Below are 50,608 nucleotides of genomic sequence, written 5' to 3' on the forward strand. Positions count from 1 at the left end.
TTTAATTCTGATGAGTGGTTCCTGATATACAACCGATCAAAGTTGACCGGCATTTACGGCAAAGATATAAATAGTAGGATCATAATTTTCGAACCATCACCTTTTTATTTTTGTCCACCAATTTTTATATCTTTAAAATACTCATAACATATATTATTACAATAAAAACTATCGATATTACGAGTGAAAATTGCCAAAAATAGCAAAATTCCAATCAAAAATTAGGTTGAAGAAAATGTAATCTCAAAATTCAAAATAGGTATACGTTAAAAAAATGCATTTTCTCGGCTTCGCATGGAGCAATTTTCTTTATTCTTTTTTTGTTCCCAAGTAACTTGAGTAGAGCCATCTAACTAACGCATTATTAAATGTTAAAGTTGCTTTTGATTTGTTATAATAAATTAATTTATTTATGGTAACAAAATTTTTAAATTTGTTTAAATAAAGATTGTTTAAATAATTATACAGCTTTCAAATAAGAATATTTGTGTTTTTAACGTTAAAAAGTACACTTGTAGTAAGGTTATCTAAAAACAGTCTACAACTGGAAAAAATATGTAGTTTTCTTTTCTTATAAAGAAATTGATCTATTATAACAAAACAAAAGCAAGTTTGACATTTAATAATATATTAGTTAGATGGCTCAACTCGAGTTACTTGGGAACAACAAAGAATGAAGAAAATTTCTCCATGGGAAGCCGACCAAATACATTTTTTTAACGTATACCGATATGGAACTTTGAGACAACATTTTCTCCAACCTAATATTTGATTGGAATTTTGCTATTTTTGTCAATTTTCACTCGCAATATCGATAGTTTTTATTAAAATAATGTATGTTATGAGTATTGTAAATATATGAAAATTAGTGTGGCGAAAGAGGACAAAAATAAAAAGGTGATTGTTCGAAAATTATGATCCTATTATCTATATCTTTGCCGTAAATGCCGACCAACTTTGACCGGTTGTATCTCAGGAACCACTCATCACAATTTAATGTTTTATCTTTTGAAAGAAGCGTCCTGCCGCTTTTTTCCAATACCGTTTTCATGATTTAATTTCATGCAATATTTTTCGAGATATTCTATTTGTTTATAAGCCAAACATAATTTTAAAATATTTCTGAGGCCGCTTAAATAGTCCAATTTCAATTCTGTAAAGTGCATTTAATAGACAGGGTCTTTTTATTCAAAAAACGTAGTTATTCTTAAGTACCATAATTATTGTGGTTATTATAGCGACCGTAAATTTTTAATTAACAATTCAATTGTTGCTAAACTGTTTATTAAATTTCTTTCGGCTTCTGGAATTATAATCTATACGAAAGGAGATTTTATACTACCAAGTTATTTAATTACTGATAAACAATTACTTATTTAAAATTTTAGTTGAAAATTAAAGATTTAGTTGAAAAACCCGCATTTTCCGGGGAAAATTTTCGTCGAAGTAAATCGGGAAAAACAGGTCTCTATGCAGAATTTAATTACGGTGAATTTTTATTTGAGTGTTTTTGGTGTAAAGTTAAAATGTTTGGAGTTATAGAACAAAAATTGAAAAAATATGATTTTCGGGCGCCATTTTGTTTATAGAAAAAGTAGCACACTATCTGCGGACTTTGCATACCTATATTATTAATATATGCAATCATAAGATTTTATTCCAGCAATAAAATTGCTGGTAAATAACTTTTCCTTGTATTTTGCTAATTAGCCCAAAGTAATAGCACTCTTTTGAATTTTTCGTACGATTTTCTGGTCTGTTCTATTATCGATCTTATTTATAGATCAGGATTTAGGATGCTACCGATTCAACACCCCAGGTACTTGACTTCATCCTTGGAATCCTCCAGTGCCTCTTTAAATAGAAACTCGGAATAAAGATTAAATAGCAGAAGTGACAAAAAACATCCTCGTCTAACTCCCCTTCTAATTTCTACTTCTCTGGACGTGGAACCTTCGATCCTAATTCTGGCGTTTTGGTTCCAGTTAACATATACATTTAATAAATATGCCGCAAGGAAAACATTTTCAGAGAAATAGCTAAATCAAGGTTGTTGTTTCAGGGACGAAATAAGAAACCTGCGATCCTCATTCCCAACAATATGCGCAAAAAACGTAGATGTAATAGATCGTTTCTACGAGCATCTGTGATAGAGGCTTTCCAAAACCTAGAAAACGAGGTTCCTAATAGATCAAACTTAACCAATACAAAGTTTCCAACAGTTAATTTTGTTCGCCGGTCCGGAGCAGCCCGAACCCATGAAGTACCAAAGAAAATCACCAAAAATCGGCCTACTTTACAGCCGATAAACGAGAAGACCATGATCACGAAAGATCATAAACTAGTACGACCTTCGATCTCAATTGTACCCTTAAATAAACTAGAACGACCTTCGATCTCACTTGAACCTTTAGATAAACTAGTACTACCTTCGATCTCAGTTGAACCTTTAGATAAACTAGTACGACCTTCGATCTCAGTTGTACCTTTAGATAAACTAGTACGACCTGCTGAAACTATCTCACTCGTACCGTTAGATAGACCGGTACGACCTGCGGAAACTATGTCAGTCGTACCTTTAGATAAACTAGAACAACCCTTAGTTAATAATAAAAACTCTAGTCAATGTTTGAACGAAAAAGATATCAAACTAGCAGTACTAGATACACCAGAAGAGCATCAGAATGATGAAGATTTTAAGTGTATTAAAGATAATAAATGTAAACCAGTACAACCTCTAGCTGATAACAGAAACACTAGTCAGTATTTGAACGAAAGAGTTAACCAACTAGCAGTACTAGATATACCAAAAGAGTACCTGAATGATGAAGATTTTAAGTGTATTCCAGATGTTTCAATTACACTAGTACAACCTTTAGCTGATACCAAAAACACTAGTCAATGCTTGAACCAAAGAGATAACAAACTAGCAGTACTAGATACACCAAATGAGTACCTGAATGATGATTATAAGTGTATTAAAAATATTTCAACCAAACCAGTACAACCTCTAGCTGATACCAAAAACACTAGTCAATGTTTCAACGAAACAGTTAACAAGCTATCAGTACTAGATATACCAAAAGAGTACCTAAACGATTGGGATTTTAAGTGTACTCTAGATGTTTCAATTACACTAGTACAACATTTAACTGATAACAAAAACAATAGTCAATGTTTGAACGAAAGAGTTAACAAACTAGCAGTACTAGATATACCAAAAGAGTACTTGAACGACGAAGATTTTAAGTGTATTACAGATGTTTCAACTAAGTGCCAACTGAATGAAAGCGATATGGATGTGATTGAATGGATCCTACAAAACGAATTGGATTATTCCATTATTTTTCCAACTATCAGTGAGAAAGATCAAGGTGACTGGAATGATTTGGAACCGTCTATTTAGGTTCTGAACCTTTAGTCCATTTACTCAGAGTTTTAGCTCCGAATTTAAAAGAACCGCTTGGATTAACATGAAATTTGGCATACACATAGCTTACATGTCAAAGAAAAAAGTGATATTGTGCCGATGTCTGCGTTTGCCCTGGTAGGTGAGTACCACCCCTTATTGGGGGTGAAAATACATACGTTCTAAATAAGTCCGGAAGTGGGTAAACTGACTAATTTTAAGCAACTTTTGTTCTATAGAATTTTTTCAGTAAGTTAATACTTTTCGAATTAGTTGCGAGTGAAAATGTTCATTTTTCAACAAAAAACCTCGTTTTTAGACGGTTTCTCGCAAATAATTCAAAAAGTAAATATTTTATCCACAAAATATTCTTAGAAAAAACTTGTGAAGCGGTAATGATTAATTTTATTTTGGATGCTAATTAAGAAGTGATTTTCACGATTTCTTTTTACCAAAATAAAAGAACCAATTTTTTTTAAGCGTAACTTGCTTACTTTTAATGCTAAAAGCTTTTTTAAAAAACAAAAATAAAGTTTTTCACACTTTAAATAACTTGTGATGAGGTTTCCCTAAAAAGTCTTTATTTTTTCGTTATTTCACGTTGAAATATTGGATTTGGAGTTTGACTAATAAGAACCCACTTTTCATTAGCTACAACTCTGCTTCTACTGGGTCTACTGACTTCATACATAAACGCACCATTTTTTTATAAGCAATATTTTTGCTAAAAATATTTTTTTCGATAAGATACTTACTTTTTGTGTTATTTGTGAAAAACCGTCTAAAAACATATTTTTTTATTGAAAAATGAACATTTTCAGTCGTAGATAACTCGAAAAGTATTAATTTATTGAAAAAAAATCTATAGAAAAAAAGTTGCTTAGAATAGGGAACTTGCATAAATTTTTAAATTTGAAAAAAATGTTATAAATCACAACAGAATATAATTTAAAACATGTATCAAAGATAAAAAAGTTTTGTTTGTCTTTCGTTTGGCCCCCAAAGGCGATTAAAAATTCAAATTAAAACAGGTGGTCCGAAACGCGTCGTGACGTCACTGGGTTGTACATTTACATTTTTCCCACAAAGTAAACAGAATTTTAAATTAGACGTTATAAACGTCAGTAGAAAACACATTTATTTGACGTTACAAGTGTTTTTGATCGTTTAACCTATTCATAGAAAACATTTACTTTTACAAAATGGTTTTATTTTTAATAGTAAACCTGCGTTCCTTTCCTTCAAAAACAGTATAAAACTCCAATTTTAACAAACTGGTATATATTATTACAATGACATACGATAAATATCATTAGAATATAAATATTTTTGACTTATTCCACGACGATGAGCTGGCCAAATACCCAAGTAGGTGGAGGCCAATAAACTAAAGAAAGAGAAGAAGAATATACCTAAATATAAGGTTGTGTCTAGGTATAGGCTAACGTGTACGCAAATAAAAAAGTTAGAGTGTCAGTGATTTCTTATTTTTTATTTGTCTAGTGTTTGTTTTTAAATTAACTATGGAGTGTGGACAATTATTTAGTTCTTTTAATGAGTTTAAGAACATTTTAAAACAGTACGAAAAAGATAAGAGACTATAAATTAATATATATTTTTTTTAGTTATAAATGACATAGTATTACCGTCCAAGATTAAAATAAAAGGAAGACCCAAAGCTTTCACAATAATAATTAACTTGTTCTGAAGCTATTATCCTTGTGGCATTTTTGTAATCAACTATTCTAAATGGGAACTAAGCCACAATTTAACTAAAAAATTGATTTTATTAACGTTTCGACGTCTAAACCGGATGTCGTTGTCAAAATACAAAATATTATTAAATTAAACAAAAATGTTGTTGCTTAGTAAAAACTTTTTTCTAATAATTTATTTAATCTGACTAATTTTTGTATTTTGACAATGACATCCGATTTGGACGACGAAACGTTAATAAAATAATTTTTTTAGTTAAATTGTGGCTTATTTTGCATTTAGAATAGTTGATTATAATAATTCACTTACGTATAAAAATTATTTTAGCAATATTTTGTACCTACATGTCATGTCAATTAAATACATATAATTATTTTGCTAACCTAAATATATACTTTTATATATATACATTGATTTATTACAATTAAGTTTGAAACATCTGAATAGTTTTGCTTCCCTTCCCTTAACAAATATTTTTCTATCAAACAAACACTAAACATATCAAAATAGCATGTACCAAAATATATAGTCACTGCGCAAGCTAAATAATGACGTCACTCACTTAATGAAGTTTAATTCGCGTCTATCTAACTTTTTTATTTGCGTACACGTTAGTGTGTACTTAGACACAGCGAAATATAACCATAATCAAAACTAATGCAAAACTATGTGACGTCACGGGCCGTTTGAACTATTTTATACCGCAGAAGGCTTTAAATATGTATTTCTAAGTTATTACGAGTTTTTGAAGCGTGAAATTTTGGCAATCTCATTTTTAAACAAAACTGAACATTATTATCTAATAAAAAAAAATGTGCAAGTTCCCTATTGGTCAGTTTATCCACTTCCGAACTTATTTTGAACGTATGTTCTTTACCGTCGAGAAGGGGTGGTATTCACACCCTATGACAAAAGACACATCGGCATACCACTTTTTTCTTTGAAATATTATGTGCATGCCAAATTTTATGTCAATCCAAGCGGTTCCTTAAAATTCGGAGGTTTTCACCATGTGAAAATTTTTGATGTTTCTTCTAACGGTACTTTTGAATAATTGCAATATTTTTAACTCTAGTGTTGTGAAATTTAAATTAAAGTTTGAGCCAATATTTTGTAGAATTTTTTTATATTTTTTGTACAATTTTTGTTGAGTTTTAAGAATAAATGTTTTGATTTTGTAAATTGTAAATTCGTATTTGTGTTTATAAATTATAGGCCAGGAACCGAAGCTTTTCACCTCGCAATTTTTACAGAATGGATCGATTTGCTTGAAAATTTGAGAATAAGTAGTGGATAGTCCAAGGATAAATCGGCCCCGAAGGCGGATGAGCTGAAAAGTTAGTCAACGGCAGTGGAATCAGGAAAGCAACGGGTAACTACCTGATTATAACTTCCCTAGTAACTCATGATGACAGATGTTAATAATGTAAATATATTTACTAATCATGGGACTCGGAATCCAAGATTCGGCGTGGGAAACAGCAGGGTTTCCCCAGTCGTCAGCAAGCGAATTCCCTGTAATTCATCAAATTTGGTAATAGATAAGGAATGTTTAATAGCGACTTGGAATATTACAAGTATGTTTGAATCTGGAAAGATTCACAATACGATCAAGGAAATGCGAAGGTTAAATATAAATATCTTAGGTATAAGCGAGATGAGGTGGCCGGGTTCTGGCCATATGACGATAGATAATTATGAAATTTACTACTCTGGTGACGAAGGTCCGCAACATAGAAATGGTGTGGCATTTATTTTAGAACAAAATGTCGCAAAATCAGTAAAAAATATCGTGCTATACTCAGATAGATTAATAATGTTACAAATAAAAACAAATCGTACAGACTTAAACATCATTCAGGTATATGCACCTACACAACAATATGACGATGAAGTTGTCGAAAGCTTTTATTCAGATCTAGACTATTTATTATCACTCACAGGAAGCCAAGATATAAACATTGTATTGGGGGATTTCAATGCCAAGGTTGGAAGAGGTAGTGAAAAAGATGTTGTTGGCAAGTTTGGTTTAGGAACGAGAAACGACCGTGGAGATAGAATGATTAGATTTTGTGTAGAAAAACAATTAGTAATATCCAACACTTTTTTTGACTTGCCTAAGCGACGACTTTACACCTGGAAATCTCCTATGGACACTTGTGGAAGAATAGTAAGAAATCAAATTGATTATATCTGTATATCAAAAAGATATAGAAATGCTATCTTGTCCTCCAAAACATATCCAGGAGCGGATGTACCCTCCAACCACAACTTACTAGCAGCTAAAGTATTACTTAAATTTAAAAAGATTAAAAAACCCAAAATATCTCCTAGGATCAGCAAAGATAAACTTTCAAATGCGGAAGTGAAAGAAATAGTAACCGATAAATTAGAAGATCAGTTTCAGAAATTGGGAAATAAAAATTCAGAAGAACAATTATGGGAGTCATGCAAAGAAACATTGGAAAAAGTCCAAGAAGACCATCTAATGGAAAATCAGCGTAGGAATAAGCAACAGTGGATGACAGAAGAGATATTGAATTTAATGGATGTAAGAAGAAAATATAAGAATGCTAATTTGACAGAATACAAAAAGCTAAACAGTATGATTCGAGGAAAAATAAGATCAGCTAAATCAGAGGGGCATAAACAACAATGTAAAGAAATTGAGAACTACGAGCGTATCTATGACGCATTCAATATGCACAAAAAACTGAAAGAAGTTGCAGGACTGAATAAAAAATGTAATCCTCCACTAATCGAAGATAAAAACGGAAAAATTATAATCGATATCGAAGGTCAACTAATACGATGGACAGAATATATAAAGGAATTATTCGATGATTAAAGAAGTGAACTAGAAACGCTAAATGACATAAGCGGTCCTCCAATAACTAAGGAAGAAGTGCAATACGCTATAAAGAACGCAAAAAACGGCAAGGCGATCGGACCAGATGGGATTTACGTAGAAACACTAAAGCTTTTAGGTGCCGAGGGCATTAAGATACTTACGAAATTGTTCAACTTAATCTACGAAAGCGGAAAAATTCCTAAAGATTGGCTTAAATCCTCATTTGTTGTACTACCAAAAAAACACAGAGCCACAAAATGCAGCGACTATCGCACCATCAGCCTAATGAGTCATGTATTGAAAACGTTTCTCAGAATAATTCATCAAAGAACATATAGAAGAATTGAGGAAAGAATCTCAAGTACTCAATTCGGTTTTCGCTGTGGCCTTGGAACGCGTGATGCACTATTCGCAACTCAAGTTTTAATTCAAAGATGCAGAGATGTAAATCATGACGTTTTCATGTGCGCGATTGATTTTGAAAAGGCCTTTGATAAAGTTCGTCATGAAAAAATGCTACATATTCTCAAAACTACCGGTCTGGACGGTAGGGACATTAGAATAATCGCAAATTTGTATTGGGGCCAGGCTGCATGTATTAGGGTTGCGAATCAGTGCTCTGAAGAAGTAAAAATCAAGCGCGGAGTTCGACAAGGCTGTATATTGTCACCAATGTTGTTTAATCTTTACGCTGAAACAATCTTAAATGAAGTGTTGGAAAACGCAAAAGAGGGAATACTCATTAATGGTATGCTTATGAACAATATCAGATACGCAGATGACACCTTGTTGCTGACTGGATCAATTGAACATCTTCAAGCGTTATTGAACCGAATGGTGGCATTCTGCGCGATATATGGACTCAAACTCAACGCAAGAAAAACAAAGTTTATGGTTATTAGTAAACAGGCAGCCGTAAATAATAATAACTATAACGTAACAATCGGTAATGACTCAATTGAACGAGTAAGTAATCTTGTATATCTGGGTACTCATATTAATGAAAGCTGGAACCCTAGTACAGAAATAAAAAGTAGAATTGCCAAAGCAAGAACAAGTCTTATGAAATTTAAGAAAATCCTGTGCAGTCATGATCTAAATTTGGAACTTCGCATAAGAATGGTCCGATGTTATATATTCCCAGTACTACTTTACGGGGTCGAAGCATGGACACTGACAGAATCGCTTTTAAAAAACCTAGAAGCATTTGAAATGTGGGTCTACCGCCGTATCCTGAAGATCAGTTGGGTAGAAAGAGTCACAAACGAAAGGGTTTTGCAACGTTTGAATAAAAGTTGCGAAGTAGTGAACACGGTTAAAAGGCGCAAATTGGAATACTTTGGTCATATAATGCGTCACCCAGAAAAATATGACATACTTCACCTTGTCATGCAAGGTAAAATAATGGGAAAAGAAGTGTGGGGGAACAAGGATCAAAATCTATATGATTCCGAAAGGCGATTTTACCATGGGGTGGTTGCCACCCCATCTCGGGGGTGGAAATTTTTCATTATATTTTGACCACAAAAGTTGATAAAAACATTCAATCTAAGCAAAAAATGTTCTATACATTTTTTGATAAAATTAATAGTCGATTTATTCGCTATCGAAAGTGTTAGTTTTGTATAGAAAAAATCAATATTTTTTGATATACTCATTTACGATTCACTCAATTTTAGCCGTAGAAAAATTTTTTTCAAACCAATTTCTTGAGAATTTAATAACCTACAATAATTTTATACTAAAACATTTTTTCGTATCTCTGATGCCAATCTTTCTATTCTGAAGAATATGGCATTTTTTAACAAACTACAAAAATTCCTTATTCGCTGTTAACTCCAGTTTTTTTTAAAAACTAATTATTCTGTGCCAGTCAAACATCTAGAATCTATTAATAATACATAAATAAATAAGAATGAATAAGGCCAATGATTAAAAACACCGCTAACTTACATTATTATGCTTCCAATTTCATTTCTCCTTTTTTGTCAAAAAAATATATTGATTTTCTAACCGTTTCTTTTTTATTTTTTATCTTAGAAAGTTTGTTAAAAATAATTTTGTAGCTCACAATAAAACACTGAAAAACGTTTGTTTTCTATACTTCCACAAAATTTATTACAACTATGTTATTACTACAGCTGTTTCGGCAAGGTGCCTTTCTCAAGTGATATATTTTACAATGTGTTTGCCTTTTTAAGTCTTTAACTGAAGAGGTTGAGGAGTGGGGAGCTGTTTGTCTCGAGTTGGTCATTCAGAATTATATCTGTATTTTTCAATTTATTAATTTCCATTGATTCTAAAAGTGATAGCTTAAGGCTAATTTTGAATATGTAGAATTTGAAACTCTTCATTGAAAGAATGATTATGATCTAGAAGGTGAAGTGCGTATGTAGAAGTGTCTGTTTTTCTATTGTTGAAAGCCCTTTTGTGTTCTGCTATCCGTTTGTCAAAAGTTCTGCCAGTTTGACCGATGTAAGTTTTCGGACAGTCACCACAAGTTAGTTTGTACACACCACTCTGTAGTTGCTTTCTCTTTCGGCTTTTATTACGGAGCTGTATAAACTATTATTAAACTACACAAACCTGACCACCCAATAAGACCTATAGTTTCTTTTTATACAGCTCCGTAATAAAAGCCGAAAGAGAAAGCAACTACAGAGTGGTGTGTACAAACTAACTTGTGGTGACTGTCCGAAAACTTACATCGGTCAAACTGGCAGAACTTTTGACAAACGGATAGCAGAACACAAAAGGGCTTTCAACAATAGAAAAACAGACACTTCTACATACGCACTTCACCTTCTAGATCATAATCATTCTTTCAATGAAGAGTTTCAAATTCTACATATTCAAAATAAAGGCCTTAAGCTATCACTTTTAGAATCAATGGAAATTAATAAATTGAAAAATACAGATATAATTCTGAATGACCAACTCGAGACAAACAGCTCCCCACTCCTCAACCTCTTCAGTTAAAGACTTAAAAAGGCAAACGCATTGTAAAATATATCACTTGAGAAAGGCACTTTGCCGATACAGCTGTAGTAATACCATAGTTGTAATAAATTTTGTGGAAGTATAGAAAACAAACGTTTTTCAGTGTTTTATTGTGAGATAAAATGAACTTCCATCAAGTAACGGTCGAATCCATCAATTATAATTTTGTAGGTTTTTACAAGATCTATAAGCCTATTAATATTAAATCTTTTTAAAATTATCATTCGCAAAAAGAGGTGATTTTGAAAGAATTGGTAAAGGTGGTTTTTGCATGTTATTACAAGTTTTAATTGTTAATAGCTCACTCAATTTTTGACACAGAAAATTTTTTTTTTCAAACCGGGTTCTTGGGAATAAGCTACAATTTCATATTTAAACATTTTTTCGTACCTCTGATGCTTATCTTGCAATTCTGAAGAAAAGGCTATTTTTTTCCAAACTACAAAAATTCCTTATTCGCTTTTACCTCCATTTTTTTTAAAACTAATCATTCTAAGGTGGTCAAACTTCTAGAACCTATTAATAATACATAAATAAAAAAGACCAAATAAGGTCAATGACGAATTTTAGGATGGTGATTAGGGGGTTGCTTGCGATCACTTTTTCGCTAAAAAAATAGGGACTGACATTCTTTTCATTATAAATCACTTAATTTTTGAGCTAGACTTTTTTATTTCTGGAGATAGATATTTTTAAGTACTTTAAATTAGTTTGAACAAGTTGTCCTCGAAAAATGCATAGTTTTCCCGTCTTTTGACTTTGAAACTACAATATTTAGCATTTGACGAAGAAGAGCTAACATATAATAAAGTATAGCTCTATTACTATTGGTCCTAAAGAAAATGAAAAAAAAAAACGGTTTTGTTTATTTTTTCAAAAGGTACATTTCTGTTAAGGCTATGGGTACATAATTCGCAAATATTTTACGTGTATCCCTACTTTTTCTGTCTTTACACGGCAAATTACGTGTAGTAAAATTCACACTGGCATGGATATTGTAAACATTACTAGAATGTCATTCTACTTGAAAATGTCATCATTAATTTAAAGAGATGGCTTTTGAATGTTCTTGAATAACTGTTATTTTTATAATTGCAAATTATTAATTCAGTAATACTCAATCGAGAAAAGGGGAAAAGTGATTTTTTAATAATATTATTACGGAACGGTTACAATTTTGAACATCTTTAACAACAAAATACTTGGATCACAGAATATATTATCCTGATGTATTCTCTGCTTGGATCTTCCACAAATAATACACAATAAATAACTTTTTATTAAGTTCACGTCTTAAATCAATTATTTATCAAATACACTATATATCAATAATATTTAATCAATAACTCAAAATATTCCCGATGCAATGTCAAATATTTAAAATTGTCACTGATTGTCAGTGTCTATGACTGACAATATTTGCTGACAATATTATTTTCGGCTGAGTGCGTTGTAAGACAAAGATAGATTTGGAAAATATTACCACGGCATTGTGTTCATTTTTTTCGAATCCTGAAAAAACCAATAAATATTTTTGAAAAATTTAAACGCAGAATAAAAGACTAAATTATTACCGAGGGCCGAAAGTCCCTTATAATAAATAAAAAGTTTGTTTTGAATGAGATATTTGAAATTCAAAATCACACTAAATTTTCTCTTAGTTTTTCACCCCTGTAACTTATTAAAATAAACATTATAGAAGTTCTCAGGGACTTTCGGCACTCACTAATAACGTAATCTTTCATTCTGCGTTTAAATTTTTCAAAAATACTTATTAGTTTTCTCAGGATTCGAAAAAAATTAATCCCCATTTGAATAGCATTGCAGCCGAAAATAAGTAACCGATCCTCTTAAGTAAAGTTGTTTTGATAAAACGAAAACTTTTGGAGTTATTATCAGAAAACTTATTAAAACCATTGATGTTTTAGATATAAAACTAACACTTTCCATAGCGAATAAATCGAAAACTATCAATTTTATCAAAAAAATGTATAGAAAGTTTTTTGCTTAGAATGAACGTTTTTACCAACTTTTATAAATAAAATATAATAAAAAATTTCCACCCCGGAGATGGGGTGGCAACCACCCCCATGTTAAAAGCGTCTTTCGGCATGATTATAAGAAGTAAAGGAAACTAAATACGACAGTTTTGATTGGTGTTACTCTCACAACATATTGAGACGCGTTCTTTTGATACGCTCCAAACTATCTCCTTCAGTACCTAACCATCACTTCATCCTAATTTTTCTATAGGTATGTATATTATATTTATTTAAAAAGAAAAAATAGAGATTTTGATTAAAGACTGTAAAGAGCCCCAGCTCCAAGCAAATCATCGATACAAGGAGTCTCATACAAAACAATACATGTGGGGAAACGAAATTTATAATTAACGAGAAGAAAAGTCAAAGAAAAATTCAACATACCCTTGTTTTGGTTCAACCCTTGGTTGGAAAAATCTCTCAAACCACTTTTAGAGAAAACATAAAACCTTGGATGACAGTATAAATTCCAACTTATGGAAGAATGAAGAAAACAAAAAGCAAAAGACCTAAATAACTCCAAAGAAATTCAGAGAAATATCAAAAAGAAAATTAAAGGGATAAAAGAGAGGTGAGGAGAGAGGATGAAATAAAATCAAATAAAATTAATAATAATATAATAATACTCCTTACAATATCATAGTTTAATATTTGTATCTTATATACATTTTGGTAAAAAAATCAATAAAAATTGTTATGATTGGTAAGTACTGCACTTTTATAATGGAATATTTTTGTTCTTTCTTGTGACTTAAGAAGACAAGCGTTATCTTCTTTTGTAGAACTGAATCAACACCAACTCGTAGGTTACTATTGCTCCAGCCATCTGCGAAAATCAACAAAAATATTAATATTTATTCAGGCCCAGATGTTCATTCTATTGTTGTGAGATATAAAAATAAGTGACATCTAAAAAAAAAGAATGTGTGTGTACTTTGTACGCATGTAAGAAGATATTCTTCTATTATAATAGGTAATTTAAACGAAGTAAATATACTTAAAAGGTTATTTGTACTTATTTTATTTAAAAATCAAACTAACTTTCTTATCTACCACTTTCAAAAAAGAAGAATATCTTCAAAAATTATATAATAATATACTTACAATCATAAAATCTATAAAAAAAAATAAAAAAATAATAACTTGCTTGGGGCTTGAACCCACTTCATATCTACCGCGCCGTACGAAAGTTGACGCCATTTCAAACTGCACCAAACTCTCGTATACGTCATGTGGGAATATACACAAACTAAACGTTTACACCATAAATTTATATGAATTTAATAAAATTATTAGTTTGATTTTTGTCGAAATAAAATACAACAAAATATAGAGTAAGAAAACGATATATGAGATGAAGATTTGTAGAAAGTTTGTTCGTAATCAGATTATGTAAATTAAAGCATTACCTACTAATAGGTAACTACATTATTTTGTTTACATTTTCCAAATAGATAGGTATTGAAACTATTAGGTATTTCCAACTGAAACATTTAGAATTACGTACCTGCGGCTTTTCAAAACTATTTAAAAAGTCACTACCATTATAAATTTGATTTTATTTCTGTCCACACATCAATAAAAACTAATATTATAAAATATTTTTGTTTACCGATAACCTCCATATTAAATAATTATTGACAGATCATTTCAAAATTTCCCAATCAGAGCCCGTATAACAACTAATACCATACTGTCGGTGTACGCATGCGCGCGGATCAATCAAATTTTATCCTCAATCGATTCGCCGCTAAAGAAGAATATCTTCAATAATCTTCTTTTATTAAACGCTTTTCTTTTGTTCAATCCTTTATGTCAAATGTTTAGACGTTAATTTGACTGCCTTTTCTTCAATGCAAATGAATGAAAATTTGCAGACATATGAATTCGCTGGAACAATACACGAATAGCCAATAAAAGATTTTTTTGAATGTGAATTTTGAATTGTGAATTGTAAGTTTTTGAATTCCCTCTTGTCTTCTTCGCTTCAGCATCCATCTGGCTTGCAAATTTTAGAAGCCATGGAGGTGTCACCAAGGAAATGGACCAATAAGTGTGTAATTTAAAAATCTTTTAGTAATATTTTAATATTTTTAAATACATATTACTAATATTGCTATTAGGATTGAAAACTACTTCATCATTTTTTTATGTTTATTAATTGTTTAAATAAAAAAAAAACGATTTTAATGGAAAATGCTTAAATTCTCTTGTTTTTTACAATGAAGAAACTTGAAACTTTTACAGATTGTAGCTAATTATATGAACTATGCATAATTTTACTTTTTACGTTAATTGTTTAGGTTGTTCTTCATAAATAAACAATAGTTTCAAATTTTTTGCCGATTCCGACTACTTTTCATGTTTGTACATCATGTTTATAAACATCCTAAGCGGCAACTATTTTGAACGCTCATATCTTTGTTTATATAAACATCGGCGCTTCAACTTCGTTCAAATCTTCAACCAAAAATTGAATTCAAAAATTCGTGTTTTTAACGTAGTCGTAGAAAATCAAAGGTAGAGACGTTTAGTGCTACAATAAACATGAGAATTCTTAATTCGCGAGAAATTAACAGGGTCTACACCGTGCAATAGTAAAGCATTAGAAGAGACGGAAAGAATGCGAAAACTGTAATAGGTGTAAATAATGATTTTAAATTAAGAAATGTATGTAGAAATCATAAAAAATGTATAATGTATATATCAAATGTTGAAATAAATGAAAAAAATGTGTCTATCATATAGGTACAGTGAAACCTCGATTATCCGTCTCTCCATTAACCGTCACCTCTGTTAACCGTCAGGGTACATACCGAAGTTGTATTGACTACATAAGCAAAAATTTTAATTTAAAGAAATAAAAAAAAAGTTAATTTGATTTGTGATGAGGACACAAACGGCTATTCATTGCCGACAGATAAAGAAATCGTTGAAATGGCAACAAAGGCGGACCAAACAGACTCAGAAGCTGACACAGACTTGGAACTTGACTGTAACTATGTTGATGAACCTATGTAACTGACAAAGATTTGCGAAATAATCTAGAGAAGCTGCATCGCATAATATGCAATTTATTCATCGAGTGGTATTCTCAACAAGAAGAAGCCAATAAAGTAGATTGTATGATCTTTTGTCGATTAAGGAATTCAGCCGTCGCAAAATGTGAAGCAACAATAAAACAAACAAAGGTTTCAAAATATTTTAAATTGATTCGATTGTACGAACACAAATCCCTCTTATATTGCCAAACAAACCATACAAATGAAATTTGAGAGTTGTACTATGAATTTTTAATATTTTTTAATGTTCTGTTAACCGTCTTTTCGATTATCCGTCATACCCTTGGTCTGGTGCCCTGACGGATAATCGAGGTTCTACTGTACATCCTTTTTTTAAACATGAGGATATATTTTAATGTTTGAAAAGTGTAAGACTAAAAAGTAAAAAATAAAAAAATATGAAAAAAAATTTAGGAAACGGCTTTTCTTTAGTTACGAGTGACTAAAAATATAAAAAAATCAATTTAAAAGCAAAAAAAAAGAAATCCAAACTCGAAGGATTATTCGAAAAAAAAAAACTGTTAGGCAGATTAAATATACAAAAATCTCACACATTCGTTAAAAAATTGAAAAAATCTAAAACATTCGTAGGGCGCGAAAAGTAAAAAAAGTATCTATCCTCAAACCGTTTATTCTATGAAGACGCGCCCCACGCTTTACTTTAACGAATGTGTTACATTTTTTCAATTTTTTAACGAATGTGTGAGATTTTCTGTATCTCTAACAATTTTTTTCGAATAAGCCTTCTAGTTTGGATTTTTTTTTATTTTTTGCTTTTTAGTTGATTTTTTTATAATATTTTTAGTCACTTGTAACTAAAGAAAAGCGTTTCCTAAAACTTTTTTTCATATTTTTTTATTTTCAAGATAGATAAGATTTATTTACCTGCAACATCAATCCTCGATATATACTAAAAAAATTCTTGCCAGAAAGTGACAATTCGCATGTAGTTACATGTGTCATCAGTCTTTCAACCTGAAACATATGGATTGTATAATAATTAAAAATGGGCATGCATGTGTACTCGTATGTATCTAACTGTGTCAGTCAGATTCACTTCAATATGTGGATATCTAGGCTTCTGCCTTTCTTAACATCCTTCCACCTGGTTTTTCGCCTACCTATATTCTTCTTTTCTTCTATTCCTCCCATTAGTATTATTTTGGGTAGCAGTGTGTTTGGCATTCTTTGGATAGGTCTCAACCATCTCATAGTCCAGAGAAATAAGATTTTTCTCGTGACACATCCCCCTCCAGGCCGAAACCAAATTTTTTGAGTAGTATGGACATCTATATTAATAACCTATATGTTTCCTGCAGCCGATTTTGATGATATACATAGTTATAAACAAATGAAGATCAAAAAACGGTAAATTTTCGCTTTTTTCGTCTATTACTAAAAAGTGAAGCATTCTAAACAAATTTGAGAATAAGAAACTCATAAATCATATAAAAAACTTCAATAGGGCGTTCGCTGAATGTCTATCCTTATTTGTTGCTTAGAAAATTGCAAAATAAGTCATAAATTTTGAGATTTTATAAATGTTCATAACTAATGTAAAAATTAAGTTAGAACCTTCTTATTACATAGAATGCGGAGACTTCTTGTACTTAAATTATATTTTAAATTTCAAAGCAATTGGTCAAATAGTTTAAAAGTTATTTAATTTGTTTATCCCAAATTAACTTTTTTTGAAACACTATAAGTCAGAAAATTATGAGGTTACAGTAATACTTCGGACAGTTTTTGAAAGAAGAACATTTATACTATTAACTTAATTAAAAAAAATGACAAAAAGTAATTTTAAACAGTGTAAAGTTATTTTGCAAAATATGTCGATTTTTTGCTTACTTATAAACAATTTTTTAACTTAAGAATAACTTTTTAACCGTTACCCATAGAAAAATTATTTTTTCATATTTAGAAAGACTGAATTTTTATACACATTTACAAAGAAAAACAATTGTCATAGGGCAATTACGGACGAAGTTAGCCCCCACCCCTTTTTTAATTCACATGTTCTTGTAAAATAATTTTGCAATACTTAGAATTATTTTTGTCATTTTTTTAATAAAATTAATGGTGTAAATCTTCTTCTTTCATAAACTATCCAAAGTATTACTGTAACTTCATCATTTTCTGACTTATAGTGTTGCAAAAAAAATTAATTTGGGATAAACAAATTAAATAACTTTTAAACTATTTAACCAATTACTTTGAAATTTAGGGTATGATTTAAGCACCAGAAGTCTCAGCATTCCGTGTAATAAAAAGGTTCTAAGTTAAATTTTACATAAGTTATGAATATTTAAAAAAACTCAAAATTTACTAGCACCAATAAGGCTAGAGATATTCAGCGAACGCCATATTGGAGTTTTTTTATACGATTTATGGGTTTCTTACTCTCAAATTTGTTTAAAATGCTTAACTTTTTGGCAATAGACGAAAAAAGCGAAAATTTACCGTTTTTTGATCTTCATTTGTTTATAACTAAGTATCATCAAAATCGGCTGCAGGAAACATATAGGTTATTACTATAGATGATCATACTAGTCAAAAAATTTGGTTTCTGCCTGGATGAGGTTGTGTCACCAACAGGATATTTTTTGTCCTTATTTTTCTGAACTATCAGTCATTGTCGATATTTCACTGTCAATATGGTACATACCAATGTAAACATTGGTGTTTTCGTTGATAAGAACTTGCTTTGCCGATTCCGGATTCTTTGACGACAATTTCAAGAAGCATACTGAACAACAGTGATGACTGTGGATCCCCTTATCGCACCCCCTCACTGACTTCAAAGTTATCTGTTTCTTTTCCATTTATTTTAACCCTATTCTCTGTTTTATGATTTTCTCCTTTATCATTCTTACTTTTTTGAGTTTTACTCTGTCAAAAGCTTGTTTGAAGTAGATGAATATAGCCATTGTAAATTTCCTATATTCGTAGGTTTCTGCTTGTATTTTGTGTAGCTGCTATTGTGCTGCGTCCTCTTAGCCCGATCAAAGAACAATCTGACCCAAAAAAAATAAAGGAAGGATGAAAATTTGGAAATATGTAGTTGAAATTGTCTGTTAATAAATAAGAAAAGGTTTACAATTCTACATCCCCTCCATTTTACAAAAATGGAGGGATTTACCCCTTCTCGGGGGTGAAAAAATATACATTCAAAATAAGTTCGGAATTATATAAAATGACTAATTCTGAGCAACTTTTGCTCTATAGAGTTTTTTCACTAAATCAATACTTTTCGAGTTATTTGCGAGTGAATATGTTCATTTTTTTAAAAGAAAAAACATGTTTTTGGACAGTTTTTCGCAAATAACTCAAAAAGTAAGGTTTTATCGAAAAAAATATTCTTAGCAAAAATATAGCCTATAAAAAAATGGAAAAAAATGGTGTATGAATGAAGTCTGCATACCCACCAGCAGCTTAGTTATAGCTAATGAAAAGTAGGTTTTTATTCGTCCAATTCCAAAATCGAATATTTCAAGGCGAAATGACAAAAAAACGGAGCACTCTCCTGGGAAAACTCATTTTAACTTTTTTAAAGTGTTTAAAAAAAGGTTTATTTTTGTTTTTTAAACAAACTTTTAACATTAAAAGTAAGTGAGTTACGCTTAAAATATTGTTGGTCGCTTTTATTTTTTGATAAAAAAATCGCGAATATCACCCCCTAATTAGTATCCAAAATAAAATTAATCGTTACCGCCTCACAAGTTACTTTGCTTATGTATTCTTTATATGATCTGTAAGTTTCATCGGTTTAAAGTGCGTGTGTTTGAAAAAAAAATGGTTTAAAAATTTTTGAAGTTATACTTCTTTACCGGCAATAGAGGGTGAATTTTTATATGGTAAAACCTAGCGACCGGGCGCATGCGCATTATAACTTTGTTCTGATTGGATGTTCAAATGACATGTCAAAAATTATTCAATATGGCGGCTGTGGCACAGCTGTATTTAGATTATTTATGGTTGTTGCGTTTTCAAATTTGTGTGAAAAGAAACAACAAACAAAAGTTAGTTAATAGTTATACTGCCTTTTTAAATAGTTTTCATATACCTATATTTTTGGACTTTTGGACTATTTTGGACAAGGAAAACTCATTCTAATTTAGTAAGTAGTTTTTATTATAATCATATTGTAATTATACATTTGGATTAGGTTGACATACATACATTTATTTTCTCAAGAATGCGGATGTTAGAGAGAAATCCCAAATTAGGTTCGATTTTTATTTTTAAATTATGATTTTTTGCCGTAGATTTATTTATCTAGTAGGTATGTAATGCTTTGATTTACATACTTAATTTGATTACCAACAAAAGTTCTACCAATATTCATCTAATATATTGTTTTCTTACTGTTTTGTTATATTTTTATATTTTCTTCCACAAAATTTAAACAAAATTTAAAACAACTGTCAAACAGTAAAACGTTCAGTTACCGTATTTTTCCACATGATAAATAATGTGCGATTGGACGAGTGAGTCTACGCTTCGATTACGAATCAAAGTGCCATGAAATTCACGGGTTCAATTCCCGATGCAAGTTTTGTTTTTTTATGCATGTTATGATTGTAAGTACATTTGTTATACATTTTTTTTTCAGAAAATGCGTATTTAAAATTTTTGCCAACAATTATTATCGTTTAGAAATCATTTTTTCTTTGTGGCATTTTTCAATGTGTTTGTGTGCGTTTTATTCTTTTATTTTTTAAAATTTTTGATATTGTCTTAAAAATCACATAATATGTAGTAGAAGTATAACTTCTTACGTGCGTACAAAGTACACACACATTCTTGTTTTTTTCTAATTTTGAAAAAAATTTCATTTTTGTTTTCAAAATAACTTAAAAATTATTAGTAATACCAAAAATTTCAAAGAGTAATAAAATGTACGTTTTGCTTTTCTGAATATTTTGGATTTTTTTTCCTGGTAGACAAAAATTGGTTATGCCATGACTGTTCAAAATTTGCATACACTCCTGATTAGTGACTCGTTCAAACCATTTTAACTACAGCCTTTTCAAACAGACGCACTTTGAACCGATGAAACTTACAGATCATATAAAGAATACATAAGCAAAGTAACTTGTGAAGCGGTAACAATTAATTTTATTTTGGATGCTAATTAGGGTGTTGGAAAACCAACCATAGAATTATAAATGTCTAAATATTTATATTGTCAAAGGCCACTTTCAAAACTTCCGGTCCCTCAAAAAATCGCATTTCCACTTACTTCCGAAAAATCACTTCCACTTCCGCCCTCTCCAAAAAGTTGAAAGCAAGCAACGCCACGCTACTCTCTCTCTCTCTCAGCATTTTTCACCGTTTGTAAGTTATCTTCTCGTCTAATAGTTAATTTTTTATTCTCTCTCATTTAAATATTTCAAGAGCAAAGTAGTTTTAGCAAGTTAAGTGTTTTTTTTATAGTATTCATGTTTAAAATTAAATCAGTACCTTAAATTAAAATCAGTGCAGTGTATAATTTCACCTCCGTAAAAAATAGGAAACTGAACCAGTCGCCACACACCGCAAATCCTGTAAATCTGTAAGTACTTACAATACTTATCCTCAAACTCGACAGGTCGTCACGAGGGTTTGACGCTCTAGGAGGAAATTTGTGGCATAACCCCCGCATTTCCTCCCTACAGGGGGTGATTTTCGCGCTTTTTTTACCAAAAAATAAAAGCGACCAACAATATTTTGAGCGTAACTCACTTACTTTTAATGTTAAAAGTTTTTTTAAAAAACAACAATAAACCTTTTTTAAGCACTTTAAAAAAGTTTTAATGAGTTTTCCCAGGAAAGTGCTCCGTTTTTTTGTCATTTCACTTTGAAATATTCGATTTTGGAATTGGACGAATAAGAACCTACTATTTCATTAGCTATAACTCCGCTGCTGGTGGGTATGCAGACTTTACGCATACACCATTTTTTTCACATTTTTATAGGCTATATTTTTGATAAGAACATTTTTTTCGACGAATTTCTTACTTTTTGAGTTATTGGAGAAAAACTGTCCAAAAACATGTTTTCTTTTTTGTTAAAAATGAACATATTCACTCGCAAATAACTCTAAGGGCCGGTTGTTCGAACGCTAATCAACAATGATCATTATTAAATATTTAATTACTGTCACCAAAACTGTCAATGTCAACTTTGTTTGGGTGGCTGAAAATATAATTAATTACAATTATGAGATTTATTATTAATTATGTTAATAATTATTGTTATATTAATTGATTATAGTCTCAGAATTGTAATTAATTATGTTTTAACAATTGACATTGACAGTAATTAATTATTTGATAATGATCATTGTTGATTAGCGTTCGAACAACCGGCCTTAGAAGTATTGACTTATTGAAAAATCTCTATAGAGCAAAAGTTGCTTAGAATTAGTCACCTTATCCAATTCCGGGCATATTTTGAACGTATATTTTTTCACTCCCGAGAAAATATTTTTCACCCCGTATTTCCCAATTTTTGTAAAATGGAGGGGATGTAGAATTGTAAACTTTTTCTTATAATAATAGACAATTTTAACTACCTATTTACCCCAGGCTGTGGGTGAAAAAACGTGATATAATTCAGGAATTTTTGAAATCTATCAGGTGTTGTAAAGGACGATGCCAGTAATAACTTCTACTAAAATGTGACCAAAAATATTGTGTTTTTTTTGAATTGCGATTTTCATTTGTTAAATTTGCAATTTTTAAAGATTTTTAATTTTGCAGCTTAGGATATTGATTTTAGAGAAAAACTTTTTAATAGAAAGTTGTTGTAAATTAAAAACCTACAATTTGAGCTATGGTAAGTTTAATTTCGTTTATTGGTTATTGAAAAACAGCATGCGAATGGTCCAAAATGGCCGTTCCTTACAATTGCGTTATTTGTTGTACAAATATTTTTTTTTATTTTTTAAAGCTTTAAAATGAAGATCTCTCAATTCCAAACATAAAAAAAAAATTGCAAGGCCGGATTAACGAATTTGTTGCTTAGATATTGTAAATTGTTTATCCCAAGAGGTCAAATGCCGAAGGCTATAACTTTTTGAAGAAAAATCGTAGAGAGTTGTTGTAACATCCAATCTCCTTCTAAAGAGTTATATTTTCATATTCTGATGTAAATAAATGCGTAAAACATTTTTAAACCTCTAATTTTTGGGTTTGAAAATAAGGGGGCAAATTTCGTTATAAACATTCAGAGCTGAAGCGGCCCAGTACATCCTATGAGTTTTTAATTTACAGATTATTGTTGCTGAAGAGGAAACGAAGATTTATAAAAAATAAAAAATTTCTACGACCAGCTGAAGCCGAGCTAAATGTTGGGTTTGAAAATAAGAGGGCAAATTTCATTATAAACATTTAGAGCTGAAGCGGCCCTGTACATCCTATGAGTTTCTAACTTACAGATTATTGTTGCTAAAGACGAAACGAAGATTTATAAAAAAATAAAAAAAAATTACAACCAACTGAAGCCGAGATAATTGTTTATTTTTTCTTAAATCGTAGTGCCTTTATTTATAACAATTAAGAAATTATTTTACAGTCATTGACTAAAGAAAGACTTATATTATCTTAAAATAAAAATTATTATAAACTATAATTACATTTAATTATTAAAAATTATTTTTAAAATCGGTGCTTTTGCGAGCGGCCGAATTTTGCAAATCGCCCGGCTCGCTTCAAATCCGCGCGCTCGGAAAATTTTTACGTAACTTGTATTAAATTTTGACCGAAAATAATTTAATAATATTACCATTATAATATACAGTGTATTTACCACTGTATTTGTTTTTCTTGATAAACTTTTATATGTGAAATCTCATTTCTGAAGAAATAATATTACAAAAATGATACATATAACTATATTTTTAATTTTTGCATTGTTATATAAATATAATAATAATAATAATGTTACTTCTTATTATACAATATAAAACTTTTTCTTCTTGTAGTGACTATCCGTTTTGGATGTTGGATACCATCATGGCAATTTGGCAAACCCCATTTGGAAACTGAGAACCAGGAAGGCGAAGGATTACCTTGCTAGAAAATTTACGTACGTCGTTCAACACAACAACTACAAATCTTTTTAGAACAGCAGTACTGATTTAGTGTGCAAGTACAGATTGCCATGATGGTCGCCAACATCCAAAACGGATAGTCACTACAAGAAGAAAAAGTTTTATATTGTATAATAAGAATTAACATTATTATTATTATATTTATATAACAATGAAAAAGTTAAAAATATAGTTACATATTTCATATATATTATGTATCATTTTTGTAATATTATTTCTTCAGAAATGAGATTTCACATATAAAAGTTTATCAAGAAAAACAAATACAGTGGTAAATAGACTGTATATTATAATGGTAATATTATTAAATTGTTTTCGGTCAAAATTTAATACAAGTTACGTAAAAATTTTCCGAGCGCGAGGATTTGAAGCGAGCCGGGCGATTTGCAAAATTCGGACGCTCGCAAAAGCACCGATTTTAAAAATAATTTTTAATAATTAAATGTAACTATATTTTACAATTATTTTTAATTTAAGATAATATAACTCTTTCTTTAGTTAATGACTGTAAAATAATTTCTTAATTGTTGTAAATAAAGACACTACGATTTAAGAGAAAAGAAACAATTATCTCGGCTTCATTTGGTTGTAGAAAATTTTTATTTTTTTATAAATCTTTGTTTTGTCTTCAGTAACAATAATCTGTAAGTTAAAAACTCATAGAATGTACAGGGCCGCTTCAGCTCTAAATGTTTATAACGAAATTTTCCCCCTTATTTTCAAACCCAAAAATTTGAAGTTTAAAAATGTTTTACGCATTTATTTACATCAGAATATGAAAATATAACTCTTTAGAAGTAGGTTGGATGTTTCACCAACTCTCTACGATTTTTTTTCAAAAAGTTATAGCCTTCGACATTTGACCTCTTGGGATAAACAATTTATAATATCTAAGCAACAAATTCGTTAATCCAGCTTACAATTTTTTTTTATGTCTGGAATTGAAAGATCTTCATTTTAAAGCTTAAAAAAAAATGAAAAAAGTTATTTGTATATTAAATAACGCAATTGTAAGAAACGGCCATTTTGGACCTTTCGCAGGCTGTGTTGCAATAACCAATAAACGAAATTAAACTTACCATAGCTCAAATTGTAGGTTTTTTAATTCACTACAACTTTCTATTAAAAAGTTTTTCCCTAGAATCAATATCCTAAGCTGCAAAATTAAAAATCTTTAAAAATTGCAAATTTAACAAATGAAAATCGCAATAACAAAAAAAGCTTACTATATTTTTGGTCACATTTTAGTAGAAGTTATTCCTGGCGTCGTCCTTAACAACACCTGATAGGTTTCAAAAATTCCTGAATTATATCCTGAAATCGACCTATTTTTCACCCACAGCCTGGAGTAATTCCCAAATTTTCATCCTTCCTTTATTTTTTTGGAGGTTTTCGTAAATTTTTGTGTTCCTTGATCGGGCTATCTTCTGAATCCACGTTGATATTCTCCTATGTAATTATCTACACCTATTTTGTCATCACAGGTTTTTGCTGTTGTATTCTTAGGTAGAGCAATAAACAATGAATTGGAACAACCATTAGGTAGGTGTCCGATTGAAAAACGAAGTTCCAGTCTGTAGAACATTACTATCATTTTTTATAAGCTTGTATATTTCACTTGGAAATTCCTTAAGACCTGTCACGTGTCATTTTTTGATGATTATATGGCTTGTATTACTTCAGAGTGTGTTAATAGGGGTCCGTCGCAGTTAGTAATAGGCTAAGGAGCTGAAGGAAATATTTTAATAATAAATCTTTCAATGACTAAATCGTTCGTCCAGAAGAAGAGTGTCACAACTCAAAAAACAACTTGTTTCAGGAGAGACAAAAATATATTTTTATCATATTTTTTAGATCTAGATTTAACTGTTAAAGTTTTAAACGGTAACTGCTAAAATTTATAAATTAAATACGAAGAGTATGGATAAATGAATGTTTCTAATTGTGCAAGAAGCCTAACCGAAAAAACTATGACGTCTTCTTCTTCTTCAGGTGCCATCTCCGCTACGGAGGTTGGCAATCATCATAGCTATTTTAATTTTTGAGGCAGTAGCTCTAAATAGTTGTTTTGAGCTGCATCCAAACCATTCTCTCAGGTTCTTCAACCATGAAATTCGTCTTCTTCCGATGCTTCTTCTGCCATCTATCTTTCCCTGCATTATGAGTCGTAGGATGCCATACTTCTCGCCCCGCATCACATGTCCGAGATACTATAGCTTATTTTCTTTAATTGTAAGTTCAACTTCCTTCTCTTTACCTATTCTTCTCAGTACTTCATTGTTTGTAACTCTATCTACCCAGGAAACCCTCATAATTCTTCTATAGGTCCACATTTCAAAGGCGTTAAGTCGTCTCATTGTCTCTACATTTAACGTCCATGATTCCCCTCCATAGTATAGAACACTGTAGACGTAACATTTTGTTAGGCGTACTTTAAGAGCTAATGTTAAATCTTTGCTACATAGGACCTTTTTCATTTTTATAAAATTAGAACGTGCTTTTTCGATTCTGACTTTTATTTCTGTAGTGTAGTCATTATTTTCTGTTATAAGTGTTCCTAGGTAAGTGTACTTTTTTACTCTTTCGATCTGCTGGCCCTCTACTATCAAGATTTCGTTAGTATTATGGTTGTTTTTACTAATTTTCATAAACTTCGTCTTTTTGATATTGAAAGAGAGTCCGTACTCCCTACTACACCTTTCTATTTTACTCATGAGTCTTTGCAGGTCTTGTAAACTATCGGCTATTATTACTGTATCATCTGCATTTCTGACGTTGTTAACTAAGACTCCATTTACTCTTATGCCGACTGTTTTATCTTTCAAAGTTTCTAGCATTACCTCTTCAGAATAAGCGTTAAATAATAGAGGTGATAGTATGCAGCCTTGCCTGACTCCTCTCTTTATTTCCATTTCTTCAGATGTTTCTTTTTCAATTCTTACTATTGCTCGCTGATTGTAACAGAGGTGTGTTATTAGTCTTAAATATCTTTCATCTAGGTTTTTAATTTTAAGAATTTCCATGAGTTGATCATGTTTTACTTTATCAAACGCTTTATTGTAGTCTATAAAACAGACGTAAAGATGGTTAACATCCAAACATCTCTGTGTCAGCACGTTGAAGGAGAATAATGCCTCTCTGGTACCCATACCATTGCGAAACCCATATTGAGTGTCACTAATATCCAGCTCCAGTTTAGAGTGTATTCTGGCGTGGATAATTTTCAATAGAATTTTCAAGATATGTGACATTAAGCTTATGGTTCGGTAGTCACTGCATTCTTTTGCATTCACCTTCTTTGGCAAACACATAAATGTTGATGTCAACATTTCTCTAGGGATGATTCCTGTAGTATAGATAGCGTTGAACAGTTCTACTATTATGTCCAGGTTTTTTTCGTTGACCAACTTTATCAACTCGCTAGGTAATTCATCTGGACTCTGGATCAGCAGATTTATTGGTTTTCATAGAGTTTATTGCCTGACTAACCTCTGATGACGTCTGATTTAACAAAGAAAAAAATCTACATTTTGAGTTATGTCACTTTTCATTTAAAACATTGGTCACTTTTTAAATATAAAAAACATGACTACGACATTTCTCGAAATACAACAATTTTCAAATGTTGAATGGGTTGCATATGTGAGTTCATTTTAAATGAAGTAAAGAAACACAGACTCACAATCATTAACATTAATCATAACATAATGATTGTGAGTAAGTCTGTGTTTCTTTACTTCATTTACAACAATTTTCGTGATAAATAACCATACGTTTATGTCGAACGTCAGAGCATAAAAGTGACATTGTTCCGGAATAAAAATATTAATTTTAGTGTCACATAAATAATGACACTACCACTATCTTACGAAGTTAGAAGTAGACATATATGTGATACTTCCTGGTAAAAGTACAGGATTTTTGGGGTTTAATATAATAAGATAACTGGAATTATACATTTTTTGAGTTGTGCCACTTTTCTTCCGGATGAGCGACTAATAGATGACAATTTTCATGGTAAAAGTATAGGATGTTTGTAGTCAATTTAACAAGATAACTGAAATTATACATACTTTGACTTGTGTCACTGTTCTTCCGGATGAGCGAAATATTCTTACCTCCGCATTATACGCAGTCGTAGCGACTGTACTCAAATGGAACTTAATATTTTTCCACTCCTCATAGACTGCTCCTCCGAAAAATATACATACGTAGCAGAAGAAAGAAATGCGAGAAGCATAATTGACTACATAGTATATCCCCGAGACGCAGAACTTACGATACAAAATATAAAAACAGAGAACGAAGCCGAACTCGATACCCAACACAGACTAGTGACAGCAGAGATAAATATGAAACTAATGAAAATAATAAAGAAGTCCTCAATATACAAGAATAGCAATACATAAGATGAAAAATATGGAAATGAGGAAGTTGTACCAAAGAGAGACAGATAAAATACTGGAACAGCATGAAAACAATGAGGAAATATGGAATATAGAAGAGAAATGGAAAAAATTGAGAGCCACGTTATGGAACACTGCAAAACAAGTATGTGGAATAAGAAAGAATGTGAAGAGTAATAAAAGAACTGGATGGTGGAATAAGGAAATAAAGCAAGCTGTAAAAAAGAAGAAAGAAATGTGGAAGCGATACATAAACACAAATGAAAAGCAAGACAGAGACAAATACAGAAGACAGAGAAATATAGTGAAAGAACTAGTAAAAGATGTGAAGAAGAAGAGCTGGAAGGAATTCGGTGAAGAATTGAACGAAGGTTTTGGGAATAACAATAAACAGTTTTGGAATAAAATAAGAAGCATGAAAGGAACAAAAAGGAAACAAATAAGAGAAATTAGAAATGAGCGAATGAATTGAAAACAAACATACAAGACACACTAACCATATGGAATAAGCACTATAAAGAAAAAATCGAGGCAAGTAACCAACAAAATGAGGAGAGAGGACAGCAGGCAAGAGAAGTGGATAGAGACAATCGAGTAGACGAAATTCATATCAAAGATATTGAAGAAGGATTGGCAAGAATAAAGATTGGAAAAGCGGGAGGTGCCGATGACATAGATCCGGAGACGATGAAGTACGTGGGAGAACGAGGCAAGCTTTGGCTACTGGAAATAATGAGGGAAGAATGGATAACAGAAAAGATACCGGAAGACTGGGAAGAACATTTATTGATACCAATACACAAGAAAAGAGATGAAGTGGAATGTAATAACTGTAGGGCTATATGCTTATCATCAGTGGCATATAAAGTCTACATCGGGATAATAGAAAGGAAGCTCAGGAAAGAACTGGAAGGAAAAGCTAGAAGAACAAGCGGCTTTTAGGAAGGAAAGAGGAACAAGAGATAATATATACATACTGAGATATATAATTAAAAGGAAAAACGAAATAGTAGAAGACTTATATATTACGTTTATAGATATTAAAGCTGCTTTTGATTCTATAAATAGAGAAGTAATGGAAGATCTGCAAATCCCGCAAAAGATAGTAAGCGTGGTAAAAAGTACATATAGAAACGTACTTGCTAAAGTACAAATAAACGGAAACAGATCGCCAACAATAAACCTAAGGAGAAGAATAAAACAAGGGGACAGTCTCAGCCCAGTTTTGTTTATATTAGTAATGGATAGAGTAATGAAGAGCGCTAAAAGAAGGTCAAGGCAATTACAGTCAATAATAGGGTACAGGAATTTAGTACCAGTGAGAATGGAGGGATTACTATATGCAGATGACTTAGTAATAATAGCAGACAATAAAGAGAAAATACAAAAATTAATCGATATCTGGGTGGAGGAAATAGAAAATTTGAAAATAGAGGTACATAATTGTAAAGAAAACGAAGACCATGATAGTAACCCAAAAGAAAAGGCAAGAAATAAACAAAACGATATTTAGGTGTAGAAACGAAATAATAGAAACAGTCTCGACGTTTGAATACCTTGGAATAATAATATCAGAGGATGGAAAGATAGATCAAGAAATCTCATACAGAGCGAAAAAAGCAAATTAGATCTACTATGCACTAAATACCAATATTTGGAAAGAAAGAAATATATAAAGAAATAAAACTGAAGGTAGGTATACAACGCAATCTCTGTACCAACTTTAATATATGCAAGTGAGACATGGGTAAACAAAGCAAAATAGATAGTACAATAAACGCAGCGGAGATGAAGCAGCTAAGAAAAATAGCAGGAAAAACGAAATTGGACAGAATAAGAAATGAAGATATTAGACAAAGACTGAAACAGGAATCGATAATAACCAAGATGCAAAAAAGAAAATTAAAATGGTATGGACACATTAACAGAATGGACCAGGGAAGACTACCAAAGCAGGTGATGAAATCGAAAAGATATAATAAAACAAGGAAAGGGAGGCCAAGGAAGAGATGGATCAATCAGATTATAGAAATTGGACAGGAAAAAGGAAAAACACATCAACAAATGAAAGAGTTAGCAAAGGACCGCAAGAAATGAAAGAGATGGATGGAAGATGAATAAAACCTCCGACGCCTCTGAGGGGCATAGGGAGTTTCGAGAAAGAAGAAGAAGAAGATAAATAATGACACTACCACTATCTTACGAAATTGGAAGTAGACATCTATGTGATACTTTCTGGTAAAAGTACAGGATTTTTGGGGTTTAGTATAACAAGATAACTGAAATTATGCATTTTTTGACTTGTGTCACTCTTCTTCCGGATGAGCGAAATATTCTTACCTCCGCATTATACGCAGTCGCATCCACTGTACTCAAATGGAACTTAATATTTTTCCACTCCTCATAGACTGCTCCTCCGAATATACACATACAAAATATCCTCAATAGCACTAGTCCGAACGACAAGAAGAAGTATACTTTTTCAATGACGCTCTCCATGTTGCGTAAACTTCCATACAATTGAATTAAGACGAAGTATAGGTCCATCAGGAAACAACAGATGATAATGCCTGAGAGTTTTTCGTTGACAACGAAGCAGAGCTCTGAAATGCGGATGTAGTCTTTTCTGAGAGTTTTCCACACGACCATGTCGTTCACCTGAAACAGATTACTACAAGATATCTACAAGAAACAAAATCTTTAAAACAATTTAACTGAATTGAATCTAATAACAGATAATACAGGATTTCTTAGATGAAGTAGTTTTCAATCCTAATAGCAATATTAATAATATTTAAAAATATTAAAATATTACCAAAAGATTTTAAATTGAAAACTTATTGATCCATTTTCTTGGTAACACCTCCATGACTTCTAAAATTTGCAAGCCAGATGGATGCTGAAGCGAAGAAGACAAGAGGGAATTCAAAAACTTACAATTCACGACCCCGTCTGTTCAGCTGGTAAAACTGAACTTAAACTCTTGTTGTTGGTCAATTGGAATATGGAGTAGCAGGCCTACGTTCTCTCCGATGAGACTCCAACAAGAGCCGAAAATCGCGATTCAGATGACTGGACTTTGCTGCGTATTCTAATTGAAAAATAAGATTGTTTTGCCTTCGCATTGCAACTGAATAAAAATGGAATTTTTATTTTATTTTTATATCGGTCGTTACTTCTTTGAGTAGGTCCTTTTTCTGTTGGAATTTACCAGCTGAACAGACGGGGTCGTGAATTGTAAGTTTTTGAATTCCCTCTTGTTTTCTTCGCTTCAGGATCCATCTGGCTTGCAAATTTTAGAAGCCTTGGCGGTGTTACCAAGAAAATGGACCAATAAGTTTTCAATTCAAAATATTTTAGTAATATTTTAATATATTTAAATATTATTAATATTGCTATTAGGATTAAAAACTAGTTCATCTTTCAATTGCCAGATGACGCTAGTCACCTAGTCCATTCACGTCAGTTGCGGTGTGGGGGATAAACTCTCGGTGCTGATCACTTGAAGTATGGAGAAGCAAGCCTACGTTCTCTCCCATGAGACTCCAAAAAGAGTCGAAAATCGTCGATTCAGAGGGCTGGACTTTGCTGCGTATTCTAATTGAAAAATAAGATTGTTTTGCCTTCGCATTGCAACTGAATAAAAATGGAATTTTTATTTTATTTTTAATAAAGGATTTCTTATTAATTATCAATATATTATAATCTTCTTCTTTGGAATTAGGATTTTCATTTTAGTACGTTCTTTAACCCTTAAACGCCCAACCTTTTTTAGGTCCCATGTACGCCCAAGGGTGGGTAAAAAATGTCCACCTCGAAAATAACTAATATATTTATTGAGAATTGTTGGAAATGGATTAAACTTAAGAATCTTATGCTTAATAAACACAGCATCTTCTAAAATATTAATATAAACAATTTACAAACCTTACAACAAAATTACAATGTACATCAAAATTAACATACCAGTAAAAGCTCGTAATTCAGATTTGTCGATTTTCTCCACATTCTTACTTTCAGCCACCAAATTGGCGGATAATTATGTCGATTATGTAATTATACGTCGATAACTATATGGATTATGTTCCTACCAACGAGAAATTATGTAGAAACCTTTAGTAACGAGATTTACCAAGGGTGTACTTTTTATGCCCACCCATATTTAACTCAAGATATTACTTTTATTTTTAAAAATATAGGTAGAACCAAATTACCATTCGATAAAGGGCTGTCTTTTTAACAATAAAGAATTTTTGACAAATTTTTAAACACGTAATAAATATGTTACAAGGGAATACGCATTAGGTGGACATTTTTTACCCACCCTTGGGCGTTTAAGGGTTAAAGGTAAAATATTGCAAAAGCTCTAAATTTTAAAGAAACGCTTGTATTGACATGAAATTGGGCATTCATATAGCTAACAAGTTAAAGAAAAAAAGTGATATTGTGGCGATGTGTGCTTTTGCCGTAGGGGTGAGTTTCACCCCCTTTTGCGGGTGAAAAATATATGTTCGAAATAAGTCCTGAAATGGATAAAATTAATAATTCTAAGCAACTTCTGTTCTATAAAGTTTTTTCACCAAAATAATACTTTTCAAGTTATTTCCGAGTGAATATGTTAACTTTTCTACAAAATATCCACGTTTTCAGACGGTTTTTCACAAATGACTCAAAAAGTAAATATTTGGTCGAGAAAAAAAATTCTTATTAAAATATAGCACTTAAAAAGTGAAAAACATGGTGCATATATTAGGTCACTAGACCTAGTAGAAGCAGAGTTACAGCTAATGAAAAATAGGTTCATATTTGTCAAATTCCAAATTGAATAATTTTACGTGCCATAACCAAAAAACGAAGCACTTTTTTGGGGAAAACTCTTTTAACTTTTTTAAAGTGTTTAAACAAATGCTTATTTTTGTTTTTTAAAACAAATTTTTAGCACCAAAAGTAAACAAGTTACTCTCAAAATAATGTTGGTCCCTTTTTTTTGGTAAGAAATTGGAAAATCACCCCCTAATTAGCATTTCAAATGAACTTAATTGTTACCACTTCACAAGTTTTTTACTCGCGTACGAATTGATCATATGATCTGTAAGTTTCATCGGGTTAAAGTCCTTATTTTTGAAAGAGCTGTAGTTTAAAAGGGCTTGAACGAGTCACTTATCACGAGTGTATGCAAGGTGATTTTTTTTATAATTTAAGATTTTTGGTATCTCTAACAATTTTTAAGTTATTCTGAAAAAAGCATTTTTTCAAAATTTAATTTTTTAAAAATTTTACTTTAAAACCAGATTTTTTCAAATATAAGCACTTTGAATCAATGAAACTTAGAGCTCATATAAACACAACATAAGTAAAGTAACTTGTGAAGCGGTAACGATTAATTTCATTTAAGTTTCTAATTGAGGGGTGATCTTCCTGATTTTTTTTTGCCAATACAAAAGGGACCTACTTTATTTTGAGCGTAACTTGCTTACATTTGATGCTAGATTTTTTTTGTATAAAAACAGAAATAAGGCTTTTTTAAACACTTTAAAAAAGTTGTAATGTGTCTTCCCCAAGAATGCTTCATTATTTGGATATTTCACATTGAATTATTCTATTTGGTATTTTTCGAATATGAACCTATTTTTCATTAGCTATAACTCTGCTTTTTCTAGGTATAGAGACATAATATATACACCGTTTTTTTCAATTTTTGATAGGCTATAATTTTGCTAAGAATATTTTTTTCGACACAATGCTTACGTATTGAGTTATTTGCGAAAAACCGCCATATAACGTGGTTATTTTGTTGAAAAATGAACATATTCACTAGCAAAGTATTGAACTCGAAAAGTATTGATTTTGTGAAAAAACTCTACAGAACAAAAATTGCTTAAAATTAATCAGTTTATCCATGTCGGGACTTATCTTGGACATATATTTTTTCATCCTCGAGATGGGGTGAAACTTACTCCCAGGGCAAAAGCACACATCGGCAACATATCACTTTCTTTCTCTGACATGTTAGCTATGCGTATGCCAAATTTCAGGTCAATCCAAGCGGTTCTTTAAAATTTACAGCAAAAATCGTGAAAGAATGTAGGCACTATTTGGAATGTTTATTTGGAATGTTCATTTAAATATGGAGTTAAGTACTACAAATAAAATGGTATTCTATCTTTGGATGGTGAAATGATTGTGGAAAGCAATAGTTTTAAGTACCTAGGATTGGTATTAAAAAGTAGTAAAGAAATAGATGGAGATGCAAGCAGTAGAATTAGAGCTGGATGGATGAAGTGGAAGGAAGCGAGTGGGGTGTTGTGTGACAGAAAAATTCCAAGAAGCTGAAGGGAAAATTGTATAAAACAGCCATAAGACCAGCTATGATGTACGGAACTGAATGTTGGGCAGTGAAAAAGAAAGAGGAACAACGAATATATGTGGCGGAAATGAGAATGCTTAGATGGATGAGTGGAGTGACGAAAAAGGATAAAATTAGAAGTGAGTATATTAAGGGAAGTCTAGGCGTAGTACCAATTGATGCCAAAATAAGACAGCATTGGTTAAGATAGTTTGGTCATGTTCAACGTCGAGACGTTAATCACCCAATACGAAGAATAGCTGAAGTGAAGTTTCCTGGAAGGAGTAAGAGAGGAAGACCACAAAGAAGACCTGGGGGGGGGAGACGATTAGGCAGGACATGTTGGTAAAGGGGATTAACATTGATATGACCCAAGATAGAATTGTGTGGAGAAATGCAATTAGGGAAGCCGACCTCGCATAGGGATAAGGCAAAGAAAGTGATGATAATCTTCTTCTTCTTGACTGGGTTTAAACACTGGGTGAGTCTTCTCAGCATCCACGGCGACGGAGGGGGAAGAAGTTGTTACCTGTATCTATGATCCTTGTTTATGGATTTCGATGTTTAATTTTGTAATATGTATGTGTTTTTTGCGTACATTACAAATATACATTATTCAAAATAGTTTTAAATAATATTTTAACGGACTTACCCTAACTTTTGTGGTCTCCTTTATTTTCTGTGATAATTGTTTCAGTCTGTACGTCAATACTGAACCCATTAGCATTATAAAAACGTCTGTGTAGCTCCAATAAAAAGTTCTTTGTAGATTTAGAAACTACAAAAGTAGAAAGCTTTAATATTTTTAAAAATAATAATTGCTAATATGACGCACAGATTTTGTTTCAATCAGAGAGCTTACTACAAGTTCATCGAAGCTGTACGGACCAAGTGCTGTCATTAACAACTTTTATAGAAGCTAGTTTTCAAAGGAAACAAAAGACAGCATCTATAGATCTAACTTTATCGAAAAACAGTATTTATAGATCTAACAGCAGCATATGATACTGTTTGGAGACAGGGATTAATATATAAACTGGCCTGCAGAAAGATAATTAACCTCATTGACAACATGCTGACAAAGAGAGCCTTCCAAGTTATAGTGGGAAAGGAGACGAGTAGACAGATGAAACTTAACAATTGCATTCCACAAGGTTCTGTCCTTGCCCCTTTACTTTTCAGCCTCTATATTGCTGACATGCCTGAAACCGAATCTCGAAAGTTTGGATGTGCTGACGACTGGACCCTTGCAACACGCCACCAATCTTTAGAAACTACAGTAATCACTCTCACGAATGACTTATCCCTCCTCAGCGAATACCTTAAGAAATGGGGACTACAACCAAGTACTACAAAAACTGAAGTATCAGCTTTTCATCTCAACAATAAGCTGGCAAACAGAATTGCGAGTGTATTTTAATAACAAGCTGCTGAAACACAATAAATACCCGAAATACCTTGGGGTTACTCTAGACAGAACGCTCACATTCAGAGAGCACCTGACGAAAAAGCAGCAAAATTGAAAACACGCAACAATATAATACAGAAACTCTGCGGCACTACATGTGGGTCCACAGCATCAACTTTAAGATCCTCTGCTCTTGGTCTGATATATCCGGTGGCAGAATACTGTGCACCAGTGTGGCTAAATAACAGGCATACCTACCTGGTCGACACCAAACTAATCCGTGCTATGCGGATGATAACAGGCGCAATTAAACCCACCCCTACAATGTGGCTATCTACCCTTACTAATATAGCACCACCCAACCTAAGCCGCGAACATGCATTGGTTAAAGAATATAACAAAATAATGGACAGTCGCCAGCTTCTAGTCCACAACGACATCCCCGATATTCTTGGAAACCGTCTCCAATCCAGGTTACCCCCTTTACAATCTGCTCAAGCGCTGCAGCAATCCAACTTTGACTTAAATATCCGATGGAGAGAAGATTGGGAAAGTAAGACAAATCCACATTACCATAGTCTACCGGACATCATAGAAAAACCTGGCGAATTTGAACGTCCCCGTAAGATTTCGGCAGCCCTTAATCAAATTCGAACAAACTGTGGAAGATGCGCCGACTCCCTCTACAGATGGGGTAAACTTCCCTCGCCTTCTTGTGACTGCGGCGCTGCAAGACAGACGATCAGTCACATTGTTCAGGACTGCCACGCAGAGCATACACAGGCGACCCTATAGACGTTGTAATGGCAACCGAAGGGTCAACCGATTATATAAAAAAACTGGACATCTCTTTGTGATGCATTGTATAACACATAAATCTAAATATATTCTGTGATGTACTTAAGCCATACGCTAAATAAATAAACTACAAGTTTAATCTGCGGATTCCATAAGGATAAAATACCTAGAGGCGAATGGTAGTGCTCTGTATTGAAATCAAATCTTAACTGTCTCTCGTTTTTAAATTGAGTTCTATTCACTTACTTGTATAAGGCTTCCTAACCAAAAAGAATATCCGATAACGTGAAAAATATGTTCATAAGCATAAGTAAAAAAAGTCTGGAAAGCTTCCCGAGCAGTTGGTTCCTTATCGAAACAATCTTTTAACTTGTAAGCGTTGACCAAACCATGTTCAACTAAAATTAGGTTGAGTTAAAATCAAGCAAATCATGGAAAAGCAGTTAATGCTGTCCATTTAAGACGACAAAGGGACTGCTACAGTGCTGCTCCACGTTCCGTAGCGCCCTAGCCTGTTGAAAATATTCCTGGAAAATCCTTTACATCACGGAAAAGAATGTGCGAAGGAATGGACATATCAGTAAGAAACGAATACCTACATATATACCCTAAGTTGTGCTGACGACTAAATAGTGATCGCACAAGGCGAAGATTTATTTACTTTCCGTGTCCGGAACACCAACAACTTTAAATTCTGTATTTCCAATGGTTGGCCACATAGATGACCCTGTCATTTGCTATAATTAAGTCTTCTTCTGTGCAGGTCTCTCTCATCTCTGTGCATGATAGTAGATGCCGGCTGGTCTGAACCGCGCCACAGTCGCAGGTATCGTCCTCCTGGTATCCCCATTTTTTCAGGTTACTAGCACAACGTGGCCGGTTCTTAGTCTGTTTAGCGCTTTCCAAGTCGGATACGGTAAATTGTGTCCAGCAACCATTTCCTCTGAGGGAGGAAAATGTGTCGCGCTAGCTGACGCTTGCCATAAATGTATTCGGTACGTCTCTGGCGCTTCGGAGATGGATGTTCATGTTTTTAGGAAGCTTTTCCGAGATCTTAGTCTGCTTGGCTGAGTTTGGTGGTCATATAAGGGGTGTCTTCGGTCCGTCTCCTGCTTTTTTCGTTCTACCTTTGACGTGACCTTCCTCCTGATAGGTGGTGAAGCAATTCCAGCTATGGGGTATACCTCTTCGATAGGTGTCGGTTTCAGGCAACCCGATATTATACGAACCGTTTCATTTAGAGCCACGTCGACGTTATTTGCGTGAGCAAACTTTGCCCATACTGGTGCTCCAAACTCAGCGGCCGAAAAACATAATGCCAAGGCAGAAGTGCTGAGAGTGTGTGTTTGTGCACCCCATTTTGTATTAGTTAGCTTCCCGAAAAGGTTAGCGGCCGAAAAACATAATGCCAAGGCAGAAGTGCTGAGAGTGTGTGGTTGTGCTCCCCATTTTGTATTAGTTAGCTTGCGGATGATATTATTTCTGGCACTTACTTTCTTCTTGACATCTTGACAGTGGTATCGGTAAGACAAAGTTCTATCCAGACGGACGCTAAGGTATTTTGGCGTCTCGTTGTGTTCCAGCATCTGACCACGCCATTCCACTTCCAGCGACCTTCGGGCATGCTTGTTTCTCAGGTGGAAAGCACATACCTGGGTTTTTGTGGGATTGGGTTTCAGATGGTTTTTATCATAGTATAGAGCTAAGTCTCCCAGGGCATCTGTCAGTTTCACTTCGACTTCATTGAAGGTTCTTTCCTGAGCTGCCACAGCTGTATCATCAGCGTAAATAAATTGCCTTGTTTGTTGGTGTATGGGTTGGTCGTTGGTGTATATGTTGTATAGAATCGGCGCGAGGACACTTCCCTGTGGTAGTCCATTTTTTTGGTTCCTCCACCGACTGTTCTGGGACTGGAGTGTTACGTAGAAGCGTCTATTCTGGAGGAGACATTTCACTAACCTTGTTAGTCGGAAATCCATTGTAGTTTCGTAGAGTTTTGCGAGTAGCCGTTGATGATTAACTGTGTCATAGGAGGCAGTTAGGTCTATGAACGTTACTCCTGTTATTTCCTTCCGTTCAAAACCATCTTCAATATGTTGGATGAGATTAAGAACTTGCAGTTTAAGACTTCAGCAGCACTTTATGGATCTGAATCCTGCTTGTTCTTGAATAATTTTAGTCTCCACAGATTCTGCGATCCGGTTCAGTATCATTCTTTCAAAGGCCTTGAAAAGGTGGCAGAAGAGAGATACAGGTCTAAAACTCTTTGTATCCTCCGGACCCTTCCCTGGTTTTAAGAGGACTACCACTATAGCTTAGCGCTAGAAGGCGAAGATGACCTCAACTTTATGTTGAGAAAACTGGAACAGAAATATACAAAGAATGGAATGAAAATAAACCTAAAGAAAACCTATCAATGCAGAATAAAGAAATAGAACAGCTGGAAATAGACGAAGGTAAACAAATTCGAGTAAGGGACAAGTACAAGTATTTAGGTTTCATAATATCAAACAAAGGAATAACTGAAGAAGATATACAAAATAGACTAGGATAAACAAGAGACTGCATACCAAAACTGAACCCGGTACTGTTTGATAGGAACATTAGTATCAAAACAAAAAGAAGAATATAACACCGTAACAAGAAGCATCCTGATTTAGGGGTGTGAAAATTGGATAATAAATAAGAAAGCCAATAACAAAGAGCAGCAGAGATGGAATTCCTAAGGAGAAGCTGCAGAGTAAAAAGAAATAATATAATAAATAACAAAGAGATTAAGAAAAGAATGGGAATGCACTCAGATAATAGAATACATAGAACAGAAGAGATTAACCTGGTACGGACATGTCAGAAGGGCAGACAAAAACGTTGGATAAACAGAATAACAGAGTGGAGTCCAACAGGAAGAAAGAAGACAGGCAGATCTCGAATATCTTTCAGAGATGAAGTGGACGAAGCAATGGAACGAAGAAATCTGCAGGAAGGGAAAAAACATGGAAATCTTAGTATGTATGTAAAACAAGAGTTGATGGTGGTTTTTGAGGTCACCAAACGTTGAATTATGCGGTTATACAGTTTAAATACCGTTTTTTGCTATCTTACTTACCTCCTGCAATAAACATAATACTACTAGCCAAACAGGCTATCTTTAACTTCAAATTTTCTATTATTTCGTAGTTTTTCATATGCAGCTCCACTTTTCTCCATTCCTTAATAAATCTCGGCCAAACGTAGGTCAGTTTGAAGAATAGTATGTACTGTATGACAGCACCTAGTTGAAAAACGATGACTCCTAAAAAATAAGTAGATGATCATGCAAAGAGAACTATACAAATGAGAAATTATTCTTTATACAGGGTGTCCAAAAACTATCTGGATAGAAGTAGTTGACGATTATGTCCTTGGACCTGTGGAATTACGTATCAGTAACACAAGGAATTACGAATCATTAACAAAAGAATTACGACAAGGATGCTGCCTCTCTCCAATACTATTTCAGATCTACTTAAATGAAGCAATAAAACACTGGAGAAGATGTAACGTTTCAATCGACCGATTGAACGCTACACCAAGCTCCGCTTTGTATTTGTCCCTCGTACTATATATTTCTACAAGCGACCCTACTATCGTCAAATTAATTTCTTCAATTTTTTAAAGCCGCGTTTACACTATGACAATTGGCGAGACAATTGTCAGAAGACAACTGACTGACATGAAATTATTGTCTTCGTCTAAACACTTTAGGCCAATTGCCTTGCCAACTACCCTCACAATTGGCCCAAAATTCAGTTGTCTCCGGGAGTAGACTGATGACAATGAGCTGCGCCCAGTGAGCCCCCCACCACGTGAAATCTCAATTGTCGCAACAATTGGCACCGTGTGAACGGTGTAGGCCAGTAGTGCTGTCTTGTTTTTGCCAGATGACGAGAAGTCGGCCATGCTTTAGCTGTATACTGCCATGGCAATAGTTGGCCCCATATAAACATCTTCTCGTTCAACTGGACTGGCCTCCGACAATCCGCAACCACGTTATGACAATTGTCCAATGACAATTGTCTCGCCAATGGTCATCGTGTAAACGCGGCTTAAGGTATTTAAACCAATACAAATTGGTACTCGCTCTTTTTCCATTGCCACGTAAATGAGTAACAATATTGGCATAAATTATTGTGTTTGTGTTTAGGCCGATAAACATACGGCCCCTACCTCGGGAAGAAAGCTATAGTCAAATATTACCTGGGAAAGAAAACTGTAGCCGACACTACCTTGGAGAGCAGAACGGGCTCGCAACCGCCCACAGTATCCTGATGCATCAGAAGAATGAGTTATACAAGATAGCCCTAGATTTCCCATAACTACCGGCAGCAACAAGTTCTGCAAAGATTGGGGACCTCCCTTGAGAACTCTGTGACCGGTAGATTTAAAGCTGAGTACTTTTTGTTATCTTAATAATTTTTATACCGGTAACTAGCAGGGTCTCTATCACAGTTTAAGGAAATTAGTTTTGTTGCCTGTACCTAATAATATAATGATTTTTGTAATTTTTTTTATTTCAATAAATATAGGGTATTTAGCATGATTTGGTAAACTTTTTATTTCCTGTACCTTTCTGGGATGGGTGTGAAGAAAGAATGAACAGGGAAAGAACCCAGGGCTGAGCAGTCGAGCAGGGCACCATTCTGATGGATGGAACGGTTTACGTTTTTCTTTTGAATATCCTAAGTTATGTTCGAGGAATTCCTCCCCTCGTTTCTCCCAGCGGTGTGGTGTTGCTTAATGCCCTGGTCTTGCTATGATCAGGACGTTACAAAGAGCTTGTTCAGGGATGGGAATTAAACTTGACGACGATACAACATTGTATACACTACATTTGCGTATGGCCAAGGCGTAGTAGCAGCGGATAAGGAAGATTTTTGAATTCATGACGAGACGGTTATTTCAAACATATGAAGAGTGGAGCCTTTCTGTAAATAGAAACAAAACGCAATACCTATGCATTGGGAATAAAGTAGAAGATATAATAGCTAAATATCATGGAACAATCAAGAATTGCGAGGAATATGTATATTTAGGAACAACAATCAACAAGAGTGGGCGCACCGAAAAAGAGATAGAGCAAAGGATTGTGAAAGGAAAAAGGGTAATTGGATGCCTAAACCCGATGCTATGGTCAAAAGAACTATCTAATTAAAGAAAACTTCTCATCTTTAACTGCATCTTTAAAGGTAAGGTCTCTATCGATACGAAACATGGTAACTTAGTAAATTACTGGAACGACGCCCACTTGCATTGGAAATGGACTTCTGAAGAAGATCGGCTAGAAAATCCAAGGCTGGAAAGAATACAAAATGACCAAACCAGAGATATGATGGGAGTCAAGTCAACCAAGTTATAAAGAACTGGGATAATAATAATTATCTGTGGAATTACCTGCTCGTTTAAATTTTGCTAATGGCTTACATTTCCTGCAAACTATTTTACCTAATTTGTTAGATGAGGAGTTTAAATATTCGTCAAAATTCAGGGTTTCTACATGACAGCTGTCTAGTCCACTTTAGCCCTCTAATTAGGAAGATCATTGGATTGGAAGAGGCTTTCCAGTTGCTTGGCGAGCACGGTCGCCAGATTTGAATCCCTGCGATTATCGTGTTTTAAAATAAGTCAACAAGTTAAGAGCCACTGCGGTCTCTAGGGACCGATTTACGCCATGGAGGTCCCTAGAGACAAGTGATGTTGAAAAAGTAATTATTCGTTACAAAGTACTCGTTACTTACGAATACCGAAAGTAACGATTACTATACAGAGAGGCAAATCGTTACTTTCATTACTCTGATTACTTCTTTACTTCGTACCAATCGTATCAGAGCTATTAACGACTATTGTATCTACTTTTATTACTTTGATTACTTCGTTACTTCATACCAATGGTATTAGAGCGAGTAACGACTATTGTATCTACTTTCATTACTCTGATTACTTCGTACCAATCGTATCAGAGCTAGTAACGACTATTGTATCTAATTTGATTACTTTGATTATTCGTTACTTCATACCAATCGTATTAGAGGGAGTAACGACTATTGTATCTACTTTGATTACTCTGATTACTTCGTACCAATCGTATCAGAGCTAGTAACGACTATTATATCTACTTTGATTACTTTGATTACTTCGTTACTTCATACCAATCGTATTAGAGCGAGTAACGACTATTGTATCTACTTTGATTACTCTGATTACTTCGTACCAATCGTATCAGAGCTAGTAACGACTATTATATCTACTTTGATTACTTTGATTACTTCGTTACTTCATACCAATCGTATTAGAGCGAGTAACGACTATTGTATCTACTTTGATTACTCTGATTACTTCGTACCAATCGTATCAGAGCTAGTAACGACTATTATATCTACTTTGATTTCTTTGATTACTTCGTTACTTCATACCAATCGTATTAGAGCGAGTAACGACTATTGTATCTACTTTGATTACTCTGATTACTTCGTACCAATCGTATCAGAGCTAGTAACGACTATTATATCTACTTTGATTACTTTGATTACTTCGTTACTTCATACCAATCGTATTAGAGCGAGTAACGACTATTGTATCTACTTTGATTACTCTGATTACTTCGTACCAATCGTATCAGAGCTAGTAACGACTATTATATCTACTTTGATTACTTTGATTACTTCGTTACTTCATACCAATCGTATTAGAGCGAGTAACGACTATTGTATCTACTTTGATTACTCTGATTACTTCGTACCAATCGTATCAGAGCTAGTAACGACTATTATATCTACTTTGATTACTTTGATTACTTCGTTACTTCATACCAATCGTATTAGAGCGAGTAACGACTATTGTATCTACTTTGATTACTCTGATTACTTCGTACCAATCGTATCAAAGCTAGTAACGACTATTATATCTACTTTGATTACTTTGATTACTTCGTTACTTCATACCAATCGTATTAGAGCGAGTAACGACTATTGTATCTACTTTGATTACTCTGATTACTTCGTACCAATCGTATCAGAGCTAGTAACGACTATTATATCTACTTTGATTACTTTGATTACTTCGTTACTTCATACCAATCGTATTAGAGCGAGTAACGACTATTGTATCTACTTTGATTACTTTGATTACTTCGTACCAATCGTATCAGAGCTAGTAACGACTATTATATCTACTTTGATTACTTTGATTACTTCGTTACTTCATACCAATCGTATTAGAGCGAGTAACGACTATTGTATCTACTTTGATTACTCTGATTACTTCGTACCAATCGTATCAGAGCTAGTAACGACTATTATATCTACTTTGATTACTTTGATTACTTCGTTACTTCATACCAATCGTATTAGAGCGAGTAACGACTATTGTATCTACTTTGATTACTCTGATTACTTCGTACCAATCGTATCAGAGCTAGTAACGACTATTATATCTACTTTGATTACTTTGATTACTTCGTTACTTCATACCAATCGTATTAGAGGGAGTAACGACTATTGTATCTACTTTGATTACTCTGATTACTTCGTACCAATCGTATCAGAGCTAGTAACGACTATTATATCTACTTTGATTACTTTGATTACTTCGTTACTTCATACCAATCGTATTAGAGCGAGTAACGACTATTGTATCTACTTTGATTACTCTGATTACTTCGTACCAATCGTATCAGAGCTAGTAACGACTATTATATCTACTTTGATTACTTTGATTACTTCGTTACTTCATACCAATCGTATTAGAGCGAGTAACGACTATTGTATCTACTTTTATTACTCTGATTACTTCGTACCAATCGTATCAGAGCTAGTAACGACTATTATATCTACTTTGATTACTTTGATTACTTCGTTACTTCATACCAATCGTATTAGAGCGAGTAACGACTATTGTATCTACTTTGATTACTTTGATTACTTCGTACCAATCGTATCAGAGCTAGTAACGACTATTATATCTACTTTGATTACTTTGATTACTTCGTTACTTCATACCAATCGTATTAGAGGGAGTAACGACTATTGTATCTACTTTGATTACTCTGATTACTTCGTACCAATCGTATCAGAGCTAGTAACGACTATTATATCTACTTTGATTACTTTGATTATTTCGTTACTTCATACCAATCGTATTAGAGCGAGTAACGACTATTGTATCTACTTTGATTACTCTGATTACTTCGTATCAATCGTATCAGAGCTAGTAACGACTATTATATCTACTTTGATTACTTTGATTACTTCGTTACTTCATACCAATCGTATTAGAGGGAGTAACGACTATTGTATCTACTTTGATTACACTGATTACTTCGTACCAATCGTATCAGAGCTAGTAACGACTATTATATCTACTTTGATTACTTTGATTACTTCGTTACTTCATACCAATCGTATTAGAGCGAGTAACGACTATTGTATCTACTTTGATTACTCTGATTACTTCGTACCAATCGTATCAGAGCTAGTAACGACTATTATATCTACTTTGATTACTTTGATTACTTCGTTACTTCATACCAATCGTATTAGAGCGAGTAACGACTATTGTATCTACTTTGATTACTCTGATTACTTCGTATCAATCGTATCAGAGCTAGTAACGACTATTATATCTACTTTGATTACTTTGATTACTTCGTTACTTCATACCAATCGTATTAGAGGGAGTAACGACTATTGTATCTACTTTGATTACACTGATTACTTCGTACCAATCGTATCAGAGCTAGTAACGACTATTATATCTACTTTGATTACTTTGATTACTTCGTTACTTCATACCAATCGTATTAGAGCGAGTAACGACTATTGTATCTACTTTGATTACTCTGATTACTTCGTTACTTCGTACCAATCGTATCAGAGCGAGTAACGACTATTATATCTACTTTGATTACTCTAATTACTTCGTACCAATCGTAACAGAGCGAGTAACGACTATTGTATCTACTTTACTTCTTACTCTGATTACTCTGATTACTTCGTACTTCGTGAAGGTCGTTATTATATCGGAATACCTATACAAAATCAAAATACCTATAGTCTGTTCGCTAAACTCAGACGCAACTTTCTAGATATTTTAGTCGATAATTTTGCCAATTTTAGCAAAATTGACAAAAAATAATTACTTAATAGTTAATAATCACTAAACAGTTAGTAATTTTGCCAATTTTTTCAAAATTGGCAAAAAACAAAAAAAATATCGAATAAAATATCTAGCCAGTTGCGTCTGAGTTTAGCGAACCGACTATACCTACTGAGCAATACAATTCTCGATATGATTACCGGTACTTAAATACAAAAGTAATCATAGTAATCAAAGTAACGAATACTGTAAATGATTACTTCATACAAAAGTAACGATTTGTAACGAATACTAGAAAGTAACTATAATCAACATCACTACTAGAGACCTCTGTGTGTTGACGAAATTGTGTCTGGCGCTTAACGTGTTAAAATTATCTGAAGAATCCCCAGTCCTCCTTTGTCAGAAGAGTTTCTAGACACCCTGTATATAAAAGCAAAAATTTTGAGTTCACTTACTTATGTCTATTATCGTTAGTTTGTGTTTACATGTCTCAACAACGACAAAAATGAATTCTGTAACGAAAAGTAGGAAAGCTATACATGAATAACCCATTCTCCAATATAGCCATTTGAATTTAATAGGTTCGTCGTGTTTTCCGATGTATATCGGGAAATAGCTGTAAAAAATACCATATGTCTAATTCAAAAATTGTGAAAGTATACCGCATACATCTTATGGAAAATATAATGTCACTCAAATAAAATTTAAATGAATAGATTCGTCTCTAAATTACAATCATTTCATATCCTTGCGCCAACTCTGAATTTTGTATACTAATGGCGTAAATTGTAATTAAAGTTTATCGAAATCATATTTTTAAGTCCATAAAACTTTCATTCATCAATGGTATTATTCTAGTTGCTATTGAAAACAGTTTCACAGCGTGAACTAAGTCGATTAGATGAACTACATATTATATACTTTTGTACGAATGGCCAAATTTTACATAGACCAGGGCGCATCTGTAAAAATATTAGTACATTTGGATGTTGAGAGGTGACTCATATTTTTTTGCAGAAATTGCTTGAAAATAACTCATATAATAATATTTGAGTTATCCTCCCACTCAAAAACGTCCGGAACATTGTTTAAATAATCAAAATGTCAAAAATGAAGGAAAAATTCGATTTTTTTCTTGGTTTTTTGATTATAACTTTAAAAGTATTCATTTTCGAGAAAAGTTGAACCGACATAAAAGTTGCGTACCTAATTAAATTTTCTACAATATAGAATTAAATGAAAATTGTAAAAATTGTCAGTAGTAATTGCACAAGAGCTCTGAAATTATTGAATTTTTCCCGAGTGACACTTTGACAGTTTTAATTTCACGAGCCTTCGGCTCGTGAAACTATGTCAAAGTGTCACGAGAGCAAAAATTCTATATTAATTTCAGAGGTCGAGTGCAATTTGTTGCGATTATTTCATGAATAAAACTGTTCAAAACCAAAATTTTATTGTAATTTATTTATGTAAGTACCATTAAACACACAGTTTTTATAAATATTTGACGATTAAAAGTCATCACTTTTATAATTTTTAAAACATTAATTGTCATTAATGTCACTGAATGTATTTTTTCGTAGTAACGAAGGGCATCTGACGTAATATACTTAACGACGGGAGATTATCAAAAATTATCGATTTAATTCAGATTTCTGTAGCTTTCTATTGGTCAGAATCTCTTATGAATGAAATAATCAGACTTATTGCAAAATAGCAATAATTTCTAAAAAACCATAAAAAAAACATGTATTCGCATTTTACGATTTTCAACCATTTCTGCTATACTTAGGAACTTCATATTTCATCAAGAAAAACTTTATATGATAAAACAATACTGTAAATTTCATTAAGATCGGTTTAATAGATTTTGCAAAATAAATTTTGCAATCCAGCTTTCGCAAAAAAATTCATTTTTTCAAAATTATGCAGCACTGAAAATAAAGCTGACGGCAAGTTGAATTTTTTTACATAATAATATAAAAGTACTGTATACTGTACCTTTCAAAACTGTACAATTTGCAAAATTAAAATCGGTAAACTACCACGGCATCAGGAATTTTTTTAAATAAACATTCATTTTTGTTGCTACGCGCAGGCCAGCGGATACGTTCGCTCTGATTGGGCATTCCAATGACCTTTGATAAAGATTAATAAATTTTAATTTTTAGTACATTTCGAAATAAATAAATAAATTTGTTTATTGCAAAATAAAAACAAATACTTTGTTTGAAATAACACTTTTTTTTTAGCAAAAACTTTCTTTGTTCATATATTTTAACTTAGAAAATAAAAGTGTATTTTCTATAAAACTAATTTCTAATTATTATTTTAAAACATGCAATTGTTTAAACAATTTTTCACAAACAATAATCAAAATAGTTTGATTTTTGTAGAATTAAAATATGAACATACAACAAAATATACAGTAAGAAAATAATATATTCGATAAAGATTGGAAGAAATTTTGGTGAAAATTCCACACCTGTAATTTTGAACCAATCAAAATACGTTATTTTGACAGATCACCATGGCAACGGAGGTATTTTATCGGAAATTTTTTGCTCGTGGGGTACCCAACAGCGAATTATAGTGGAAATTTTTTGACGTTTACAATAACAGAACATTTTTGACAGACTGGTTTTTATTTGTTTACATAATTTAGTTTTGATTCATTTTCTATCACTTGTAGTTACTCAAAACTTATGTAAAATTGAAGAATATACTATTTTCTATCTTGAAATGGTATTCCCATGCAACTACAATGAGTAGAAATTACGAATTTGAAAGCCTAAATAATTGCTGACAAAGCTATGGCGCGCTATTAATCTGTTCATGCAGCTTTGGATTTTCAAATGCAAATTTGGTGTGGAATTTTCTTACCGAATACCACGCGAAGTCAAATTAATATCCGGAAATTTTTTTTTGATCATGAATATTTTTAGAAAATTTCCGGAAATAATTGATGGTATTACTAGTGAAAATCAACTTGTGTGAATCGAACACCGCTGTTCTGCGCGTAGCACCAAAAATTAATGTTTATTTAAAGAAATTCCTGACGCCGTGGTAGTTAACCGATTTTAATTTTGCAAATTGCAAATGAAAGGTACAGTATTCTTCTATTCGTAAAAAACATTTTAACTTGCTATCTCCTTTATTTTCAGTCCTGCAACATTTAGAAAAAATGAATTTTTTTAGCGGAAGCCGGATTGCTAAATTTATTTTGCAAAATTTATTGAACCGATCTTAACTAAATTTACAGTATTGTTTTACCATATCATTAAGTTTTTCTGGGTGAAATATGAAGGTCCTAAGGGTAGCAGAAATGGTTGAAAAACGTAAAATGCGAATACTTGTTTTTTATGTTTTTTTTCGCAATCATTGCTATTTTGCAACAAGGGTAACAATTTTAAAAATTCTTTACCAATTTTATTTTGTTGGAAATTTACGTACGCAACTTTTATTTTAGTGCAACTTTTCTCGGAAAATACTTTTAAAATTATAATCAAAAAACGAAAAAAAAAATCGATTTTTTCCTTCATTTTTTGACATTTTGATTATTTAAACAATGTTCCGGACCTTTTTGAGTGGGAGAATAACACAATTATTATTATATGGGTTATTTCCAAGCTATTTCTGCATAAAAATTTGAGTCATCTCTCAACGTCCATCTCAAAATAGATCCGCCCTGGACTAACATACTTTATTACATATAAGATAATAGTAAGCCTCTGTCTTAATACCTTACGAACGATTTATGAACTAGCGATTTACAAAATTGTTTTCTCTCTTTGACTGACGTTAAATCACATTCCCATTTAACCTCATTGATTTCTTTATATCAATTTACGCCTTTATTAACAAAAACTCAGAGTTGGCGCAATGATATGAAATTATTGTAATTTCGAAACCAATCTATTCATGTAAATTTTATTTCATTTGAGTGATTTATATTTTCCAAAAGTGATACTTACCTGAATATTTGTGCTAGTCTTACAGGAAACTTCATGCTTTCAGCGAAAGTATTGGAGTGTACTTTGCTCTTAAACAACAACTGTGATGACGATGGTTCAAAAGAATGAAACAGTTGCATTGTATTCTAAAAAGTTTTCATAATTTCAGCAATTAATATTAGGGGTCTAGAATCCTCTTTAGGAATAAAGACATCGGTATCATCACGGATTTTAAGAAATGGTAGAATCTAGCTAACTAGTTAGAACTTAGCTAGAACACGGGATGGCCGATGGACAAGACGAATCATGGAATCATCATCATCATCATCAATGGCGCTACAACTCTTCGTGAGTCTTTGCCGCGTTTACTATTGACTTCCATGTTTG

At 32.6% G+C, this 50,608-nt stretch overlaps 2 protein-coding genes across 2 annotated transcripts in view; one reads left to right on the forward strand and one right to left on the reverse strand.

Moving 5' to 3' along the window:
• The window catches only part of LOC114334813 (uncharacterized), a 12,346-nt gene extending 6,115 nt beyond the window's left edge, over positions 1-6,231 (forward strand). Inside the window, exon 2 of the mRNA XM_028284912.2 lies at positions 2,063-6,231. Within this exon, the coding sequence (XP_028140713.2) occupies positions 2,063-3,406 (1,344 nt within the window). The 3' untranslated portion in view covers positions 3,407-6,231. The remainder of the gene's footprint in view (positions 1-2,062) is intronic.
• Positions 6,232-13,620: 7,389 nt separating this feature from the next.
• Positions 13,621-50,363, reverse strand: LOC114334826 (gustatory receptor 5a for trehalose). The gene is made up of 8 exons (XM_050662391.1): positions 50,243-50,363; positions 46,724-46,884; positions 40,243-40,428; positions 37,383-37,534; positions 35,583-35,708; positions 30,925-31,242; positions 16,966-17,055; positions 13,621-13,844 (listed from the first exon to the last, which is right to left on the reverse strand). The coding sequence occupies exons 1-8, from the start codon at positions 50,359-50,361 to the stop codon at positions 13,785-13,787; spliced, it is 1,212 nt and encodes a 403-aa protein (XP_050518348.1). The 5' UTR covers positions 50,362-50,363; the 3' UTR covers positions 13,621-13,784.
• Positions 50,364-50,608: the final 245 nt, after the last annotated feature.

Source organism: Diabrotica virgifera, chromosome 9 (genome assembly GCF_917563875.1).
Source record: "Diabrotica virgifera virgifera chromosome 9, PGI_DIABVI_V3a".
Taxonomy (NCBI): domain Eukaryota; kingdom Metazoa; phylum Arthropoda; class Insecta; order Coleoptera; family Chrysomelidae; genus Diabrotica; species Diabrotica virgifera.

What these genes read in the sequence shown, in the direction of transcription:
- LOC114334826 (XM_050662391.1), bottom strand. Translation starts at nt 50,361, where the DNA reads ATGCAACTGTTTCATTCTTTTGAACCATCGTCATCACAGTTGTTGTTT. An exon ending in ACTAACGATAATAGACATAA is followed by an intron (nt 40,429 to 46,723) that starts GTAAGTGAACTC and finishes CTTATTTTTTAG; the next exon opens with GAGTCATCGTTTTTCAACTA. An exon ending in ATCGAGGATTGATGTTGCAG is followed by an intron (nt 13,845 to 16,965) that starts GTAAATAAATCT and finishes TGATTTTCGCAG; the next exon opens with ATGGCTGGAGCAATAGTAAC.